Here is a 72,089-nt window from a genome sequence, read left to right on the forward strand (position 1 = left end):
AATACATTAAACATGATAAATAGGAATTGGGTTCAAATGATCACTAAATGGGAAAAAGAGATAAGGGGGTGGGCCTACCCACTTGTAAAGTCCTTAATAAATTTGTTATTTTGTAAGTTCTTTAAGGATTAAGCTCACAGATATTAATGTGACATCTAAAACTATTAGAAAATATCTGAAGTCAACACATGTCTGAAACTAATTATATCATAGAGTAGTTAATCCTTCCAAAAAAAAAATTCAAATATTCTCCCAGTTCTGAGAATCTGTGAAGTGGTTAATCCCTCAGTCTCTGAAATCCGACAAACCTGGTTTGAATCTGACCTCTGCTACCCATCACTGTCTAGGCACATTGTTTCTTCTCTCTTCAAGACTCAGCTTCTTCTTCTGCAAAAAGCAGCTTAACAGCATTTGCCTCCTCTAGCTTCTGTGAGGATCAAACAGCATAATGTGTGGACACCTCTTAGTCTGGTGCCTGGTATACAGTAATCATTCAGTATATCTTTGTGGTTTTGATATTATTGTTGTTATTACTAAAATATAGCCAATAAGCCGAAACCGCAGGGCCATGGGGTACTAGGGCAACGTGTTAACCTGTTAGGTCTACAGTGTGATATTTTGTTTTCCAAAACCTGCTTCCCACTGAATTTTTAAAAAATGTTTTCTTATTGTAATCAAAAAAAGCATCCTCTGCCACCTAGTGGCACTTTCTGACCAGTCAAGAAAAACATAAAAGATGCCAAAAATGACAAAAAACAAAAGAAAAAAAAAAAACAACAACAAGCAAAGAACCCCCCCCATACCATATTTAATTTAAACAAAGGAATCATGCTGTAGATTTTCAAAAGAAGCAATACATAGTAGGAAAAAACTGCTTAAATTTAAAATATTTAAACATTCTTTTTTTCTCCTTAATATTGCATTGGTCAAATTGCATTTGAATATTCAGTTGCTAACAGCAATTCTGCAGAGTGACTAGTAGCCCTTATGGCTTTTATGGCACATTTAAGTTCCTTGGTTTTTTCAGGGCACAAAACATAAGGATTTTGTCTTCCATGCTTTTAAAACATAAATGTCACAAACGTTGATTTAAAAAAAATGTGGGGTGCTCAGAGGCCTTCTATTTCTGCTTTTTAACTTGGGGGTAAGGAAATACGATTCTTTTAACCAAATACATATAATTTATGTAAAAATGGTAGTTCACTGGGCAAAAAGAGTCAAGAAGGATCATCTAGACAGAGGGAAGACTGGATGCAAAGGTGGGGTACTTACAATAGCAGGTTTCAGAAACCACAAATCGTTTGGGCTACAAGGTTCAAGGTTTAAGGTGTAGGTAAAAAGGTGGGCAAGGCCAGATTCCCAAAAGCCTGGAATGTGCTATATCTTGACTTTAACCTGTAGGATATTAAAGGCCATCATAGAACTTGACAACAGAAATTAGATAATAACAGAAAATAGTGATAAGGACAAAAGTTACCACTAAATAATCACTTCCTATGTGCCAGACCCCTTTTGTTCCAAAATTATCTCAAATAACCCTTGAAACTTTCCCCCACTCATTTTACCTATTGGAAAACTGGAGGCTCATGGAAGTTAAGTAACCTGTTGAGGTCACACAGCCAATAAGTAAAGGAGGTTGAATTCAAAGGTGATCTATCTCTAAAGGATGATTCCAGTCCAGTAAGCCAGAAGGCCTATTGCATGCTTCCTGATAGGGTCACATTTGTTTTAGGATAATACATAACAGCATTCTCTTATTTTGATTGACCTTTTGAGAAGTAGGGAACATACTTTGGGGCTAGGGCTGCCTCTTTAAATGTTTTGGCACTTGTACCCCAATGTTTATAGCAGCACTCTCAACAATAGCCAAATTGTGGAAAGAGCCTAAATGTCCATCAACTGATGAATGGATAAAGAAATTGTGGTTTATATACACAATGGAGTACTACATGGCATTGAGAAAGAATGAAATATGGCCCTTTGTAGCAACGTGGATGGAACTGGAGAGTGTGATGCTAAGTGAAATAAGCCATACAGAGAAAGACAGATACCATATGTTTTCACTGTTATGTGGATCCTGAGAAACTTAACAGAAACCCATGGGGGAGGGGAAGGAAAAAAAAAAGAGGTTAGAGTGGGAGAGAGCCAAAGCATAAGAGACTCTTAAAAACTGAGAACAAACTGAGGGTTGATGGGGGGTGGGAGGGAGGGGAGGGTGGGTGATGGGTATTGAGGAGGGCACCTTTTGGGTTGAGCACTGGGTGTTGTATGGAAACCAATTTGACAATAAATTTCATATATTGAAAAAAAAAATAAATGTTTTTGTCTACCACCGTGCACAGTAAGCATTCAGATGCTTGCTGAATGACTCAATGCTGAGTCCAGCAAGGGTGGGTGGAAGGCATGGAAGTGAAACATTCTTAGGTGGAGCTGCATTTTCATTAACACATGAGGAAGCATTTTGAACAACATTCCTCGATTTTCTGGGCTACCCTGTATTAACAAATAACATGTATTGAGTATGGATTACATATATTAACTTATGTAAGCCTCACAAGAACCCAAGACTGAGGTAAGAGAGACTGCATCACTTGCCTGAGGTCTCGGGTTATTAGTTGGGAGACGCAGGATTCACGGCCAGGAAATCTGACTTTAGAACTTTCACTCTTACATGCTTTGGTCTGCAGTCCCCACCGTGCTAGATTGCCTCTCAGTGAAGATTCCTCTACTCGGTATAATTCAGCAGGGTACTCATCTCCTAGGATGACAATGGAGATACATGCAGCCTGTGAGCAGCACGGAGGGAACAGAGGTGTCCACTGCCTGCCACTGTGCTCTAGGGCCTCCAGCCAAGGGCTGACTGGGGCTCAAATTCAGCCTCTGTTTCGTTGGCAAAGCCATGTGCCCTGGCCATCGTCCACACCAAATCAGGTCCCCTGGAGGGCTTCCTCTGCCAGGACAAAAGGTTGCCTTTTCCTAATTAACATGAAGGCACAATATAGGCAAGCAGCCCTGCAAGGGGATCCAATTTTTAGGGACAGTGAGGGTAGACGAGGGGGATAGCGAGGGTGTGGAAGAAATTACTAAGCTTCTAGGGCAACTCCAAGGTTGAAGAGTCATAAAACATCACCCTCTGCTTTAGAGTGTGGGCAAGAAAGAGCCAGGACACTACCCAGTCACTAAATACTCTTTTCAGAGTCAAATCATAAATGAACTTAAAATGACCTGTTCATAATAGACTCATTTGTCCTAAGGAAAGCCTGCGTATTTTGGCGGGAAAGACCAATTCTCAGGCAGGGCCTACAAGAGACAAATCCTCCCCTTGCGCTTCCCAGTTTTATTAGTTGTCAGATCATTTCAGCTACAGCTATACAATTAAAGCTTTGTTTTCAAAGTATTATAACACATTCTCTATAAACAACAAAGGAATTTGAACACTGTAAAGTACCATATACATGTGAGATATTAGGATGGTCAGGGGATAATGGGAAGGATGTTGATGATGATGAAGTTGAAGTCAGCTAAGATTTATTGAACTCTTATGATGCTGTGGGTTGAGCAATGTGCTGAGTAGTTCATATGCATTACTTAATTTTTAAACAAATATTTTTGAAACGCCTACTGTAGGCATACATTTAAGCATTAAAGAAAGGTGGTGAATGAGACACAGTCCTCATAGAAGTGACATACTAATGAAGGAGAGCCACAATAATCAAAATAGACAAACAAATATATAATATCAAGTAGTGGTAAATGCTATACATAGAAAAGTCAAGAAGGATTAAAAGATAAGAGGAATGGTCAGGGAAGGTCTCTGAGGAAGTGACAGTTAGGTAGAGACCTGAATGAAGTGGGCAAATGATTCATGAAAACATTAGGGAAAAGTGTTGTAAGCAGAGGGACAGCAAGTGCAAAGGCCCTGAGGTAGGAGAAGGCTTGGCATGTCTGAAGAAGAAGGATAGAGTGGAGTGAGGGAAGGTGATACTGAGAAGAAACAAGATCAGCTGGTGGTGGTGGTAGGAGTAGTAGTGGCAATAGTGGTAGTAGCTAAGTCAGTTGTAGGTGGGTCAGGTTCCGGTAAGTCTGAAGATTTTGAGTTGGGATATGACATGATCTGACAGAAAGGATTATTCTGTGTGCATTAACTCATGTAATGCTTATAGCAAACCTGTGAGGTGGGTCTATCATTTCCACACAACAGATAAGGAAACAGAGGATTAGAAAGTGTAAGTAGGTACTGCAATTAAAATTGGAATGCTGGTCCGTCTGACTCCAGAACCAGGTTCCTAGCCACCAGACCTAAGCTATCATGACCGTTAAAAGAGAGCTGTTAGGTGTGGGAGCCAGCCTCCAAGATGTCCCCCAGTAATCCTTGTCTGCTTGTGTCATATGCTTGTGTGTTCCTCTCCCACAATGAACAAGTCTGACCTTTAAGACAAACAAAATGTTGTGGAAGTGACTGATAGTGAGTGGCCTCTGAGGCCAGGTCATAAAAGACATCACTACGTCTGCCTTGCTTTCTTGGATGGCTCACTCCGGAGGAAGCCAGCCACGGAGGCCTCAAGCAGCCTATGGAGAGGCCTTCGTGGAAAGGTGCTACAGCCTTCCACCAGCCAGCACCTCCCACACACCAGCCACAGGGAAGCCACTTTGGAAGTGTATCCTCCAGCACCAGTTAAACCTTCAGATGAATGTCCTTGGATCGACACCTTGTCAACAACCTCATGAAAGACTTGGAGCCAGAACCACCAGGAATTAAGCCATTCCCGAATTCCTGACACACAGAAAACTGTGAGAGAGCATGCCTATTGTTTTAATTTAGTAAATCTTGAGGTAATTTGGGGAAGCAATAGATAACTAATACATTAGGCTTCCGTGATAGCAAACGCCCCCTAAACTGTCAGATCCAAATATTACTTAGAGTGGAAATATTCAGAACCACAAGCATATTGATTTGCTTTAATTTTTAAAAAGGACTTAGCCTGTTCAGGCTGGTACAAGAAAATATCATAGCCTTGGTGGCTGAAACAATAGATATTTACTTCCCACAGTTTTGGAGGCTGGAAAGTCTAAGATCAAGGTACAGGCAGTTTTGGTTCTTGGTAAGAGCCCTCTTCCTCATCTGCAGATGTCTGCCTTCTTGCTGGACCCCCACATGATAGAGAAAAACAGCTCTGGTGTCTCTTCCTCTTCCTATAAAGGCACTCTTCTCATCATGAGAGTCCCATTCTCATGGCCTCATCTAAACCAAATGATCTCCCAAAGGCCCCACCTCTTAATACCATGGCATGGGGGGCAGTTAGGGCTTCAACATATGAATTTCAGGGAGACAGAATCGTTCAGTCCAGAACAACAATTAAGTGGCCATTTTCTAGAATGACTGAATTTTAGACAGATACTTAAGTATAAGTATGGTATATCAGAATACACTTATAAAATTTGATACTTAACCTACTATAATTCATCTAATAGGTAAATATAAGTTCGTATGCAGGGCGCCTCGGTGACTCAGTCGGTTAAGCGTCTGACTTGAGGGCAGGTCATGATTTCACGGTTTGTGGGTGCGAGCCCCATGTCAGGCTCTCTGCTGTCAGAGAACCTGCTTCAGCACAGAACCTGCTTCAGATCTTCTGTCTCCCTCTCTCTCTGCCCCCCCCCCCACTCTCTCTCTCTCTCTCAGCAAGAAACATTAAAAAAATACAAAAAAAAAAAAAAGAGGAAATAAGAGTTAGTATGCAATGTTGCTCTGTATTAACTGCCAGTGTTCATGGGTAGCGAACTGTGATATCCATGGTATGCTCAGATAAGCATTTCTGTCCAGGTCCAGTTCAAGCACTTTTTGTTGTCCTGACTGTATCATTTATGATCCTTCCTCTGCCTTGGGCCATCTGTGTAGGAAGAACTGCTATTTGTGTCAGAGATGTCAATGCTAAGTGAATACACGCTTTCTTCTTCTGAAATTGACCAGACTTCAAAATTTAACTCTGGTGTCTAAGTTTCAGTTTTCCTTCTGCCTTTGGACAACTGCAAGAACGTATATTAAAACTATTGTAGACTCTGGGTCTAAGGTTCTCTCTTGTCTAGCAAGAGAGTGGGATGCAGGATGAAAGTGGGAGATGGCTAATGTTTGGGAAAAGACAAGAGCCCCAAATAAGGGTCCTTGCCCCATTTTTATTAGGATCAGAAGGCTTACATACACGGCATGGACATGTACAGAGAGACAATGAATCTGTGAACATTAACTTGTGGATGTGAGGGAAAGGGGTTCTTGCAGATATTCAGGGTTAGGGGTTTGGGTTAATACAAAGGAAAATCCTGACACCCGGTAGTGGGCAGAAGGTTGTTTACAGCAGACATGAGGCACCACCTCTGTTTGTCTTAGCTAGCCTAGGGGATGAGACCAGTAGGATGTGTGACCTCAGAGTTAACAAGGCATCTTTTCTTTTGTTAATCATCTCCATCTGGGCTGCTTCACCTGCAGCACAGCGGTCTATAGCCCAATTTACCTATCTTGGTCCTTCCCTCCTGTGAAAGCAGCTTTCTGCTATAGTACTAAATCAGGGGGTGCTTCCACCTGAATACCTAATCTTGTTTATTTCATATACGTATGTTCTATTTTGGTGTCTTTGCACCTCCCTATTCTGGGCCTTTGCCCCTCTCTCCCTATTCTGGGGTCTCTGTAGGCTCCTACTCTATTCTGGGTGACTTTGCACCTCCCTACTCTATTATGGGGGCTCCAGACCCCCTTTACTCTATTCTAGGGGCCTAAGTCCCCCTTCTCTATCCTTATTTGCCTAATCTTGTTTACCCAAACTCTGGTGTGAGCATCCTATGGCTTTGTACTTCTTTATGCCTTGTTAACTCACTGGTGTAAGCCCAGGGGATTCCTAAGCTTATTCCCCACATTAAAACCTGCCAAATAATTACGTCAGTGATTAGTTACCCTTCAGATGGCCAAATCTTCATTTAACTGTAATACAGGATTTCATGTGATAGTACCCCTTTGAACATTTAGAATTTTCTCTAGCTTGGTTTAAACATTTTATGCATGAATGAGAACATTATAAAATATTTAATAAGATTCTTTAAAGTTACATTTTAAAGTCAATCTCATAAATTTAGAATGGCCCTTACTTTTGCCCTTCTGCATCTAGATGGGAAAGGAGAATAATTAATCTTCCTAATGGTGGCTTAGAGAGCTGTGAGACCATCTAAGGATGTTATCTCATAGACAGTGTAGTTGTCATTGAGTTTAGCTAAGCTAAAGGCATAATAGTGCTGCCTTGGCATACAATTGGTGTTTCGAGGCAGCCTGCAGGGGCCTTGAACTGACACCAGCCCCTCCTGTGTGTGTATGTCCTTGTAACAGTCCATACAGTCATAGGAAAATGTAAGTTCCTGCTGTGACTCCCTCAATGGCTGACATGATAAACAGTCCCCACCCTCTTCCTAGGACCTTCACCTTGTGCATCCCTTAGATAAAAACCCTGTGAAATTTACCCAAACCCTGCTATTTTTTGGTTTGAATCAACAAATTTGGCCTTAGCCCGGGAACCCCCAAGCACTCTACTCACTGACCCTCAAGACATACTGTGTACTTCCTCCAGGACTTGTGAGTAATAAATTTCTCTATTTCAATTTCTCTTACGGTCTTTTAATAAACTGCAACTTGCCATCTGATAACAAGTATTAATTTAACAAAGCCACAAGAGGTGACTATACTAATATCAGACAAAAGAAAATATAAAACAAAAAGAAATGTTACTAGATATAGAGGGAAATTTTATAATAGTAAAAGAGCCAATACATCAGAAATATATAACAATTATAAAGATATATACAAGTATGCCCTAAAATACCTGAAACAAAAACCGTCAGAATTGAAGAGAGAAATAGACAGTTCATCAGTAACAGTCGTAGACTTCAATACCCTATTTACAATAATGGATAGAATATTTAGGCAGAAGATCAACAAGGAATTAAAACACTTGAACAACACTACACATCATCTAGACTTAATGGACATCTATAGAGCACTTAACCTAACAGAAGAATGCAGATTTTTCTCAAGGAATGGAACATTCCCTGGATTAGACTATATGCTAGGCCATAAACCAAATCCCAATAAATTAGAAAGAACTGAAATCACACAAAGCATGCTCTTTGATCCCAATAGAGTGAAGTTGAAATTAGTAACAGAAAGAAATTGGGGAAATTCAGAACTTTGTGGAAATAAATAACACACTTCTAAGTAACCAATGGACAAAGAGGATACCAAAAGGAAAATTAGTAAACACCTTGACAACAATGAAATGATGACACAACCTGACAAACGTTATGGGATGCAGCTAAAGCAGTGTTTAGAAGGTAACTTAGGGGTTCAATGCCAAAATTAGAAAAAGAAGAAATATCCACTTTAAAATACTTTGAAAGGAGTGGGGAAGAAAACTAAAACCAAAGATGCAAAAGGAAGGAGATAATGAAAGAGAGCATTTTTAAAAAATAGAGAAAACCACTGAAACTAAACATTGGTTCTTCGAAAAGATCAATAAAATTGACAAACCTTTAGCTAAACCAACCAAGAAAAACAAGAAGACTCACATTACTAAATTACTAATTAGTAAAATTAAGAATGAAAGAAGAGACTTAACATTGACCTTACAGATATAAAAAGAATTATAAAGGGATATACTATGAACTACTATGGGCCAACAAATTAGATAACTTAGATGAAAAAGACATATTACTAGAAAGACACAAACTACCAAAACTGACACAAGAAAAAGTAGAAAATCTGAATAGATATATAGTGAAAGATTGGATTAGTAATTTAAAGACTACCCACAAAGAAAAGCCCAGGCCCAGATTTCACTATTGACTTCTACCAAAAATTTAAAGAATTAATATAATTGTTGGGGCACCTGGGTGGCTCATTCAGTTAAGGGTCTGACTTTGGCTCAGGTCATGGTCTAATGGTTGTGAGTTCGAGCCCTACATCAGGCTCTCCACTCTCAGCGCAGAGCCCTTTTCAGATCCTCTGTCTTCCTCTCTCTCTATCCCTCCCTGCTCCCCACTATTGAAAATAAATAGACATTTTAAAAAATGTTTAAAATAAAGAATTAATAGAATTCTTCACAAACACTTTTCACAAGAAAAGAAACCAATATCTCTTATGGATATAGGTGTAAAAATCCTCAATAAAATACTAGCAAGTGGAATTTATCAATATATAAAAAGAACTAAACACCATAACCAAGTGGGATTTATATCAGGAATGTAAGGTTGATTTAAATCAATTAATACAATCCACTATATCAATTGAATAAAAGAGAAACCACATGATCATCTCGAAAAATGTAGAAAAACCATGTAATAAAATTCAACATTCCTTCATAATAAAAATATACAACCACCTAGGAAGAGAAGGAAACCTCTTCAAGCTAATAAAGGGCATCTGTGAAAAATCCAAACTCACATTATACTTAATGATGAAACGGAATGGTTTCCTTCCAAGAACAGGAACAAGAGATGGTTCTCTACTCTTGCCACTTCTATTCAGCATTGTACTGGAGGTCTAGTCAGGAAAACCAGGTAGGAAAATTAAATAATTAAATAAAAGGCATCTATATTAGCAAATAAAAAGAAGTAAAACTATCTCTACTTTTAGATCACATATTATTACATACAAAAAATGTAAGAAATCCACTAAAAAGTATTAGAACTAATAAACACATTCAGCAAAATTGCAGGATACAAGGTAAATATACAATACAAATTCTATTGCATTTCTGTATAGCAGCAATTAACAAACCAAAAATGAAATTAAGCAAACAACTGCATTACCTTAAAAAAAAAAAGGTGGGGGGTACTGGGTGCCTCAGTAGGTTAAGCATCTGACTTTTCATTTTGGCTCAGGTCATAATCTCATAGTTTGTGAGATTGAGATTGAGCCCCGCTTAGTTGGGCTCCACGCTGATAGCTCAGAGACGGCTTGGGATTCCCACTCTGCCCCTTCCCTGCTCATGTGGGAGCTCTGTCTCTATAAATATAGATAAATGAACTTAACAATAAAAACAACTGCATTAATATAAGCATCAAAAAGAATACTTAATAAATTTAATAGAATTGCAAAACTTGTAATCTGAAAACTACAAGATATTGCTGAAAAAAATTAAGAAGACATGAATCAATGGAAAGACATCCCTGTTCACAGACTGGAAGGCTTAATATTGTTAAAAGGGCAACTCCTTTAAAAAAAAAAAAGGGGGGCGCCTGGGTGGCTCGGTCGGTTGGGCGTCAGACTTCGGCTCAGGTCATGATCTCATGGTCTGTGAGTTCGAGCCCCGCATTGGGCTCTGTGCTGACAGCTCAGAGCCTGGAGCCTGTTTCAGATCCTGTGTCTCCCTCTCTCTCTACCCCTCCCCTGTTCATGCGCTGTCTCTCTCTGTCTCAAAAAAATAAATAAACGTTAAAAAAAAAATTTAAAAAAAAAGGGCAACTCCCCAAACTGATCTACAGATTCCATGTAGTTTCTTGAAATTCTAGCTTGCTTTTTTATAAAAATCAATAAGCTGATTTAAAATTTTATATGGAAATTTAAGGATCCCAGAATAGCTAAAACAATTTTAAAAAAGAACATAGTTGGAAGACTCACATTTCCTCATTTCAAAACTATAGTAAGGAAGACATGTGGTAATAGCATCAAGGGAGACATATAGATCAATAAAACAGAACTGGAAATTCAGGGAAAAACAAAATCTCATACATATATGATCAACTGATTTCTGATAAAGTTGCCACGACCATTCAATGTTGAAAGAATAGTCTTTTCAACAAATGGTGTTGGAACAACTGGATATCCACATGCTACAGAATGAAGTTGGACCTCTTATCCCACACCATATATAAAAATTAACTCAAAATGAACCAAATATCTACCAAATATCTGTATGAGCCAAAACTATAAAATTCTCATATGAAAACATAGGTACCCCTGAATTAGGCAATCGTTTTTTAGATACTGTATCATAAACTCTTTCATTTCAAGGTACATGTCCATGAGAAATGGGAACATTATGTCCACACAAAAACTTGTACATGAATGTTCATAACAGCATTATTAACAATAGCCAAAGAGTATCAAGTGATGAATGGATAATCAAATATGTTCTGTTCATACAATGGAGTGTGATTCAGCAATAAATGAAGTACTGATACATGCTACAACATGGATGAACTTTGAATGCATTATGCTAAATGAAAGAAGGTAGTCACAAATGACCACATATTATATTATTCAATTTCTGTGAAATATCTAGAGTACAAAAAAACCCATAGTGGCAGAAAGTAGATTGGTGTTTGCTTAGAGCTGGGGAAAGGGGTAGTTGGGTGGAAATGGGGAATGACTGCTAAAGAATACAGGGCTTCTGTCTGGGGTGATAAATATGTTTTAAATTTGATTGTGGTGATGGTTGCACAACTCTGTAAATATACTAACAACCATTAAATTGTACGTTTTAAATGGCTATAGTGTATGGTACATGATTTATATATCAATGTATTATATATCAATAATGATATATCAGTAATGTTTATTGTTTTTTTTAAAAAAAAAAAAGAAGGAAAACCTTCAAGACTCCAGAGGAAAAAGGACCACGGCATATATCAGGGCTGTGACAGTGGGATGAAAAGAGATTTCAGATGAGTTTAGGAGTTAAAAGCAACAGAACTTGGTGATTTGGTTGATTAGTTAGGAGGGCTAATCTGGTTTTAATAAGTCAAATAGTGTCTCCTTCAGATCTTTGGTGGTAAGATCTAGCGCGAAGCTAGATCATCAGTGGCTCCTCCCCCTAAGCCTAATGAAATAAACCAAAACAATGAAAAACTAGCTCTCAGAGGAAGAGGAACAGCCTTAGCCTGGGAGAATTAGTGAGTCACACTGTGACAGTAAAGCTGTGCCACTTGTTAAAATATTGAAATACTTCCATGATGGTTGGCAGCTAGCTGCTACCTGGAGCCACCTACCTCCCCCAAGACTCCTGCCTCTACACAGCTTCCAGCTACTAGAGTCATCTTGGCTGCTCCCCCTGCCTTCCACCCTCCCTCTTGAGATCTTCAGCAACTAAAATATTAATCTTTAGTTTCTCCTGCACAGGGGGGCCACCAGGACATTGCTGAAGCATTATGGTCCATACTTTTCCTAATTGGTGATATCTAACTGAGGATGCTCAAGAGAAAACTGCCCATGGTTATTAGCCAAGGGTGGAGGTAGGGTTTACCCCCAGACAGGCTAACTGCTACACTATCCTACTTTCTAGAATTTTATGAGCTTTTCTCTATGGCCTTATGTAAGTTAATTTTAGTAAAAGGTCTCTGAGTAAATGAAAAAAAAATATTCTCTGTTACCAAAATTTAGGGTTTGATACAGGGTTATTAAATTGATATTATTTAATTACATAATGAATTATGTAATCATATTCAAGAAATACGAAAATGAGTGCTAACTTTAATTTTTTTAGAAACTTATTTTTATTTATTTATTTTATTTATTTTAACATTTATTTATTTTTGAGAGAGAGAGAGACAGAGACAGAGAGCATGAACAGGGGAGGGGCAGAGAGAGGGAGACACAGAATCTGAAGCAGGCTCCAGGCTCTGAGCTGTCAGCACGGAGCCCGATATGGAGCTTGAACTCAGGAACTGTGAGATCATGACCTGAGCCAAATCGGATGCTTAACTGACTGAGCCACCCAGGCACCCCTAATTTTAATTTTTCATTATAAATTTGGCTATAAGAAAATTTATAATTATATATGTGATTCTCATTCTATTTTTATTGGAGAACATTGCTCTATACTCTTATGTATTAAATCATTATTTATCAAACACTTATTAGTATTTACTGTTTGCCACGCTCTGTGTGGCAATCATAGAGAAGCACTATTCAGATGCCTGCCTACAAGAGAGCCTGCTGTGGGGAGCATTACTGATTGATGGTCCCCAGCTGCTGCCACTGAATGCTGAGGCCATGTTCCCTTTCCTGCCCAACTAACCACCGCTGCCAGCTGATGACTGAGTGGCAGATATACTTGTGCCAGCTTTTCCTGCCTGATATGAGATTCCTCTACCAGGGAGCTTTGGTTCAGGCCTCTCCATGGATCCGGCTGAGCCTTTCTTAGAACGGTACTGGGTTCTGAGGCTCTGCCCAGCCTTCCCTTTGTCCTTTTACAGGTGTCAGAAAAATACTGCAGTCTGCAAGCTCCCTGCCTACTCCTGCTCCTCTTCCCCTCGTTCCTCCCAGAACTTCTCCCTAATAAATCCCTTCTGTGTCTAATCCCATTTTAGCATCTGTTTCTTGGAAGATTTAAACTGACTCACTCTGTTTTAAGCACTTTATAAATGTTAGTTCATTTAATCCTCATAACAGCTCTGACAGAACAACAGTGAGGTAGGATAACCATTACCCCTTTTTACAAACACAAAAACCAAGATAACAAGAGGTTAAGCAACTCGCCAAATATCCTGAAGAACTTAAGTGGTAAAGGCAAGATTTGAATACAGCCTGGCTTGACTCCATTCACTTAATCACTACACTAAGCTACCTTTCCATCTTTCGTGGGGTGGCACTAATCTCAGAACACACTCATGATACAGAGTAAAATGTATTTTGGTTGATACAGAAAAGTAGGATGTGCCACACAGAACTCAGTGGTCAAGAGTGTATATGGCCTATTCTGCATACAAGCTTTAACTGAGAGGATAGCGTAGCATTCACACTATGAGAAAAATGATATTAATAATATCAATAACTTATTCAATATTATATAAAGAATACTATCTGATATTATTTAATTTATAATAACATTACATGAAGTTTAAACTGATGGTTAATTATTAATATATTAAGTTATCAATACTATATTATATAGATATTTTCACATATTTCCTGATACTTATACTTTTAGACAAATATTTCAGAGATTAGAATTCTTTTAAGTTGATATGTATGTATTGTTAAGTGAAGAAAACTGAGTAGTAATTGAGGTATGAGCTCATTTGTGTATTTTTTTTAAGAACAGTTTATGTACATAGAAAAATTCTGAAAGCATACAAAAGAAAATGTTATTAGCCATTGCCTATGGGGTGCAAATTGTCACCGAAGATGGAAAAAGATTTTAGAGGGTATCTCTATTCACTTTATAGCCTTCGATACTTGCACATATAAGTCATAAGACTGCATTTTTTTGTAGTATAAAAATGCACTTAAAATGAAATTTTAATAAATTATCATGAATGATGTACTGTTAAAAAGAATTATTTATGAATATAAGCTCATTTTATCTTTTTATCAACCCTGTGAGTATAAAAGGCAGTATTAAAAAAATAAAAAAATAAATGCAGCTATTATTTCCATATTACATAAGAATATGTTTATATTCTTTAAAAAAATTTTTTTTAATGTGTATTCATTTTTGAGAGACAGAGAGAGTGTGAGCAGGGGAGGGGCAGAGAGAGTGGGAGACAGAACTTGAAGCAGGCTCTGGGCTCTGAGCTGTCGGCACAGAGCCTGACGTGGGGCTTGAACTCACGAAATGCAAGATCATGACCTGACATGAAGTCAGAGGCTTAACTGACTGAGCCACCCAGGTGCCCATATTCTTTTTATGTACAGCCCATACATTATAATAAAAGCATGGCATATCTATAATTATCATTTTCCTCATTCATTCATTCAACGAATATTTATTGAGCATTTATTATATATTAGTTTCTAATAGTGGCTAGGCACTATACCTTAGGGATTATAGTAGTGAACAAAATAGAGAAGTTTTCCACTGTTGTGAAACTTACATACTTACTGAGTGAGGAAAGATATCAGTTAATAAACAAGGACATCAGTTTAATATTTAGAGTGGACTAATATTTAGAGTGGACTAATATGATGGCTCTAATATGACTTTTAAGAGGTAACATTCAAGCTGAGATCAATGACAAAATGGAGTCATATGAAGACTGGTGGATAAGTAGTAAGTAAAGGGAACAGACAATGCCAATTCTCTAGTGTGAGAATGCATGTGACACATTCAGGGAACCACTGGAGGGTAGCAGGCTAAGGAGGAAGAGAGCAAATACTAAGTGAGGGAGCAGTTAGGTAGGTAGAAGATCAAGTAGGACTTTTTAAGTGCTAGTAATGAGTTTAAGAAGTTTGAATTTAAGTAAAGTGGGAAGCACTTGGAGGGTTTTCAAGAGAAACAGCTTGATCTTATTTAAGGAAGCAAAGAGAGGACACAGGGAGATCAGTTGGGAATCTATTATCTTAGTAGAGGCAAGAGATGATAGAACCTTGGACTAGGGTGTTGCTATGCAGATGGAAATTAGTGATCAAATGCAGGATATGTTTTGGAGGTTGAGTTTATGGGACTTGTTGATGGAGTACATGAGGAAGGGGTGAAGAGAGAAACAATAAAGAATTAGAATGGAAATTTTTGTCTTGAGCAACCTGATGGGGCTTTTTACTGAGATGGAAGACTAAGAGAGGGAGAATCAAGAATTTTATTTTTTGGCCACATAATGTTTGAGGCTGCCTATTCTATATCCAAGAGATGTCCTGCAAAGAGTTGAATACATATGTCCAAAGTTCCCAGAGTGGGAATGACAGGTAAGACTGAGTTCTTTTATGTCCAGATTGAGGTTTATCTGGAGGCGTGTGCAGATACAAAGAGAAAAAGGGGCCAGTACAGCATCCTACTAGGATTTCTAGGGCAAACCAATGCCTAGAAATCACAGAGAGGACCAACCAAGAAGTTTCAGAAGAAGCAGCTAGTGAGGAAGGAGAAAAAGCAATCAGGTGAGGCTCAACTGAAGGCAAGATAGTAAAGCAGCTTCAAGGAGGGCGTGGTGACTGTAGAATACCGCTGTCAGTGAAGTGAGATGAATACTGAGCAGAAACAATTGGCTTTGTTAACATGCAGATCACTAGTGTCCTAGAAAAAGCCTTCAGTGTCAGGGTGAGGGAGTCAGCCAACTAGAGTGAGTTTAGGAGAGAAATTGAGGTGAGATGTAATTGCAACTATTATCATTTGACTAATACTTTCTAAAGACAGTGCACATTTTGATTTGTATTTGCATTTACAAATGCCTGGGGGAAAAAATCTCAAATATTTGTTACAAGCCTATGTGTTTTGTTCCCATGTTGAATATCAGATTTGGCATCTCTGTAACTACTGCATTTAAAAACAAATTGAGGTATAACATACATTCTAAAGTGCATAAACTGCACTAATCTCAACGGGTACAGCTTGATGGTTTTTTATGTGTACGCCCTTGTAACCAACTGTTCAAAGATAAGGAATGTGAAAGTATCCCAGAAGATTCCCCTGTGCACCTTTCCAGCCTGTAATCCCCTAGAAGAAAATCAAAATTCTGACTTACATAAACATCCATTAGCTTTACTACAAACATTTCCAAAAGAAACAAATGAAAACTCTAAAGGGCGCTTAATTGGACACTTCTTTAGTGTAAACTTACCAACTGGCTTGAGTAAGTATGAATACCAATCATTTGGCGCCAAAAGGTGAAACAATATTTAAGCCAGGCCGCTCCGTAGCCCCGCCCCACTCCCTACACCACGCCCCCTGCTTGCTCTTTTCCTTCCGAACAATTCTAGGGCTCGCCAGGCGTAGGGAAGAAACCGCTTTTCTGTCATGCGCACTAGGGATTGGCGCTTTTCCCTCTCTCTCTACAAACCAGTAGGACCGGGCATCGTCCTGCGCATTGAGAGTTTCCCAGGAACGCGCGCGCGCGCGCGCGCAACTGCGCGGTCATGCGCATGAGCAGATTAGCTCTCTGAGGGCGGAAGTGAGGAGCGGCTGCGCAAAGGTGGGGGGCGCTGCGCTTGCTGTGGGGTGGGCGAGCTGCAGAAATGACGGCCTCCAGGAGTCCCGTGGTTCCTGTGGCAGTGTTGCTGCTGTTGGCTTGCGGGGCTCCCTGGACCCACGGGCGGCGGAGCGACGTGCGCATCATCACAGACGAGAACTGGAAAGAGTTGCTGGAAGGAGAGTGGATGATAGAATTGTGAGTGTGGGGCGGTCGTCTCGGGTCCCCTCGGTGGGCCGGGAGGTCCCGGCTGCTGGATCTGAATCTGGACACCCGCTTCACTTCCATTCAGCTCAGGCGGGTCCCAGCTTACCCAGAACTGCCACTCGGAGCCGACGACCCAGCGCCTCAGACTCCTCCAGATCCCTTAAGTCCTCTTCGGATCGGCCGCTGGCTTGGTCCCACCCCCTCGTTTCTAACCAGGGAATATTAAGTTTCTTCTAAATGGTTTCGTTTCTAGTACTGTGGTGCGCCTAAGAGAGAAGAGTTCAACTTCGCATTTTTTCTACTTTTCATGACTTTGGGGGTGGAAGTGGTTGGTTTGACTAATTCCTATACAGTTATTTATTTTAGAATCATCCTTCGCAAACTTCTAGACTTACTCTTCACCAAACTTTACAAAAGAGGAGATTGAGCAGAACTTCTCCTCTCCTTTTGTCTTTTATCCTTTAAAAGTCCATTCGTAGTGTTGGAATTTGAGACTTTTCACATTTTATTTTATGGATTAAGTATATCTTAATTTTAAATGCTGAGTAAATTCAACTTGAATTATTAATTTTTTTTTTTTTTGCTTTATCTTGTTTTTGTTTTTTTCTCTCTGCACGTCTCATTTTTCTTTTGGATTCGTGTTTCTGCAAAGTACTTATTGCTCAATGTCCTGGATTCTTACTCTCAGATCTAAGTGTTATTGCAATAAAAAATAAAGTTAATGTATGAGAGTGATTATAAACTCTTAGGACCATCAGGTCATCATTTACTGTTTAGAGGAAACCACGTGTCTGTGGTGATTCTGTTCTACTAAGGTCCCCTTTGCATCTGTAGAAAATAAATTGTCAGCTTTTGCTTTAGTTGCTAAATTGGTGATGGTGGTAGTGCTATTGATCATAGTGGTGTTAGTGGTATTAGTGATATTAGTAAAAAACACCACTTTTGAGTGTTAACTGTTACCAGACACTGCTAAACACTTTATATACATTATACTATTTAATTTTCTACAAATCCTTTAAGATCGGCATTATTTTACAGGTGAGAGAAATACCTAAGGGTTTTAATTAATCTGTCCTGGTATTGCTATACTGGCTTTCCTTTCCAGAGCCTAAGCGTAGGTATGCAGTAATTGTTAGAACGGTCCCCTTCTTTAACAGGTCCCCTTCTTTAACGGTCCCCTTCTTTAACCCTGTTTTCCTGTATGCTTGGGTTGCCAGTTAATGGATGAAGGTGGACGTCCCCAAGGGAGAGTGCAGAAGACCAAATCGATAACTCTTGAGTCATAAAATCAAAAAAGGCATAGAACAGTTATATGGAGTAAAAGATAGGGGAAATTGTTTATGCACTATACATTTAATCTGTAACTTAGTGAAATGAATTTTTAGGCAACATTGAAGCTGCAGCCAAGAGGAAATATAACCAGAGACAACATTTGATTTTTATTGTCATGAATAAGTTGGCTTGTGCCCATTTACGGTTTCATAAATAGTAATTAAACAATAGTGATTATGAATTTATATATAAAATATAGTCAAGTAATACTTGAGGGTTTAAAAAAAAATTTTTTTTAAATGCTTATTTTTGAGAGAGGGAGAGAGAGAGCACGAGCTGGGGAGGGGCAGAGAGAGAGGGAGACACAGAATCTGAAGCAGGCTCCAGGCTCCATGCTGACAGCACAGAGCCTGACACGGGGCTCGAACCCACAAACTGTGAGATCATGACCTGAGCCAAAGTCAGACAACAGACTGAGCCACTCAAGCACCCCTTGAGGTTTTTTTTTTTTTTTTTTTAACTGATTTGACCAATCTATGTAAATACAGTGGTCAAAAGTTAAGTATTTGGGGATTTGAATTAGAACTTCTCTGTGAAATTAGACTATAGTGTAGACTTTTTCTTATTTTTTTCCCCCTTAGCTTACTGATTTACACGTTAAGACTTTAAAAAGCACAAAAGGAACTTGTAAGGGGGATCGAGTATTACTAATGAATGATAGTCTGCTCTTATTACAAGTCTGTTATCTGCATTAAACCCATCCTGATCAGTTTTGTTGCAGAGATATTTTTATTGAAATACAATCTGTTGTTAAGGACTTTTGCTTTCATGTATGGTACTAGTCTTGTTTCCCAGTGTGTTACTTTTAGGAGTTTTATTTTCATAACATAAGTTAAAATATAATGAAATGCAGAAACTGAACTCTTGTGTTCAGCAAGTACAGGCTTTATTCTTCCATTAAAAAAAAAAAACTGAGTCAAATTGAAAGCTAATACAACAAAGTGAAGAATAAAATCCTGGAGAAAAATCAGGGCCTTGAAAGATGCTGAATACCAGAGGAGTAATTAAAATGCTAATAAGCTTGGCCATAGATTTGTAAACCTGAGGTTTTAGAAACTGGCTAACCAAGGACTGGCCAAAGGAATTTTGTATGGTCTGTCCAGTGTTTGTGTCCGGGTTAAGTTTTGAGGTAACATTTTTACATAAATATGCAGATTTTCAGCTTCTTTTAAATAAGATAGAGCCTGCTACCTAGCCAGAAATCCCCTTGTGGCAATCATGCTGAGTGGAGGTTCCCCTCATAAGGAGCCCTGGGCACTTCCTATTTTTCTCCTTACTAGCCCTTTGCCTTTGTGACTCCTGTAGTGCAAATTATTCAAACGGGTGAACTCCAAATTCGGTTTTGAGTTTTCTGGTGGCCATGTATTCATAGATTCAAAGGTTTTCAAAGAGCTGTTTTGGGGGGCTCCTGGGTGGCTCAGTCTGTTGATCTTCGGTTGAGCATCTGATTCTTGATTTCTGCTCAGTTCATGATCTCACAGACGTGAAATCAAGCCCAGTTTCCGGCTCCAAGCTGAGCGTGGGGCTCTCCCTCTCTCTCTCTCTGCCTCTTCCCTGCTCAAATGGGTGCGTGCTCTCTGACTCAAAATATATAAACTGATTAAAAAACAAAGACTCTTCGGCATGTAAACTTATGAACTTATTTTTGTGTCTGAAGAACTTATTCTCAGAATTTTACGTAATGAGCATCATCAGTTACAGTTTTGATTTTCAGAATGTTAGCTCCACAGTTAAAACTCTTTCATCTTCACAGAATTAATCACTTTGCTATCTTGTTTTTAGTATAAAACAGTCTTCACAAATTACACATTTAGAATTGTTATATCTATATGGTCATATTAGAATGCTTAACTTTTTTTTTTAAACTGTATTTTATAGTTATGCTCCATGGTGTCCTGCTTGTCAGAATCTTCAACCAGAATGGGAAAGTTTTGCTGAATGGGGAGAAGATCTTGAGGTTAATGTTGCAAAAGTAGATGTCACAGAGCAGCCAGGTACTGTAAGTCTGTGGTTAGTCTGCAAATTGGGTTGATATGTTCATCCTGTTTGCCATATCACTTGGTCTTAACTGCCTTTCATTAGGTTTTGAAAACATAACTGTCTGGGGGCGCCTGGGTGGCTCAGTCCGTAGAGCGTCCAACTCCAGCTCAGGTCATGATCTCAAGGTTCAGTTTGTAGATTCGAGCCCCACGTCAGCCTCTGTGGGAGCCTGGAGCCTGCTTCAGATTCTGTCTCTCCCACTGTCTCTGCCCCTCCCCTGCTCGCAGTCTGTCTCTCTCTGTTTCTCTCTCTCTCAAAAAATAAGTAAACATTAAAAAAAAAAAAACATAACTGCATAACTGTCTGCAGTACTTACGCTGACTCACCCACCTCCCTGGTGAGGGATCCTTGTGCAGTGGCTACAAAAAGCAAATTCTGTGGTTGTGTATGCAGCTCATTCCTTTTAGGTGTTGCTGTAAGGGACGTTGGGGGCCGTGCCCTCTCCCTGTTCTGGCCCATGTAACTGCCTTTGATCTTTTTTTCCTTTGTATCCCAGACCCCAGACTAGCATGTAAGATGCCTTTGAGAAGTCCTAGAATACTGTGGTTTAAGTGGACATTGTCCAAGCCATCATTTGCATCCATATACCAAGCTTCAGAATAAAGAGCATGTGGTTGAGGTTTTTTGTAGAGCCAAGGGTACATTCTCTGACAAGTGAACCCAATCGCTTAATTGGGTTTCAAATTTAATAACCTGTGGTTTGAGGGCACGCTCTTAATACAAAGCTCTCATGTCTGTGGGGTCAAATACACTCCCAACTTGGCCCCCTGAACAAGTGGCAGGCCCTGCTTAAGGATGCTCCTTTCTTAGACCAACGTCATCTTACCTGATCTTGGTCACAGTAAACCTGGGTTGTTGATTCTGTTCCCACCCCAGATGGTAATAAGAGCTAATATTTATTGAGCACTTAGTACAAGTATTGCTCCAAGTGTTTTGCATTTGTTACATAATCCTTATACAACCTTGTGAGTTAGGTAATATGAGAAAACTGAGGCATAGAGAGATGAACTCTCAGTTATATTAGAGCTTAACACATGGTTAATAATGTTATTGTTACTGCTCATCTTAGGAAAGATTGAAAATATTTTTCGTTTTTAATATCTTAAACTCTTTGTTTTTTTGAATGGCAAGTGGTATTTCATTTGATTTTAGATCTTTCTAAGACTACTGTTATATTGTGCCACCCTGTGACTCATTGCTGGTAGTCTTATCACATAGTGGTATAGTTGATCAAATGTTAATATATATATTCACAGACATCTTCAGTATTCAAGCCTTACATACTTTTAATTGAGATAATGTGCAGTAGTGTTGATTTTAAAGTTGCTTCAAGTACATAATTGAGATTTTTTTCATTGTTACAAAGCTCAACTGTTTTTAGGTATAATTTCATATTCATTCCCTATTAGTATTTAAATAATTCAGAATCAACTTTTAAGTAGTAAGTGATTGTTGGCTCATATAAAACCTGTTGTTTCTTGTATTTGTTTCTAATGTTTCCTTATCATTTTTAGGACTGAGTGGACGATTTATTATAACTGCTCTTCCTACTATTTATCAGTAAGTATTTGAAGATTCTATCGTTACGGAGAAGGATGCAGCATAGTATAATCAGAATAAAAGACCTCTGGCCTGAATCATGTTTAAAAAGCATTATATTCAGTAAGGCTCAGTTTGTCCTTCATGCTATTGTAGGTGCGTTAGATGGATGACGTATGAAATACTTCTGGTCACAGAGGTTTGTAGCTATTTTGTAACCTTCTGAACTCAGAGGTTCACATGACATGGTGTGATACCATGTAGCATAGTAAAGATTATGAGCCCAGGTTTGTGTTAAGTCCTGTAGAAAGTTTGGTAAGGAAAAAAAAATCACTGGGCAGGGTGGTTCCTGGAGAACATGGGAATATAAACGCAACCTCAGGTAGAATTTTCAAAAGAGTGTAGAAGTAAGCATTCCATCTTTTGGATACTCTCACCAACAGTCATAAATAGGAACACGGTGTGTTCAAAAATTAGCTAGGAAAGGGCTGTAGCTCAGTCTTCAGACGGTAATCTGTGAAATGGATGAGTGTTAAGTCCGAATGAACAAGATTATGTAGTTTTCTGTGTCAGGTCTTTTAGTTTGAATTTATTTTCTAAACTGGGGATAGGAAATCTCAAATCTGTACAGGCGTACCTTGTTTTACTGTGCTTCACAGATGTTGGATTTTCACAAATTGAAGGTTTGTAGCAACGTTGGATCAAGTGGGTCTGTCTGCACCATTTTTCCAGTAGCATTTGCTCACTTTGTGTCTCTGTGTCCCATTTTGGTAATTCTTGAAATATTTCAGACTTTTTCATTATTATGTCTTCTGGTGGTCTGTAATAAGTGATTATAGCTTGCTGAAAGCTCAGATGATGTTTAGCATTTTTTAGCAAGAAAGTATTTTTAGATGAAGATATGCATAATGTTTTAGACATAAAGTTCATTCAGCTGGTGGCTTGTGTGGCAGGAGGTACTTTCCTCATTTAAATTTCTGAAAGCAAGTTGGCAGTTTTTTGTGTCTCTAGCTCACTTTTCTTTGGCATCTTTTTTTTCATGTGTGTATCTGTTTCTCTGTGCCTTTGTATTCACCCCTGCTCCTTTTGTATCTATTCATATGTATATTCTTCCTCTCTGGAAGTGCTACTGTTCCTTTTTACTCCGTGTCCTTTTCTCCACTTCCCCCTTTACTGGTTCTAATCAGTGTCTCCCATTTTCCTTCTCCCTTCTTAACATCCCCTGAACTTCCAGAATTTCCTGTCCTTTTATAATTTTATTTTAATGTTTTATTTACTTTTGAGAGAGAGAGAGAGACAGAGTGTGAGTGGGGGGAGGGGCAGAGAGTGAGTGAGACACAGAATCTGAAGCAGGCAGCAGGCTCCAGGGTCTGAGCTGTCAGCAGAGAGCTCAACACGGGGTTCCGGGGCTCGAACCCACAAACTGTGAGATCACGACCTGAGCCAAAGTCAGATGACTGACTGAGCCACCCATGCACCCCTCCTGTCCTTTTTTTAAGTCACATTGTTTATCATGCCCATTCCCCTAATTTTTGCCTTTTGAAATCCTACATATTTTTCAAAAACAGCTCAAATGCCATTGCCTTTACAAAAACTTTGTGTTTTTGAGTGGAAGCTTCCTTGTAGTCTTTGGCACTGGAAGGCTAAAGGATTCTTTAACCCTACTGTAGGTGGTAGGGAGCTCTTGAAAATTTTTGTACTTAAGTGATAAAGTATTATGTAGGATTAGACTGGCAGTATTATCATTTTTTTTTTAACATTTATTTATTTTTGAGAGCTAGAGATAGCACAGGTGCAGGAGGGGCAGAGAGAGAGGGAGACACAGAATCTGAACCAGGCTTCAGGCTCTGAGCTGTCAGCACAGAGCCTGACACGGGGCTTGAACCCTGGGCCCGTGAGATCATGGCCTAAGCTGAAGTTGGACGCTTAAATGACTGAACCACCCAGATGCCCCTAGACTGGCAGTATTATTTAGGGTAGTTTGGAAATAGTGAAGTTGTGGGAGCAGGGAGAGCATTTTTGAGCCTATGAGAACTCCCTACATTGGGAAGGGGAAGGAGGAGGCAGATGTCAGGAAGAATGCAAAGCATACTGTAAAATAGAATCACTGAAATAGGAAAGGAAACACTACCAGATACCTCCAGCAATTTAAAGTAGCATGGTTAAGATGATGTGATTATGGCTGACAATACCAGAAAAATGCCTTCAATTTTTAACCTGTAGCTTAAAATAGGTAATAATTAGTAAGTGCCAGATACTGTCCAACAACTTTTCATGTAGCCATCCTTTTAAGATGTGCATTGCACCTTTATTGAGGTATAATTTACATAGAACTATGGTTTCATAATTTTATAATTTGGAAAAGTAATAATAATTGTAAGGCTTATGATTTCTTATAATGCCACTGCTTAAATAAATTTGGAACCAAGATGTTATGAGTTGGTAATTAGTGTTGTTACTTGTGCAATTTGTTACTTGTGCATTACTAATGATTTTGAATATAAGGATTGATTATAAAATGAGGTTAAAGAAAAAGCAAAACAATGCTAAGTTTATTTATTTGGTGTTGTTTAATATTTAATTCTGATCCCCTTTAGTTGTAAAGATGGTGAATTCAGGCGCTATCAGGGCCCAAGGACTAAGAAGGACTTCATAAACTTTGTAAGTGAGAAAGAGTGGAAGAGTATTGAACCTGTTTCATCGTGGTTTGGTCCAGGTTCTGTTCTGTAAGTATGAGGGATTTTCTTTTATCTATTTCAGAATTAATTGGACCAGATAATTATATTTTGTGGAAATAAAGCATTCATACCCAGTTTTAGTTCTTGGACTCTTAAGGTACATTCATACTTACTGCGATATTTGTAGTTTGACTTTTTCTTCTAAGTCAGGTACTTTGATCTTTGGTAAGCTAGAAGGAGGCATATGCTAAAATTAAGTTGAAAGCCTTTTCAGGAATATTTTAGCTCTCCAGATAATGGTCATTTGTATACTCAAAAACGAATCGATCTCCCTGAGCAGTGTAATTGGTAAAGCTATCATTTCAGCTTAATATTTGAATAAGCCTCAAACGTGTGCCTACTCTTGTTACCGTTATATTTTATACCGTTATATTTTAGTTCTTAATGTGATTGCATTATTCTGCCCATCTGATAATTTTTTGGTTGAATAGGATGAATGAACAATGAACTTAATGGTATGGGTAACCACTGGGCTTAATCTATAGCTGGATGCATGGAGCAGTAAGGATTGGAAATAGCAAGAGTATTTTCAGGTAGCCTTTGGGGTATAAGGCCTCTCAGGTCATATGAGAGCCATCTGGAAATAATTGAGTTTTGCTGAGGTCTCCATGGACTCATCCTGGTTTGGCTAAGTTATCTCTTCCTGTCCCCTCACCACATTTGCCCGTAGAGGTTGGGGAGTTGTTACACCAACGGTGTAAGGTATAAAAATGCTCTGGATTCTGGGAGTGGAGGAAAGATCAGCCCTAAGTGATATTTTGAAATCGAATTTTGTCTTTAGCTCCTTTCCTTTTCACCTCTTTTCCTGTGAAAATCTCTAAATTGAATGGTCCTGTAGCTGTCAGAATTCCCCTTACTGAACCACCATGCCCTAGTATTCCTGATAGAATCTAATTAGTGCTGATTATAGTGAGGCTACACATTGCTTTATGTTTCAGTTCCCTGTTCCTATGCCCATTTGCAATTTAAGTGACAGAAGCAACATGATTGAACCACATTTTTGTGTCAAACTGAAATTGCTTCTGATTTTTGTTAATTTGAAATCTCCTAGACGAATCTTACCCTCTCTAGTGGAAGAAGGTATTCCTTGTACGTCTTTGTTGAATCCTCAGGGATTCAGCAGTGCATGCCTTTTTTATTGGTGGACCAAGTGAGAGACACTTGTAGTGTCGGCAGGCTCACCCACCCGGTGTGGGCAGTCGGAGTAGGTCATCCTGCATGCGGGAACTTTGGCTTAGGTGTGAATTGATCTATATGTTGGTGGCAATCCTTGTGCTAGAGAGGAAGCAAACCCTTCTTAGTTTTGCCTTTTTTCTAACTGTCTAAACTACTTGGGTTTATGTGAAAATAATAATTATTTATGTTTATATGATGTCTTAGCATTTATTTCATATGAAATTTCTTTGTATATCCTTAAATGATATCAAACTAATACAAATTAAAATTATTTAATTTTAATACAAAAGGGGAATAATTCTTAGGTGGGAAGGATCAGTTCAACAAGTATTCCCAGTTCTTCCTTCAGGCTCCCTTCTCTCCTCATTCTTTGGAGGGATTTTAAGGGTTAATAAGAGTTGTCATTTGCTTACAGTACACTTGACTTTAGGCAACTGGTTCCTTAGAACTTGTAACCCGTTATGCAGAGTATATTGGAGACATCATCAGATGAAAGGTGAAAGGCTAAAGTCAAAGCAGTAGGGAAAGGGAAAAAGTTACCAAGTGTTTTATTTATGAGGACATCACATAGTGACAGCAGTTCAAGAACTGTTCATTTTTATTAACAGGAATTCCTAATACAAGCTTGAAATCAGTGATGTGCCGCTAGTCTTGATTAACACCAGCAATAAAATCTGTTACGTTAGGGAAATTATAGCCTGAAAAATAGAAGATCTAGATATGCACACATTGTCTTTCAAAGGTATGTGTCCTATTCAGTTTTTTAATCCTTTTTTCTTTCAGGATGAGTAGTATGTCAGCACTCTTTCAGCTATCCATGTGGATCAGGGTATGGGCTAGAGTTTTATTTCTACTTGAAACATTTTTGACACTACCTGAGTTTTTTAAACAACCAGGGTTTTTAAGTTTATTCTTTCCTTTTGATTTTAGACTTGCCATAACTATTTTATTGAAGACCTTGGATTACCAGTTTGGGGATCATACACAGTTTTTGCTTTAGCAACTCTGCTTTCAGGACTCTTGTTGGGACTTGTAAGTACTTCATTTTCAGAGTACATGGAAGAAAAATATTTTATCTGATGATTGAATGTAGGTACACTAAGCTCTATCATATACATTCAGATTACTTGTGTTTATTTTCGCAGTGTATGATATTTGTGGCAGATTGCCTTTTTCCTTCAAAAAGGCGTAGACCACAGCCATACCCTTCCAGTAAGTATGTTTTTAACGTTTATTTTTTATTCACCATAATTCTGTTCATTTCTGTGAACACAGTCACACATATAGCAAGTTGCTTGTTTAGCTTAGGTTTCTAAATGTGGAATAATAGTTTACGTCAGAAACGGAAGGAGGATATAGATTTCATGTAAGAATTCCAGCCTGGATTTTAGAACATAGTTGTTTTCTTGGCTTTTGTAATGTGGAGATTTTTAACATTGCGTATAACTTGCAGATACTTAATAACCCTGATCTGGTGTCATTTTATTTGAAAATTTCATGATATTCATGGATCCATTTGAGTATACTGGAGTCAGAAAGAGTTGAATATGTTCTACTCTGGTAGTCGTTCATTATTATAGTGGCCACATTTGAAGATTTTTCTTTGAATCGTAGCCAAGTCTAAGTTTTTCTGGTTGGATATTCGGGAAAGCAATTCCTGTAGCTGATTGAGGATTTGCATTAACACTGTACTACAAGATGAGTTGATATAATTAGAAGTATTCACTGCTATCTGTCTTAATATAATTGCTCTCAGCATTTGGTTTAATCTTGAAAATTACACTGTTAGGGAAGCCCTCCTGTTTGCTGTTTATAAAGAACTCTCACTTTGTGCCCTCCCATTCACTTTTCAGCAGCTCTCTAGATTGTATGAGTGATACTCTTCATTTTGTGGTTGGGGAAAGTAAGGCTCAGAGAGGTGAACTATTTTTCTAGGGTCACAAAGAAGTGACAGAGTAGAGAGTAGAGCCTAAAGTAGACTGCGGGCATGACATTTTCATCGTGCCACCTTTTGTGACTTTAGGAATTATCGAGGTCAGAACTCCTGAAGTGAAATCAGTCAAGATTGCATTTACAGTCTACCTTGTTCATTGGATAGCTGACAGGTTATCTTTTCATTTCTTAGATGGTTGCATCAATACTGAAAAGGACACGTACAGGGGAAGAATTCATTCTATCCAGCAATAGCCACTGACCTGTAGGGAAAGAAATGTGAACACAGATTACTTAAAAGACAATTTAAAAGTTGGTGGGTGTACATTTAATACTTACATCATTGAAAAACCTTAAATCTAACAGCAAATTAGTTTCAAGTAATCTGTGGCACGACTGATAGATTTTAACCTGGACTTTAATATGATACCACCCCTTCTATATATAGCAGGCCACGTGATTTGAGTTGTTTTTCAATGTCTGTGTTTAGCTTTGATGTTGAGTTGCCAGGGAGAGACCCAACTCAGTCTAGCTTTAAGCAAAATAGGGATTTACTGCTTCATGTAGCAAAGAAGTCTGAGGGCAGAGTTGGCTGGATCCTTGGGCTCAAATGTTAAAGATGTTGTGTTTCTGAACCGCTTTGTTTTCCATGTCTTTGCCTGCTTCATTTTTGCTCTTTCCAGTCCTTAGCATAAAATGAGTAAGAAAGCAGTGGCTCACAATCCAGAGTAGGAAGTATGCTTTTTCCCTACACCCAGCTATCTTTTGGAAAAATTTTGGTGCACTCTACTTGTGTAAAGAGCTCACTTTTTGGAACAGTCCGTGTAAACCAGGGTTTCTCAACATGGACACTTTTTACCTTTTGAGAAGGATAATTCTTAATTGTGACAGACTGTCATTTGTATATTGTTGGGTGTTCAGCATCATCCCACACGTTGGCAGCAGCACCGCTCCTCTTAGTGGTGACAACCAGAAATATCTCCAGACGGTGCTTAGTGTTCCTTGGCAGTGGTGGGGTCCGGGGAGCAAGACCACCCCCCGTGGGGAACCATTGTTGTAGGCTATAGTGCCTACCACAGCTACATGGGGTGTGGTACTGGGAAGAGGCCATTAACCCAGCTGAAAGAGCAATGTCAGACCAAACCACAGAGTGCCCACCATGTGGTCATTTCTTCTCGTGTTTTTTTCTGCCTTATGCTCCCTGGCCTCCCTACTCTGCTCAGGATTGCCTAAGATTAAGGCAGTCTAGGATCGCGGAATAGACTAAAGCCTCTTGGCCCAGTTCTGTGTTCTGTATCTCAGTAACGTGGTGTGTTCGAAGTTTAGGTTAACTAGCAACAGGTCCTGTAAAAATGGAAAAGGTGTGTGTATGTACACGTACATAGTTAAAAATTCATTGAGCTGTGCGCTTAAGCTTTATACATTTTATTGTTTGTAATTATGCCTTAACAAAATTATGTATGTGAGGAAGAGGAAGCACACTTGTGAAACTCCTTGGAGAAGAAAAACACAATGGATAGGAATATAACGTTGTAAATGTCTGATTGCTGCTCACCTAGAAACTGAAACGGGTAGTGTTGAAGTTTGTTTCATTGCACTTACTAACTAGAAGATTTAAGAGCAAATAAATATGGTTCTATTTAATGTAGTGTATTTTCTTACAACATCCACATGCACGCACAGCATTAATTCTGGTTTATTAATTTCGGTTCAGTTTATAAACAGGCAGGTGATTACAGTGAATTTGGTAAATAACATGGATCTTTCAAACCAATTTTCATTTTTATGGTGTCACTTATTTTTAAAGATAACTTTTTCCTTTTAGAAATCTAAACTTACGATTGATAAATAAAATCCGAAGCAGTTTATGGGCCTATGAATCGTGTCTTGATTTTACTGTAGTGGAACTCTAATACATCAATGAAAAAAACCATTTCTGGGTCTTTATCTTTTTCTGTTGTAGTGCCCACCATGAATGTTGTCTGTGTGCATACAATGTGATTATAGTATTACTGACTATATTCCCTATGCTGTACTTTTCATCTTTGTAACTTATTTTATAACTGGAAGTGTGTACCTCTTAATCCCCTCTGGTCTTTATCTTTAAGAAAAATTATTACCAGAATCTTCTCAACCTTTGAAAAAAGTGGAGGAGGAACAAGAGGCTGATGAAGAAGATGTTTCAGAAGAGGAAGCAGGAAGTAAAGAAGGAACAAACAAAGACTTTCCACGGAACACCATTAGGCAACGTTCTGTGGGTCCTTCATTGGCCACAGATCAATCCTAGTTGATTTTTATAGATATCATAATATGATTTTGGCAGAAACAGAAGATGGATCATTCTGGTTTGAAGTAAACTGTGACATGCTTGTACATTTCAGGGTTCAGTCTAGATTGTCATTAGATTGGACAGACTATCATCAGAAAATAAAAGTAGCACTACATAAAAAAGTTTGAAATAGGATTTAAGAACAACAGTATGATGGTTTAAACAATTCTTTAGGTTTTGAAAAATCTGGTGCCAAGCAATAAGGTTTGAGTATTTTTATTTAATAATGTTTCAGATCTTCTGAGTTGAAAAATTACATTTCCCGAGTATTGCATTATTGAGGTATTTTTGGAGATTACTTTGGAGAAGATTTCTCATTTGATATAATTTTTCTCAGTTTCACTGTGTGAAAAAAAGAACATATTTCCCATAAATGGGAACTTTGCCCATTGACTTGAGAAATGTGTGGTTCAGTGACAACTCTGGTCATTTCACAAATATAGTCCAAAATTTCTTCATATTTTTAGATTATGCAACTAATAAAGACTACCTTGCTTTAATTAGTTTTCTACACATGGTAATATAGGATATTCTCCTGATTTAGGAAGTTTTTATATAAGTCCATGGTGGTGTCTTGATTCATGTAAAGGTCGGTTGCCTTTTTTTGTTCCCCTCTGTTCACTGTATGGTTTATGTTTTTCTTACCATGGGTTTCATTTTTCTTTTTCTAAATTGGATAATTTTCTGGAAACATTTTTCATGCTTTAATAAATAGCCCTTTTTGTTTCAACTGAAGCTTACTGAGGATTCCTTAAAATTGAAAAGCTATTTACTGATCATTTAAAATTTTGGCCACTCATTTCAGATTTTATGTCATTCTGTTGAACTTCTGAGGTTTTTGTCTGTTTGTTTTGCACATGAAGGTGAACATTCCTGATTTTTATTTGATCTTGTAGAAAAGCCTTGATATTTTACATTTTGAAAATTCATAGAAGCTTAATTTGATATAAAATAAAGTTACCATTCTACTCAGGAAAAAGCATCTTATAGTGTATGTTTTCAGTGTATATTCATCATCACACAGAAAATCCTTAATTGATTTTACAAAGTCTGTGTATGCTTGATGTTTAAAAATCATAGCCTTCTTACGTTTTTGAACACAAAGTCTGTATTCTGCTGTACTTTTTATTGTGTAGTGTTTCACAGGTGGGCATCAGCAGGATGGGACATTTAATATAATTTTACACCTCAAAGAGTACAGAGCTTTCACTTTACAGCAAAAGGGGGGGGGGGTGTTGGGTGGCAGTAAGAACTGTATTATCTACAAGAAGGGGAAAAGCCATAATTCAGAATGAATCACTTGCCCATTATTTAATAGACAATTTCTGTAATGTCCTGTTTTGTCTAGATTCTGCTGTGTGAATCCATTAGACTTATACAGTATCGTAATGTACAACAGTTTTCTTCAAAGACCTTGCCTTTAGAATATTAAATATTCTACCATTGAAGAGTTTTGGATGTATAGTAATTTTGTGATGCTTTAGAAAAATAGACTAAGCACAAAATAAACTTTTCTAAGCACTTCACTAAAGGCTGGAGACAAGTGTGATTTCTAGTTGCATCTTTAGAAGTACTTCATTACTTTGTATTTAACAATGTTCAGATGAATAGTTGTGTCACTCTGTTCTTGATTTGTATAATCAAAAGGCTAGAGTTCTACACATTTTTTTTGTTATTTGAGATGATAGAGGAAAATAGTACTCATTAATCAGGTGTTCCACTTTCTAGTATTCTAGTATACAAGACATAGACTTTAAGTTCTTAATTAGAAAATACTGTATATACAGAAAATTGAAAGTAGCCTGAATAGGTAGAGACATGATATTTCAGAAAACAGATGGTTTTGCATTTCTTCAAGATTGTCACTCTAGACACCTGAATAATCAATTTTCTGTCATACGAGAGGCATATAGAAACTACAGGATCATTTACCTCTAACAGACTCCTTTTGTTTCCCTTATTGGGTTAAGGGGGCTCAACATAGCAGTTAGTTATAAATCTTAGGAGAGATTAAGGTGCAATATCAGCATCCTGGAGAACTCTGCCCCCCACCCGGCAATAATTATTCAGTGCTAACGTGGAAGTGTAAAACTGATCACTCCAATAGAAAAGGCAGTTCTAGGGACGCCTGGGGGGCTCAATTTGTTGAGCATCTGACTTCAGGTTATAATCTTGTGATTCGTGAGTTCAAGCCCTGTATCAGGCTTGCTGCTGTTAGCACAGAGCCCACTTCAGATCAGCCACACTCCCTCTCACTGTCCCTCCCCCGCTGGTGCACTCTCAAAAATAAATAAACCTTTAAAAACAAATGCAGGTCTACCACATACTGCCTAGGTCAGCAAGAATGACAGAAGTTGTAATGAAGATTCCTGTGTATATAATTAGCTTCCATTCACCACGGTTCTTTTTTTCTCCACATTCTTGCCAACATTTGTTACCTCTTGTCTTTTTGAGTTAGCCATTCTGACAGGTGTAAAGTGATACCTCATTGTGGTTTTGATTTGCATTTCCCTGAGGATTAGTGATGTTGGGCCTCTTTTCATGTGTCTGTTGGCCATCTGTGTGTCTTTGGGAAATTGTGTAGTCAGGTCCTCTGACCATTTTTAATAGGATTATTTGGGTGTTTTTGGTGTTGCCTTGTACAAATTCTCATATATTTTGGATATTAGCCCCTTACTGAATAGATCGTTTACAAATCTATCTTCTCTCATTCAGTAGGTTGCCTTTTTATCTTTTGGATAGTTTCCTTCGCTGTGCAAAAGCTTCTTTTGATGTGGTCCCAATGGTTTATTTTTACTTGTATTTCCCTTGCCTAAGGAGACATACCTAGACAATGTTACTAAGGCTGAAGTCAGAGAAATTATTGCCTATGTTTTCTTCTAGAAGTTTTATGGTTTCAGGTCTCACATTTAGATCTTTAATCCATTTTGAGTTTATTTTTGTGTATAGTGTGAGAAGTGGTCCAGTTTCATTTGTAAATGATGCTTTTGAAAGCAATTTTCTGTCAAGTCAGTTGTGTCCTTATTCAACCCAGTGCATCAAAGGCATAGGTCTGGACTTAATTATATTATGAGATTAACATTTTTGAATAAACATTTTAACTCATTTTAGGATTACCTAGGATATTATGATGCATAACACTAGTTTAAGGTATAATTCTTTCAATAAATTATTTCTTTCCAGTTTTACTGATGTATGATTGCCAAAACAAATTACTTTTGATAGGGATCTTTTATTAATAAGATAATTAATTTGAGATGGAATTTAAGTGAGTGGTCCTACTGAATAATTGTATAATTCTAAAAGTAAAATTAAAAATTTTAATGTTTATTTATTTCAGAGACAAAGAGAGACAGAGCATGAGTGGGGGAGGGGCAGAGAGAGAGGGAGACACAGAATCAGAAGCAGGCTCCAGGCTCTGAGCTGTCAGCACAGAGCCTGACATGGGGCTCAAACTCAAAAACCGTGAGATCGTGACCTGAGCCAAAGTTGGTTGGTCGCTCAACCGACTGAGCCACCCAGGCGCCCCTAAAAGTAAAATTTTAAATATATCACTTACAGATTTGGGTATATATTGCATATCTAGCAACTTCTGCATTTGTTCTAAAACCATTAAAGCTAGAACAACAAATTTAAATTTGAAGTTTGATAATATATAAGTAGTAAAGTCATTATCTGAACAGATCTAAAATATATCCTTTTAAATTTTATTTACTAAAAAATATTTTTTTAATGTTTATTTATTTATTTTGAGAGAGAGAGCACAAGCATGGGAGGGGCAGCGACAGTCACAGAACTGAAGCAGGCTACAGGCTCTGAGCTGTCAGCACAGAGCCCGATGTGGGGCTTGAACTCATGGACTGCAAGATCATGACCTGAGCTGAGCTCAGACCCTTAAACTACTGAGCCACCCAGGTGCCCCTAAAATATATCCTTTTTAGCAAAAATGTTTATTTTGAGAGAAAGAGCATGAGCCAGGGAGGGGCAGAGAGAGAGAGAGAGGGAATTTCAAGTGGGCATGCTGCAATCAGTGCACAGCCCAACCCAGGGGCTTAATTTCATGAACCATGGGATCATGACCTGAACCAAAATCAAGAGTCAGACACTTAACTGACTGAGCCACCCAGGCACCCCAATATATCCTTTCCTTTAATGATTGTTTCTTTTGACTCATTAATTACAGATGATTATGATAATATCAGTATTGTGGCCATTAATGAAATCAACTGTCTCCTTTTTACCCATTTGGCTGTGTGTAACATTTTTAAGCCTATTTTTGTTGTTATCACAACTCAGACTGGTTGTATCCTGAAAATGAAAACATGAAAAATGAAAATATAACAAGTAATTGACCAAATAGAGGTGTGCTTCTCTGAAATTTCTTTCTTTTTTTTTTTTTTTTTAACATTTATTTATTTTTAAGAGACAGAGCACGAGCAGGGTGGCAGGGAGTGGGGAGCAGAGACAGAGGGAGACACAGAATCCAAAGCAGGCTCCAGGCTCTGTGCTGTCAGCACAAAATCAGATGCTCAACCACCTGAGCCATCCAGGTGCCCATCTGAAATTTCTTTTAAATCTAAATAGAAGTAAGTCTTTTATTTTATTTATTTTATTTATTATTTTAAAAAATTTTTATTTTTGAGAGACAGAGCACAAGCGGGGGAGGGGCAGAGAGAGAGAGAGAGAGAGAGAGAGACAGACAGAATCTGAAGCTGGCTCTAGGCTCTGAGCTGTCAGTGCAGAGCCTGATGCAGGGCTCAAACTCACAAACTGTGAGATCATGACCTGAGCCCAAGTCGGACACTTAACCGACTGAGCCACTCAGGTGCCCCTATTAAATCCATTTTAAACTGAGTGTACATATACTTTGAAGAATTACTTAAGTAATTAAGTATTTTTAAAAAACATCCTTAGTTTTCAGTGTTTTTAATAAAACATGTTACAGAAATAAGGTTATTAGTAGGTTAGCATATATCAACTCAAGTATTTAAGATTCAACTTACTGCTACCTGGGCATTCCACAGAAGCTCTCTAAAGTTTAGATGTCTCTGCTTCCACAGAATCAAGTATACACTTGGTTAAGAATGTTAAATGCTATTAACTTCATCTCCCCCACCCAACCCAACTAATATTCCTGAAACTATTTTAACAAATCTTCTTGTCTGTCAACATGTCTCACGTTCCATCTGTTGGTTTAAGAGTCAGCTCAAATCCCTTAAGTCCTTTCTGGCCCACAGTCTTTTGTTTTGTTTTGTTTTTTTCCAAAAAACCTAAAATGTGGATTTTCACCATTCCCTGGCAGTTAAATCACATTCTGTCTTGTTATATTTCTTCTCTTGCATTTATTATACCAGTTAACTGGCACTGAGCAAATCATAATACATCCTTTGGTCTCAAGTTATGAGTTAAGTGATTTCTGGGGTTCTCTACCTTGAAGAAGATAGTCACTGCATTCATAAGTTGTCTCTAAAACCTGATTGTCATCACTTTGAGGCCTGAAAATACTTGTTAGAGACAAAGCATGCTGTTTCGGCGAGATTTGACAGAAGTCGAGAGACCTGGCTTCAAGTCTTGTCTCTGCCCATGACTCAGAATGTGACTACTGCCTGTCTGTACATTGATTTTCGTTTTTGAGAAATGAGTGCAAGTTGAGTAGTCTAGTTGTTAGATAAGTTACTTTGAGGAAGTTCTTGAAGTGAACAATGAAGTTATTTGTAACTTTAGCTTCTTGGGCAGGTTTTCTAGAACATAAATGCCATGTGAATGGAGACAATTGTGAAGTTAGTCATGTTGACAGTAAATCGTGGGTGTCATTAGGCACCAGCTTGGGTCCTCAATCTGCTGAGATGGAGAAGCAGGAAAAGGAAAAGGCTGTTCTGCCTTTGCTATCCTAGTACACACTAATGTCTATTCTACTTTCTGACATTCACACCCTTCACAGCAGAACCCAGATTTTATGTTCTCCATCTTTTTCTTGACAGCCATGTGCTTCAGGACAAGCTGAGACTCTTCTCACTTACTAGGGGTGAGTTTTGGTTCTTAAGACACATGATAATCCAAACCAGTGATTGACGTGGTCAATGAACATGTCCAACTTGAGCCAGTGAGGATGTGGGGGCTTCTCGTAAGGTCTCTTTCCTTAAAAATGAGGACTCAAAGGCATGTCTCTTTTTTCTGGAGTTTGCCATTTTCTGGATGTGATGCCTAGAATGTTGTGACCATCTCACATCCTGAGGATGAAGTGAGCAAAAAGGAGGACAGAGCCAAGAGAATCAGAAAAGCAAAGCTTGAGCTTTGACAGAACACTCCCTATCTCTGAACATCTTGTTATTTGAGATAATTTTCCTTATTCCCTAACCGTTTTCAGTTACTTATAACTAAAGGATCAACATGGCTGTCACCTTTCTGGACTCTGTGAACAATGGTGTCTTGATTTGGGTTAACTTAGCTCAATTCCATGTCATCATCAGATTGCTAACCTCAAGCCATGGTTTACTTTTCTCACTGTGACAGCCCAAGTTCAGGAAAAAGAGTTAATCTTCATATATGTGGTTGAAAGCAATTGATGCGTTAAGTCAGACATGTACTCCAAACAGGCTTGGTAGTGAGAAGTTAAGTGAGTATAGTTTTCTGTTTTGGGGGGCTATTTTTTTATTCCTCATATTTTATTACATTAATATTAGAATCTTGTAAGCATTAGAGGTGAAATCCTAGAAGCTAAAAATAGTGTGTGTGTTGAGTGTAAGTATAGCTAACCATTTCATGTTAACTCAGGCTTTGAGCCTAAAATAGCCTTGTTTAGCTTGTAAGATCCTCTTTGGATTTTGTTTAGTGAGCAAATTCCTATGTATCATTTTTGATAGTAACTTGAATTTTCTACTGAGAATGGGAATAATATAAGTTTGAAGATGGTAAGAAGGAATCATTTTGCCATTCTGTCCCCTTTGAAGAGGAGGAAGAAAAGGATGGGTGAGTAAAGGGTAACATTTGTTTATGTCTTCTGGAATGTTTCTCTCTTTTCTAAGTTTCTTGTTTGTGTTTTGTCGATTAAATGACAATGTATGTGCAAATGCCAGTCATAACCTAGCACATGCAAACAGCTTGATATGGGATATTTCTTAATGTTTATGAAAGGGGATTCCAGTCAAATAACCCTACTGCTTACGAGACTATAACTTGCATTGTAGCTTGAAGTGTTTATTTCGCAAAACCGTCGAGAATGCAATTACTTTTTTTGATGTTTGAGCTGTCAATGCATGCTTTGAAGTACCTCATTGTTGAAGGAACCAGATGCCTTGCTAACTTTGAGTTATATGCATGCTGCATGTAAACATTTTTAGTTGTGTTCAGTGTTTATGTGTGAGTTCAAGTTGTTAAATGGCTCCAGCCTTCAGGCTGGTTTTTAATCTGGAGATATGTAAATTTCATAAAGTGATGTTACTTACTCTTACCTTTGGATATGAGCTTACAGAGAAATTATAGTATACAGAGACAGGATAATATGATGAGTTTTTTAAAGAGCTATTTTTTATTCTGAGGTTATATCCTCCTCCTTAATGTTTTAAAATTAAAAATGCTAGATTTTAAAAAATGGCCTTACCTTACTAAAGTTAAGAGTTGACAGTCTCTTGTGAGTATCCCAAATTTGGAGAGTTTTACTGGACCATAAAGTTTTGAAGTCTGGGAACCACTTATCTTGTCCAAGATGAGTAAACTGAAGTTTCTTCCCTAGACGGCTCATGAAAGACAAATAGAAAATAAAAATTCAGGTCTCCTCACAAGTGATTTCTTCTTTCTTCACAAATTTTTCCCTGAGTGGGGTTATTGGAAGCCATGCCATGTTATACAACTGTAAGCTTAAATGTTCTGTTCATATTGTTACATTGAACCCAGGTCTGACCTGGGCGCCTAGGTGGCTCAGTCAGTTAAGTATCTGATTCTTGATTTTTGTTCATGTTATGATCTCATGGTTTGTGAGTTTGAGGCCCATGTTGGGCTCTGTGCTGATAGCATGGAACCTGCTTGGAATTCTCTCTCTCTCTCTCTCTCTCTCTCTCTCTCTGCCCTTCCCCTGTGTGCACATGCACACTCACTCTTAGAATCTCAAAATGAATTTAGCCTCCTGTGTTAAGAAAAAAAAAGAAGAAGAAGAAAGAAAGAAAGAATCCAAGTCTGATCAAACAGGGCTGTTGGCTCATAGATCTGTCAGGTGACAGTTTATATGCCTGCAGCAGTCTCATTTTTCTGTGTCTCTTTTAAATTGGAATCATGGAGGAGAATAATTGTCTCTGAATTTTAGCTTTATCAATAACATTTCCACTTGTTAATATAGATGCATAAGATTAAATCTATACTGGTGCTAAGGAATAGAAAGACCAGTTGGGTACACTGAGGTTTTGACAACTTATTTTTTTCTGGTTGAAGCATCATTATAAAATATAGTATCAAGGAGAAGTACTGAGGTTAAGTTCATGTCAGTTGTATTCATGTCTTGGCACTACAGTAGCTCACTAAATGTTTGCTCAGTGTATTTATTTAGCTGTTTACCCTTGACCTGGAGTAGACAATCAAAGAAAACTCTGGTGGTACAAGTTATCCAACTTTGTGCAGAATAATTTTTATTAGAATGTTTTCTGTTTTATTTCACTAATACACTGTCCCCTGATTCCCATGGATTTACCTTCTCTCTCCTGAGAGGTATTGTGAAGAACATTTTAGTCACATGTGTCCTGCGGTAGAGCTTCCAAAGGGCTTTCACAAATGTCTCATTTGACTCACAACCACCTTAAGAAGTAGGTAGGGCAAGTATTATTATTATTTTAACAATAAAGAAATGGAAACTCCAGCCAAAAGATCTGATTCAGGTTTGCACAACCATTAAGTAGTGGATTTAAGGCTTGAACCTAGGTTGACTTACTTTAGTAGAGTTCAGTGTTTCTAGATTCTCTTTAGATCACTAGTCCCACAAGAGGTTTCATGGAATCTCGTGGTAAAATGGGTTTGTATATGCTGTTCCTATGGATGCTCGTAGCACAGACTAAGTCCCTGTACCAACAAGACCAATTTACCTTTGTTCATTGTGATATTTCCCTTTATAATAAAACCTTTGTTTGCGAGGATAATTTGTTCCAGAAATATGCTTGTAATCCAAAGCACTTGTGTATCAAAGCGAATTTCCCTGTAAGAAATCATGGAAACTCAGGTGCTTCATTCCACAACCCCAAAATATTCATATAAAAACGATTACAATATTGTAATGCAGTACAAAATAATAAAATACAAAATATAAAGAAAAATAAATTAATCTGCACTTACCTTTGAAAACCTTCATGGCTAGTGTAAGGGAGACAGAGGGGAAGGTTATTATATAGGACAACTTTCACTATCACTAATGGAATCACTGCTATCTATTGGCTCAATGGAATCTTTTCTGCATGGGGGCCATTGTATATGTTTGCTCAGATGTTGACTGTAGTACAGTATTAATAAACTCTTGTCATATACTGTATTTAGTATAGCTGGCAATAAGGCAGAAAAGGAAAGGTTCTATATTTAAAGGCAGCCTGACCTAGAATGAAGCCAAGCATTCCTGAGCTTACTCTTGTATGGAAAAGCAAAGGACCATCCATAGGTGCTTTGAAGTGACAAAAACACACTAGTGCTAGTTGTGGGCACTTTCCAGCATTCTGAAAAATCACTCATTTCTGCCAAACACCTTGGCCTGAGACTGAGCATCTGAGCATGGGAGAGACGATCACCCACAATCCCACAGTGAGAGAGAGAGACAGAGAGACAGACAGAGAGGAACCATGGCTCAGTTACGATCATGTGACATCTGGCATCAGGTACTAGTATTGCAAGATATCGCCTGTTTATCAAGTTAAAATTTATTAGAAATGTTTGCTCATCTTTCAGAACATTCACAGAACAAGTTACTCGCAATCCAAGGTTTTACTGTATTTGAACATAGAACCTCTTTTTAAATTAACATTCTTTAAATATCCCAAGACATTAGTATTCCTTCAAGTATACTTTGGGTACTTTGGGGGAATGTTAGTATAGCGATTTCTTTCTTTCTTTCTTTCTTTCTTTCTTTCTTTCTTTCTTTCTTTCTTTCTTTCTTTCCTTCTTCCTTCCTTCCTTCCTTCCTTCCTTCCTTCCTTCCTTCCTTCCTTCCTTCCTTCCTTCCTTCCTTCCTTAATGTTTATTTTTGAGAGAGAAAGACAGTGTGAGTGGGTGAGGGGCAGAGAGAGAGAGGGAGACACATAGTCCAAAACAGTTTCCAGGCTCTGAGCTGTCAGCACAGAGCCTGACGCAGGGCTCGAACCTGGGAACAGTTGACCTAGGCCAAAGACAGACGCTTAATCGACTAAATCACCCAGGAGCCCCAGTGTAGTAACTTCTATACCATGCTACCCTCATTTTATATGGGGCTTTTTTTTTATGGCACCTCATAATCTAAGCTTCCTACTCAATTGTCGAATGCTAGCTTTCTGAAAATATACCAAAATAATCCTACTGATTTAAGCAAAGCTGAGTTTATTCTTTACTGTGGTAAGGACAATCACTTCATTGACAGTCTTATTAGGGTTTTGAAGTAAGGGAGAGCAAAATCAAGTTATGTGAGTTCTTTTTGCGGTCTGATTTAAGGTGGGTTTCTTGATTTGAGGTCTTGTTTGTGGCTGGACAAATGTGGTACTAGGATTTTAAAGTAAATCTTGAAAAGTAAATAGTCACTAAATGCTACCTGTTCTGAGAAAAGAGTATATACTTTGCTGAGGGGGGACGTTGAATAGTTTAGTGTACAGATAAATGACTTAAAGGAAGTTCTTAAAATGAACAATAAAGTTCTTTGTAGCTTTAGCTTTCTGGGCAAGTGTCCTAGAATATTAATGCCATTGAATGAAGACAGTCAAATACTAAAAGTTGTTAATGTTGACAGTAAGCTGTGTAAGTGCAAATAGTTTCGATTCTCAGTATTGCCATTCTTTGGCCTGAGCTGAAAGATTCATAACAAGGGATGTGATCCCAGTCTTTACTGCAGATCGTCACTGCTATTTGTGGCATCATGATCATGTATCACGGTTCCCAGATGACTGTTTCAGCATGCACAGTGTTAGTTTTTTCTGTTCTTTTTCTTGATCATTTCTTTAATTTTGTGATGAGACACCAGTTGCATAGCAACATTTAAAAATTGCCATCACCCATCTGAGCCCCTGTATAACAAATTCTAAGAGAAGGACTATGATCAGAGTTTGTAGAATTCTTTTAAACGCTGAGCCAAGAGTGCCCAAATTAAAATAGAAGGACAGATTTCATTTCCATTTAGAGTCTGTAGTACCAGATAGGGGATTATTAGCCAAGTTACCGTATTTTGTGAGTTTTTTTTTTTGTTAGCTTACCAGATCTATTTAGTAGTATTAAAGATGCCAGAGAGGTCTGCAGTGATATACAGTGATATACAGTGATCACATCATTTTCCCCTAAAACAGTACATGTTTCCTCTCAAGACACCAATATTATATCTAATGGGCTTTTATTTCAGTTCAATTTCCTGAATCTCTTGGATAAAGATTTCCTTGGTGGAACTTTATAGCCTTAGTGGATTTGTCTAGCTCTCCTTTTCTCTGAACCATAGCATGTAAGCTGTCTCCCTATTTCAAGGCTTCTTGCAAAGTGAAATAGTCTAGCAGAGAATAGACAGCAATCCAGAATTCTCTGTGAATCATTACGGCTCAGTTTTTAACCTAAGGTCCAATTTTTCTCCTTTCATTAATTTACCTAATTTCCTTTTCTGAGAGGCAAATTGATGAGTCAGAGTGGGTAATATCAGACTATCCTGAGGGCAGGTTGTCCATTTTCCATGGTAACAACCCCTGGGCATTTTGCAGTTTGTAGCCAATAGACTTTTGTGTTACAGATCTAATTGTATTACAAAGTCAGTTTTGTGTTACATATGTAGTCATTGGTGGCCACTTAGTCATCTGTTTTTGGTTAAAGTACCCCTATTTTTTTTTATGATTTGGGGCCACTTGAGTAGTCTGGTTCCAGGTGTTAAAATTTAGTGTCAAGACCATTAATTAGGCACATCTAAAGTAAAAGAAATAGTGTGTTTTACCTGTAGCAGTGGATAAAGTGAGACAGCTTCCAAATATCTACCATGTGTTCCCTAGTTCTTTTCGAAGCTCCATATCTGAGAGTTCAGGTACCAAAGCTGATCCCACAAAAGGTCCAAATAATAGTTTTGGTGGAGACAAGAGTCTTTTTTTTCTACATATGACATGATAGAGGATTTTAGATTTCTGGCTGTCTATCTGTGTATTGTTTGCCATCTAAAAATTTGCCTGATACTCTTGCCCTAAGTGGCCTGAAGTGATCTCTGAAAATCATTCCCTATTCACTGGATCCAGAAAACTAAAGTAAATCATGCAAATCAAGAGGTTCAAATCTTCTTGTTTACTTTAAGAACACATGTGAAACTGCCAGGCCATCAAGGGTATGCATGTCCAAAAAACCACCAAGTATCTGAAAGATGTCACTTTGCAGGAGCTATGTGTGCCATTCCTTCGCTAAAATGGTGGAGTTGGTAGGTGTGCCCAGGCTAAACAGTGGGGCTTGACACACAGTCGGTGGCCCAAAAAGAGTGCTGAATTTTTGCTGCACATGCTTAAAAATTCAGGGTGTAGTGCTGAACTTAAGCGTTTAGATATAGATTCTCTGGACATTGAGCACATCCAGGTGAACAAAGCCCCCAAGATGCGATGCAGAACTTAGAGAGTTCATGGTCAGATTAACCGGTACATGAGCTCTCCCTGCCACACTAAGATGATCCTGACCGAAAAAGAGCAGATTGTTCCTAAACCAAAAGAGGAGGTTGCACAGAAGAAAAAGATCTCGCAGAAGAAACTGAAGAAACAAAAACTTAGGGCCCAGGAACAAATCCTGCATAAAATAAATGCAAATAAAAGAAAAAAAGGTAAAAAAAAATGCCTAATAAAATGATTGAGTTTACGCAGAAGTTACCAGATTTCATTCAAGGAAATGGAACCAAGGGAAACCAAGTGGCTCCTCCCAAAGGGAAATATGTACAATTCCAATGGTTAGTTTGATTGTATGCTCTACTTGTTCGTGAGTCATTTGTCTCTTCCAGAAGGCCAAATCTTTGGGTTTTAAGGTTATGCATACTTTAGGAGGATTCCAAGGCAAGTCTGCTCATACCTGTTGATGGTAAAGTCGGAGGTATTACATGAGTCCCTTGCCATATTTGGTTATGCCTGCTTGCTAGTAGCGTGTGGAGCCTAGAATCAGATGTAATATTCCTAGATGCCCAGATAAGTCAACTACTCGTAAGGCAAAAGTTGTTGAACCCCAGTGGAGTCATTAAAGCCAATGAGAGTATCTTCAACCGTAGAACTTGGAGAGTCTCTGAGAACTTTGCTAAACTAAGTTTCAGAACTCCATTTGTTTATTTTCCCCTACTTTTCCTAGAAATTGGGGGCAATATGCATAGCAGACTTTCTGAGTAAGTGGTAGGGCTTTACAAAACTCTTTAATAAATAGTCCCAGGGAAACTGGTGCTTTGTTTACTAAAGAGAGAGAGGCTGGAATTCCTCAGGTTGGAGCATGAAATTAGGTAATATTTTTTATACTATAGGGCTAAAGATCTAGTAAGAAAGGATTTCAGTCTATCCTGAGAATAAGGATAGAACAATGACCAGGGCATATTTAAAACCCATAATAGGGTATACTTGGATGAAATCCATTTGGAGATGTTCAAAGAGGACCTGAATTTGGGGCTTTTGTCCAAGGCCAACCTTTAAAGTTTTACTAAAGTTATGCTGGTGCATAACCAGCAGCAATCAGAGACACCAGCAGCAATCTTAGTAAAGTTTCCACACTGGGATGCTTAAATTTATGTCACATTTATGACTAAATTAAGGGGTGCACAGGTAGCTGGTAAAACATTATTTCTAGGAGTATCTGTGAGGTTGTTTCTGGAAGAGATTAGCATTTGAATCATTAAACTAAAGATTTGCACTATCAGTTTGGATGGGCAACATCAAGTCAGTTGAGGGCCCGAATAGAATCAAAAGGCTGAGGGAGGCTGACTTTTCTTTACTTTTCCCTATGGACATCAGGATTCCTGGTTTGGGGGCCTTTGGAAGTGGACTGAATTATATCACTGGCTTTCCTATTTCTCCAGCTTGCAGAGAAGATAGCAGATTACAGGACTTCTTGGTCTTCATAACTATGTGATCCAATTTCTGTAATATCTGTGTGTGTGTGTGTATCTGTCTGTCTGTGTTTATTCTGTTGTGTCCATTTCTCTGGATAGCCCTGGCTAATATACCAATGTTGGTTCAGTACAGTGGCCAATTTTTCCTTGCTGTGGTAAGTAGTTTCATGTAAACTTTTTACCATATTCCATGATGAGAGTGTCAAGACATTATCCCTATGCAGTTTGCATCCAGATTTGTTCCAGTATTTCTCTTCTCATTCTGGATCTAATTGCTGGCATCTTGTAATAGCCTCACCTCTCCAAAGATTTGGTCTTTTGGGATTTCATGAACACTAGGATTTTAGTAAAGGATGCCTGTCTCGCATCGTGATCAGCCGTGGCATTTTGTTCAGTGTCATGTTATCCCTTTTGTGATAAGTTCCAACCATTATAATGACCAGTACTTTAGGATGTATTAGAGTACTTCAAAGTTCTTTAATTTTCTTATTGATCTTAATTAGATTTTCTGCTGAGATCAAGAATCATACGTGCTATCAGTTTATATATCAATTCTCTTTAAGTAACCAACAGGCTCTGGTGAATATACTGAGGCAAATTTCGCCTTCTTGCAGGGGGTCATATCCTAGAGGGGAAGTGTGAGACCTGTTATAGTGTATCTCTCCTGATAATTTTCTATGTAAGTCCATCAACAAAGAAGTTTAAGTCTGGCTTCTCTAATAAATCAATTTGGAGCATAGATCATTCATGTACAGAGGTTAAATAGTCGTGAGTGTCCTCTTCTCCAGGTAATAGAAGTAGAGCAGCAGTATTTCGAATATAATAATGAATATAAATGTGTGGGAAAAAAAATAGCATCTCATAGAAGATAAGCCCACCTGGTGAGAACTGTATATTACTAGTAAGCAGCAAAGATTGTACAGCATGGGACACCATCAAGTTTAAAGGAGACCCTAAAACCAAGTCTGCAGAAGCCTCTCCTAGGTTGGCGGCTGTAGCTGCCGCCCTTACCAGGTCAGTAGGTCTTGCCACCAGGTTAAGAAGAAGATTGTAGTAAGCCTTTGGCCTCTAGTGATTCTCTTGAAATTGAGTCAGAACATTAAAAGCTTGCCCAAACTCCTCTTGTACAAATAGAAAGGTTTATGATAATTAGGAAAAGCCATGGTGAGACACTATTGAAGAGTTCAACTTTGCTGTTGTAGCAACACAAAGACAGCCTTGGGTAATCTGTAAATGAATGAGTGTAGCCATGTTCCAATAATACTTTATTTATAAAACAGGTACTGGATATGGACCTTTTCTTTTACTAAAGAATTTAGTCTTTAATATTTATTATGTTTATTAATATTTTTGGAGTTCTTTTTACCATCTGATTTTGTGTTTTGTAAGCATTCTTTTTACATACATATTTTTTCCCTTTTCTTGGATTGATAGAGATTTTTTAAAATTTTGTTTTAAATTTCATCTCCATTGAAAGTGATGGTCCCTATTTTAATTTTTTGTGGTTCTAAAAATTCTAACAAGCATGTTTAATTGAACAAATTCAAAATTTAATCACTATTTTTGCTCATCACCCAAATTATATACTATTATTTTTTATTTTACTTGTCTATATTTAACCCCACATTTCAGTACAGTTGTTGCTGCATTATACAGTCAATAGTAGCTTAGATTTTCTTATGCACTTTCTACTTATTTTGCTCACCATTGATTTTTGCATCAGAAATCATTTTTGGGGGGAGTCCATTTTACTTCTTACTGGAGTAGGTCTTGTGAGTTTTAGAAGTCAGTTAGACTAATTTCTTTAGGGTAATCTTTGCCTCTAGCTGTATTTAAAATCTTGCCTTCATTGTTCTGTAATGTTTAGTTGTGAATCTCTTTAAGCTTTTTTAGGACTCATCGAGATCCTTGAATCTGAGAATTTGTGCCTTTTATCAGTGTTGGAAAATTTTCAGCTATTATGTTTTTGAACATTGCCTCATTCCTATATTATTTATTTGTTTCTTCTGGTAGTCTTAGTAGAGATGTGTTAAACATTCTCCCTCTGTTCTCAATATCTATTACATTTCTTTTTATATTTTTCGTCTATTATTCTTTCCTTCATCCTAATTTCTTCAAAATTATCTTTAATAATAATTCTTTCTTCAGCCACGTCTAATCTTCTCTTTTATCTCATCATTGAGTTTCCAAATCCAATGATATGTTTTAAATTTCTAGACACTCTACTTATGAAATACGCCTGTTCATACTTTAAGTACTATCTTTTTATATTTAAATGTAGTCAATATAATTATTTCCAGTCATTGTGAGTCTGAAATGGTTGTGTTCTGTTTGAGTGTTAGTCACGTATGCTGATTTTTTTTTCTCTTGTACTTAAGGGATTTTTTGTCTTAATTTCATATTTGCTTTATCTGTGAATTCTTGGGAGCCAGACTTCAGGGTAGACTAGGATTTGCATTTATTTCTGCCAGTCACTTGGGAGTGTTTTTTTTTTTTTTAAATGTTTATTTATTTTTGAGAGAGAGACAGAGAGAGAGCAAGATGGGGAGGGGCAGAGAGAGAGGGAGACACACAGTCTGAAGTAGGCCCCAGGCTCTGAACTGTCAGCACAGAGCCCAATGCCCGGGCTCAAACTCATGACCTGAGCCAAAGTTGGACGCTTAACCAACTGAGCCACCCAGGTGCCTCATTGGGAATGTTTTTTGTTTTTTGTTTTTTTTTTTATGAAATTTATTGTCAAATTGGTTTCCATACAACACCCAGTGCTCATCCCAACAGGTGCCCTCAATACCCATCACTCACCCACCCCTGCCTCCCACCACCCATAAACCCTCAGTTCTCCGTTTTGAGGAGTCTTTTATGTTTTGGCTCCCTCCCTCTCTAGCCATTTTTTTCTTCTTCTCCTCCCCCATGGTCTTCTGTTAAGTTTCTCAGGATCCACATAGGAGTGAAAACATATGGTATCTGTCCTTCTCTGTATGACTTATTTCACTTAGCATAACACTCTCCAGTTCCATCCACGTTGCTACAAAAGGCCATATTTCATTCTTTCTCATTGCCACGTAGTATTCCATTGTGTATATAAACCACAATTTCTTTATCCATTCATCAGTTGATGGACATTTAGGCTCTTTCCATAATTTAGCTATTGTTGAGAGTGCTGCTATAAACATTGGGGTACACGTGCCCCTATGCATCAGTACTCCTGTATCCCTTGGGTAAATTCCTAGCAGTGCTACTGCTGGGTCATAGGGTAGGTCTATTTTTAATTTTGGGGGGAACCTCCACACTGTTTTCCAGAGCGGCTGCACCAGTTTGCATTCCCACCAACAGTGCAAGAGGATTCCCATTTCCCACATCCTCTCCAGCATCTATAGTCTCCTGTTTTGTTCATTTTAGCCACTCTAACTGGCATAAGGTGATACCTGAGTGTGGTTTTGATTTGTATTTCCCAGATGAGGAGCGACGTTGAGCATCTTTTAATGTGCCTATTGGCCATCCGGATGTCTTCTTTGCATGTCATCCTTGCGCAGGGTCCATGCTAATCTTCTGTGTATCGTTCCAATTTTAGTATATGTGCTGCCGAAGCGAGTACTCCGGATGTCTTCTTTAGAGAAGTATGTATTCATGTTTTCTGCCCATTTCTTCACTGGATTATTTGTTTTTTGGGTGTGCAGTTTGGTGAGCTCTTTATAAATTTTGGATACTAGCCCTTTGTCTGATATGTCATTTGCAAATATCTTTTCCCATTCTGTCGGTTGCCTTTTAGTTTTATTGATTGTTTCCTTCGCTGTGCAGGTTTTTATCTTCATGAGGTCCCAATAGTTCATTTTTGCTTTTGTTTCCCTTGCCTTTGGGGATGTGTCAAGTAAGAAATTGCTGCGGCTGAGGTCAGAGAGGTTTTTCCCTGCTTTCTCCTCTAGGGTTTTGATGGTTTCCTGTCTCACATTTAGGTCCTTTATCCATTTTGAGTTTCTTTTTGTAAATGATGTAAGAAAGTGGTCTAGTTTCATCCTTCTGCATGTTGCTGTCCAGTTCTCCCAGCACCATTTGTTAAAGAGACTGTCTTTTTTCCATTGGATATTCTTTCCCGCTTTGTCAAAGATTAGTTGGCCATACTTTTGTGGGTCTAGTTCTGGGGTTTCTATTCTATTCCATTGGTCTATGTGTCTGTTTTTGTGCCAATACCATGCTGTCTTGATGTTTACAGCTTTGTAGTAGAGGCTAAAGTCTGCGATTTTGATGCCTCCTGTTTTGGTCTTCTTCTTCAAAATTGCTTTGGCTATTCGGGGCCTTTTGTGGTTCCATACAAATTTTAGGATTGCTTGTTCTAGCTTTGAGAAGAATGCTGGTGCAATTTTGATTGGGATTGCATTGAATGTGTACATAGCTTTGGATAGTATTGACATTTTAGCAATATTTATTCTTCCAATCCATGAGCACAGAATGTTTTTCCATTTCTTTATATCTTCTTCAATTTCCTTCATAAGCTTTCTATAGTTTTCAGCATACAGATCTTTTACATCTTTGGTCAGGTTTATTCCTAGGTATTTTATGCTTCTTGGTGCAATTGTGAATGGGATCAGTTTCTTTATTTGTCTTTCTGTTGCTTCATTATTAGTGTATAAGAATGCAACTGATTTCTGTACATTGATTTTGTATCCTGCGACTTTGCTGAATTCATGTATCAGTTCTAGCAGACTTCTGGTAGAGTCTATCAGGTTTTCCATGTATAGTATCATGTCATCTGCAAAAAGTGAAAGCTTGAGTTCATCTTTGCCAATTTTGTTACCTTTGATTTCCTTTTATTGTCTGATTGCTGATGCTAGAACCTTCAACACTATGTTAAACAACAGCGGTGAGAGTGGACATCCCTGTCATGTTCCCGATCTCAGGGGGAAAGCTCTCAGTTTTTCCCCATTGAGGATGATATCAGCTGTGGGCTTTTCATAAATGGCTTTTATGATGTTTAAGTATGTTCCTTCTATCCCGACTTTCTCGAGGGTTTTCATTAAGAAACGATGCTGAATTTTGTCAAATGCTTTTTCTGCATCAATTGACAGGATCATATGGTTCTTATCTTTTCTTTTATTAATGTGATGTATCACGTTGATTGATTTGTGAATGTTGAACCAGCCCTGCATCCCAGGAATGAATCCCACTTGATCATGGTGAATAATTCTTTTTATATGCTGTTGAAATTCGATTTGCTAGTATCTTATTGAGAATTTTTGCATCCATATTCATCAGGGATATTGGCCTGTAGTTCTCTTTTTTTACTGGGTCTCTGGTTTAGGAATCAAAGTAATGCTGGCTTCATAGAATGAGTCTGGAAGTTTTCCTTCCCTTTCTATTTTTTTGAATAGCTTGAGAAGGATAGGTATTATCTCTGCTTTAAATGTCTGGTAGAATTCCCCTGGGAAGCCATCTGGTCCTGGACTCTTATTTGTTGGGAGATTTTTGATAACTGATTCAATTTCTTCGCTGGTTATGGGTCTGTTCAAGCTTTCTATTTCTTCCTGTTTGAGTTTTGGAAGTGTGTGGTTGTTTAGGAATTTGTCCATTTCTTCCAGGTTGTCCAATTTGTTGGCATATAATTTTGCATAGTATTCCCAGATAATTTCTTGTGTTTCTGAGGGATTGGTTGTTATAATTCCATTTTCATTCCTGATTTTATCTATTTCGGTCATCTCCCTTTTCTTTTTGAGAAGCCTGGCTAGAGGTTTATCCATTTTGTTAATTTTTTCAAAAAACCAACTCTTGGTTTCATTGATCTCCTCTACAGTTTTTTTAGATTCTATATTGTTTATTTCTGCTCTGATCTTTATTATTTCTCTTCTTCTGCCAGATTTGGGTGTCTTTGCTGTTCTGTTTCTATTTCCTTTAGGTGTGCTGTTAGATTTTTTGTTTGGTATTTTTCTTGTTTCTTGAGATAGGCCTGGATTGCAATGTATTTTCCTCTCAGGACTGCCTTCACTGCACCCAAAGCGTTTGGATTGTTGTATTTTCATTTTCATTTGTTTCCATATATTTTTAAATTTCTTCTCTAATTGCCTGGTTGACTCATTAATTCTTTAGTAGGGTGTTCTTTAACCTCCATGCTTTTGGAGGTTTTCCAGACTTTTTCTTGTGGTTGATTTCAAGCTTCATCGCATTGTGGTCTGAAAGTATGCATGGTATGATCTCAATTCTTGTATACTTATGAAGGGCTCTTTTGTGACCCAGTATGTGATCTATCTTGGAGAAGGTTCCATGTGCACTTGAGAAGAAAGTATGTTCTGTTGCTTTGGCATGCAGAGTTCTAAATATATCTATCAAGTCCATCTGATCCAGTGTATCATTCAGGGCCCTTGTTTATTTATTGATCCTGTGTCTAGAGGATCTATCCAATATTGTAAGTGGAGTATTAAAGTCCCCTGCAATTACCACATTCTTATCAATAAGGTTGCTTATGTTTGTGATTAATTGTTTTATATATTTGGGGGCTCCTGTATTCGGCATGTAGACATTTATAATTGCTAGCTCTTCCTGATGGATAGACCCTGTAATTATTATATAATGCCCTTCTTCATCTCTTGTTACAGCCTTTAATTTGAAGTCTAGTTTGTCTGATATAAGTATGGCTACTCCAGCTCTTTTGACTTCCAGTAGCATGATAGATAGTTCTCCATCCCCTCACTTTCAATCTGAAGGTGTCCTCAGGTCTAAAATGAGTCTCTTGTAGACAGCAAATAGATGGGTCTTGTTTTTTTTATCCATTCTGATACCCTATGTCTTTTGGTTGGAACATTTAGTCCATTTACCTTCAGTGTTATTATTGAACGATATGGGTTTAGAGTCATTGTGATGTCTGTAGGTTTCATGCTTGCAGTGATGTCTCTGGTACTTTGTCTTACAGGATCCCCCTTAGGATCTCTTGTAGGACTGGTTTAGTGGTGATGAATTCCTTCAGTTTTTGTTTGTTTGGGAAGACCTTTATCTCTCCTATTCTGAATGACAGACTTGCTGGATAAAGGATTCTAGGCTGCATATTTTTTCTGTTCATCACATTGAAGATTTCCTGCCATTCCTTTCTGGCCTGCCAAGTTTCAGTAGACAGATCTGTCATGAGTCTTATCAGTCTCCCTTTATATGTTAGAGCATGTTTATCCCTAGCTGCTTTCAGAATTCTCTCTTTATCGTTGTATTTTGCCAGTTTTACTATGATATGTCATGCAGAAGATCGATTCAAGTTACATCTGAGGGGAGTTCTCTGTGCCTCTTGGATTTCAATGCCTTTTTCCTTCCCCAGTTCAGGGAAGTTCTCAGCTATGATTTCTTCAAGTACACCTTCAGCCCCTTTCTCTCTTCCTCCTCTGGAATCCCAATTATGCATACATTATTTCCCTTAATTATGTCACTTAGTTCTCTAATTCTCCCCTCATACTCCTGGATTTTTTTTATCTTTTTCTCAGCTTCTTCTTTTTCCATAATTTTATCTTCTAGTTCACCTATTCTCTCCTCTGCCTCTTCAACCTGAGCTGTGGTCGCCTCCATTTTATTTTGCAGCTCATTTGTAGCATTTTTTAGCTCCTCCTGACTGTTTCTTAGTCCCTTGATCTCTGTGGTAATAGATTCTCTGCTGTCCTCTGTACTTTTTTCAAGCCCAGCGATTAATTTTATGACTATTATTTTAAATTCATTTTCTTCTATATTGCTTAAATCGTTTTTGATCAGTTCATTAGCTGTCGCTACTTCCTGGAGTTTCTTTTGAGGAGAATTCCTACGTTTCATCATTTTGGATAGTCTGTGGAGTGGCATGGAACTACAAGGCTCTTCCTCTGTGCTGTCTGGAGTAACTTGAGTTGGTGCATGAGGCCGCAGTCAGATCTGATGTCTGCCCCCAGCCTGCCAGTGGGGGCCACAGTCAGACTGATGTGTACCTTATCTTCCCCTCTCCCAGGGGCAGGACTCACTTTGGAGTGGTGTGGCCTCTGTTTGGGCTACTTGCACACTGCCAGGCTTGTGGTGCTGCTTCAGTGGGATCTGGCGTATTAGCTGGGGTGGATCTGAAAGGTGCACAGGGGCAGGAGGGGTAGGCTCAGCTCGCTTTGCCTTCGGTGGTCCACCTTGGGAGGGGCCCTGCAGCACCAGGAGGGAGGCAGACTCGCTGGAGGAATGGATCCACAGAAGCACAGTGTTGGGTGTTTGCGCGGTGCAAACAAGTTCTCTGGCGGGAACTGGCTCCCTTTGGGATTTTGGCTGGAGGATGGGCGAGGGAGCCAGCGCTTCCCACCTCCTTTGTTCCCCTGCCAAGCTGAGCTCTGTCCTCTGGGGCTCAACAACTCTCTCTCCCGCTCTCCGAGCAGAGCTGTTGACGTATAACAATCCAGATGTTAAGTCCCACTGGCTGTCAGAACACACTCCGTCCAGCCCCTTCATTTTTGCAAGCCAGACTCGGGGGCTCTGCTTGGCAGGCGGGCCGCCCCTCCGCCCCAGCTCCCTCCCGCCAGTCCGTGGAGTGCGCACCGCCTCTCCGCCCTTCCTACCCTCTTCCGTGGGCCTCTCGTCTATGCTTGGCTCCGGAGAGTCCGTTCTGCTAGTCTTCTGGTGGTTATTGGGGTAAATTAGGCAGATGTGGAATCTAAGCGATCAGCAGGATGTGGTGAGACCACCGTCCTCCTTCACCGCCATCTTCTAGAATCCGGGAATGTTTTAAATTAAATTCGCACCTTGGAGTTTTTCACACCCAAGGACGCTACAGATTTTGTTTGTGCATGCAGGGCCAGCTTTTGGAGAAACTCCCAGAAGAATCTTTCCTTCTTCCAGAGCTAAGGTAAAATAGACATATTTCCTTCCTATCTGCTTCTGTGTTCATCTTATTTTCGAGGGAGTTGTTGGGTTTCATCTCATCTCATCTCACCTGTCATGTTAGGTCCCACGTTTTCTTTTCTTTTTTCCAGTGTTCTTATTTGCATAAAGACCAAAAAGCTGGAATCCACTAACATCGATCAGCAGAAGCATCAGTGGTAACTGTTATCTCTTACCCTTAGCTATCTCACTTAATTTAAGTTCTTGCTTCATTTTTGCTTGTGTAGTGTTTCTTCATAGTGCCCAACCATGATTGTAAAGAGATTAAAAAAACAAAACAAACATTTTATTCAGAACTTTTCAGCATCTGTCCCAGGAGTTTTTCTTAAGTTATCCAGCCTACTAAGTTATTTTGCCTGAAACAGAAGTACTCTCCTGTTCTTTTTTGTATTTTTACAATACACTTAAAAAGATCTCTTTACCATTACTTTAATAGTGTTTTGAGAAAATCAGATATTAACAAAAACTTTTTATTGTGGAAGATCTTTTAACTATGACATTGGGGACTTCTTTGTACTGAAGAATGGGGTGGTGATGTCACATAGAATTGAGTTTAAATTTATAGCTGCATCCTGAAATTAAGTGTGATGCTTTTGTTCCTTTTCTTGTCAAATATTTTTATTAAATCAGTTGACTTTGACAGATGAGTGTATGTATCTCAGAGTATGTTCCCGTGTCATTTCATTCAATTAAGCTGTTATAACTGATAGCTTCAATTGATAAATTTTGCTTATTTGAATGAAACTTTAGGAGAAATTAGGGAAGATGGCGGTATAGGAGGACGCTGGGCTCACCGTGCATCCTGGTGATCACTTACTTAGATTCCACCTACACCTGCCTAAATAACCCAGAAAACCGCCAGAGGATTAGCAGAACGGAGTCGCCAGAGCCAAGTGCAGACGAGAGGCCTATGGAAGAGGGTAGGAAGGGCGGCGAGGCGGTGCGCGCTCCACGGACTGGCTGGAGGGAGCCAGGGTGGAGGGGCAGCTCGCCGGCCAAGCAGAGCCCCCCGAATCTGGCTTGCAAAAGCGGAGGGGCCAGACGGACGGAGTGTGTTCCAACAGCAAGCGCGACTTAGCGTCTGGGAGGTCATAAGTTAACAGCTCTGCTCGGAAAGCGGGAAGGCTGGAGGAAAAAGGGAGGGATTGCTGCTGAGCCCCCAGACGACAGAGCTCAGTTTGGTGGGGAACAAAGGCGCTCGCCAGTGCCATCTCCCTCGCCCATCCCCCAGCCAAAATCCCAAAGGGAACCAGTTCCTGCCAGGGAACTTGCTCGCTCAGCACAAACACCCAACTCTGTGCTTCTGCGGAGCCAAACCTCCGGCAGCAGATCTGACTCCCTCCCGCTGCCACAGGGCCCCTCCTGAAGTGGATCACCTAAGAAGAAGCGAGCTATGCCTGCCCCTCCTGCCCCCATGCACCTTGCCTACCCACCCCAGCTAATACGCCAGATCCCCAGCACCACAAGCCTGGCAGTGTGCAAGTAGCCCAGACGGGCCACGCCACCCCACAGTGAATCCCGCCCCTAGGAGAGGGGAAGAGAAGGCACACACCAGTCTGACTGTGGCCCCAGCGGTGGGCTGGGGGCAGACATCAGGTCGGACTGCGGCCCCGCCCACCAACTCCAGTTATACACCACAGCACAGGGGAAGTGCCCTGCAGGTCCTCACCACGCCAGGGACTATCCAAAATGACCAAGCGGAAGAATTCCCCTCAGAAGAATCTCCAGGAAATAACAACAGCTAATGAGCTGATCAAAAAGGATTTAAATAATATATAACAGAAAGTGAATTTAGAATAATAGTCATAGAATTAATTGCTGGACTTGAAAACAGTATAGAGGACAGCTGAGAATCTCTTGCTACAGAGATCAAGGGACTAAGGAACAGTCACGAGGAGCGGAAAAACACTTTAAACGAAATGCAAAACAAAATCGAAACGATGACGGCTCGGATTGAAGAGGCAGAGGAGAGAATAGGTGAACTAGAAGATAAAGTTATGGAAAAAGAGGAAGCTGAGAAAAAGAGAGATAAAAAAATCCAGGAGTATGAGGGGAAAATTAGAGACCTAAGTGATACACTAAAAAGAAATAATATATGCATAATTGGTATCCCAGAGGAGGAAGAGAGAGGGAAAGGTGCTGAAGGGGTACTTGAAGAAATCATAGCTGAGAACTTCCCTGAACTGGAGAAGGAAAAAGGCATTGAAATCCAAGAGTCACAGAGAACTCCCTTCAGATGTAACTTGAATCGATCTTCTGCACGACATATAGTGAAACTGGCAAAATACAAGGATAAAGAGAAAATTCTGAAAGCAGCAAGGGGTAAACGTGTCCTCACATATAAAGGGAGACCTATAAGACTCATGACTGATCTCTCTTTTGAAACTTGGCAGGCCAGAAAGGATTGGCATGAGATCTTCAGTGTGCTAAACAGAAAAAATATGCAGCCGAGAATCCTTTATCCAGCAAGTCTGTCATTTAGAATAGAAGGAGAGATAAAGGTCTTCCCAAACAAACAAAAACTGAAGGAATTTGTCACCACTAAACCAGCCCTACAAGAGATCCTAAAGGGGATCCTGTGAGACAAAGTACCAGAGACATCACTACAAGCATAAAACTTACAGACATCACAATGACTCTAAACCCGTATCTTTCTATAATAACACTGAATGAAAATGGATTAAATGCGCCAACCAAAAGACATAGGGTATCAGAATGGATGAATGAAACTTTAAAATGAAAGAAAGTAGATATCATGAAGTTATAAATGTTGAAACTTTTACTCCTAGGTATGCTTTCCATAGTGTTAGCTTTTTATTAAATTTATAAAGGCCAGAGAGTGGCCCTTTCATGTAGTGGAAGAGAAGTCAAGAGAAAATACTTGAGAGTTACTGTCTTAAGATCTTATTTAGATAAAAATCAGTTTTGTAACAAAGGACAAAATAATTAACTTGGTAAAGATAAATTTTCTTTTACCTTGAAAAGGGCACATTTGTAATTAGTTTTATGCCTGAGGTACGATTGACTCAACAACAAAGTTTCAATACGGTAAAATGCAAACCTCATTTATTTGGGTAGAAATGAATAGAAGAAAAGGTTCTGAACTTGTGTCCTGGGCTTCATAGGGTTTGAGATCTCCTTAAATTGTGTACAGTCTTACATATATATATTTAGATTTGTGACTTTTCCTGGGCCCAGCCCTACTTGGCTTTCACATCCCCTTTGGCAAGGTACATTTGTGCAGTACACAAATTCTGTAACTGTATATGGTGGTTAGATTTCCCAAAGGCTTGTATCCCATAGTTTGAGAGATTGAAAAGGATAAATGAAACCTGATTTCACATATTGAGCAACACTTATCTTATGGTGTTGGGATTTAAAAACTTAAAAGTCATCCTCCTCAGGTATGTTAAATGTGGAGGTATTAGGAGTAAACTCTCTCAGACTTTATTTTTCATGTTAACATTTCTTTTTCATTTATACCTAAATCCTTTGTATATGTGTTTACCACACCTGGTAGGGGCTATTCATTCCAAGAGAAGTGGCTGTCTTGCAGATCTTCAAAACCTTGCTCGATTTTTGTCTTTTTAAAAAAATTTTTTAGACGTTTATTCATTTTTGAAAGACAGAGCACAAGCAGGGGTGGGACAGAGAGAGAGGGAGACACAGAATCCGAAGCAGGCTCCAGGCTCTGAGCTGTCAGCACAGAGCCCAACGTGGGGCTCGAACTCACAAGCCATCAGATCATGACCTGAGCCAAAGTCGGATGCTTAACCGAGGCGCCCCAAAACCTTGCTGGATTTCTTGAAGACTGGGCTTAAAATACATCATGCTTGGTTGTTGACTGTTTTTTCAGCTGACTTTTCAGACTGGCAAGGAACTTGGGTACTGGTTCACTATAATTTTGTTTCACAATTCCTAATTTTTCTTTTTAAGGAAAGTAGCTAATAGATCTTTTAAAGAAAACACATGAACATTACCAAAAGAAAGAAAACAGGAGAAGAGAGCAACTAAAGTTCAGTGTGCCAAATATAAAATGATACAATTGGCATAAATTGTTAGGCAGCTGCTTTGTAAAAATTTGTTTTTAGTATCAGTAGGGCCGAATGTATTTTTTTTTCTGAAACATTTTAAGATTTAATTAAAATAGTCCAATATACTGAAAAACATACTACAATCACCTCTTTCAGCCACCATACACTTTCTTTATTTAATTATTACAGCAAATATGGCAAAATGATAACCATGTCTGTACATATAAACATGTCTGAGTAAAATATACCTTGTCACAATTATTACTTTTCTTTGTTGGCTATTGCCTTTGTTACACCAGGCTCAATCATTACCCTTGAGTCAATTAACAAGAGCTCCTGATTATCTGCTTGCAGGCAAAGACCAGATTTCTTTAACCAATACGCAATCTGCTGAGAGTATATTTTTCCAACAAAAATGCAATCACGATGTGTGCCTCCTTATGCCTTTAACCTCACTTGGTCTAGAACTGTTACCTATTTCCTCCCCTGACCCTGACTTTCCAATGTCACAAACAAGCTGTGGAACACCTGTGTCCTGTCTTGTGTGTTTCCACAAGGTTCCATTTAACTTGTGACTCTATCCCCTATATTCTCCATGATAAGCTGGAAGCTACTTGCCAGCCATGTGCTTCACGTTGTACCACACTGGGCATGTAATCCTTGTGAGCAGCCATTGCTAGTGATGCCAGTCTTGAATGTTGTAACAGACTGACCTCTCCACTGCAAATGCATTTTTTTTTTCCATTAGCCACTCACTAGTAATGGTTGTGGTATCCATTGACCAGTTTTGTCTACAACAGTTTGCTTTTGGGGGGGTTACAGCATAGTGATTTTTTAATACCTCCGTTCTTTTTTATTTCTTAGATAGCATTCTTTCATAAAGAGTTTTCCTGCCTCAACTGGGGTATAGACAACAAATGTGTCAGGATCCATGGTTAGTACTTTACCTTTGATTATCAATTGTCATAGCAGGGTTTTAGTGTAATGGTAAACCCCTCCGTGGACAAATGAGCTCCCCTTCTCTCTTCCTTTTACTCTCCTCATATACTGTGGTTCCAAAGATTTTTTAAAAATATTCATTTGCATTTATTAGGCCTCTTGGTGCCAAAATCATTCTCATTTGGTGGCTAGTCATCCCCTTCGTCTTGCTTCAGTAGATGATGTGCTGGCATTGGTCTTTCTGGAACAACAAGATATCCCAACTTGTTTTGTAAATTGCCTGCCTTACACCTAAAATTATCCAGTTCTTCAAGAGGCCCTGGTTCTGTTTACTGGGCTAGTTTTAGAAATCAAGATGTAGATGGAAGGTATGGCTGTGGCACATGGGCTTCATAGGTTCTAGAACTTCTGGGTACAGAAAGTAGTAAAAAGTACAAATAAAATTATGAGCATATATTACTATTTTCAACTATAAGTTGACAATATTTTTATTAATGTCTTGTATTTTATTTTGGTAACTTTTTTCCCTTTAAACTGAAGCTTGTGGTTTCTAATATTAGCAGAGTACTTGTCTGCTTTCTCCAAAATATATTACATAGTTTGAAAAATCATGTACCATTGTTTTGTTTTATTTTGTTTTGTTTTGTTTTTTAACTGGAATAGTGATAGTTTATTGTAGATTATTTAGATTGTGTTCCAGTCTGAAATTTTTTTTAATTTTATTTTTTTAATTTACATCTGAATTAGTTAGCATATAGTGCAACAATGATTTCAGGAGTAGATTCCATAATGCCCCTTACCCATTTAGCCCATCCCCACTCCCACAACCCCTCCAATAACCCTCTGTTGTTCTCCATATTTAAGAGTCTGTGATGTTTTGTCCCCCTCCCTGTTTTTATATTATTTTTGTTTCCCTTCCCTTATGTTCATCTGTCCTGTGTCTTAAAGTCCTCATATGAGTGAAGTCATATGATATTTGTCTTTCTCTGACTAATTTCACTTAGCATAATACCCTCTAGTTCCATCCACAGAGTTGCAGATGGCAAGATTTCATTCTTTCTGATTGCCAAATAATACTCCATTGTATATATATATACCACATCTTATTTATCCATTCATCCATCAATGGACATTTGGGCTCTTTCCATACTTTGGCTTTTGTTGATAGTGCTGCCGTAAACATTGGTGCATGTGTCCCTTCAAAACAGCGTACCTGTATCCCTTGGATAAATACCTAGTAGTGCAATTGCTGGGTAGTAGTTCCAATTTTTTTTTAAAGTTTTTTAAGGTTTATTCATCGTTGAGAGACAGAGCACAAGCGGGAGAGGGGCAGAGAGAGAAGGAGACACAGAATCTGAAGCAGGCTCCAGGCTCTGAGCTGTCCTCACCGAGCCTGATGTGGGGCTCGAACTCACCAATCATGAGATCATGACCTGAGTGGAAGTCAGACGCTTTACCGACTGAGCCACCCAGGCGCCCCTATTTTTAATTTTTTGAGAAACCTCCATACTGTTTTCCAGAGTGGCTGCACCAGCTTGCATTCCCAACAGCAGTGCAAAAGACATCCTCTTTCTCCGCATCCTCACCAACATCTGTTGTTGCCTGAGTTGTTACTGTTAGCCATTCTGACAGGTGTGAGGTGGTATCTCATTGTGGTTTTGATTTGTATTTCCCTGATGATGAGTGATATTGAGTATTTTTCCATATGTTGGTTGGCCATCTGAATGTCTTCTTTGGAGAAGTGTCTATTCATGTCTTTTGCCCATTTCTTCACTGGATTCTTTGTTTTTTGGGTGTTGAGATAGAGAAGTTCTTTATAGATTTTGGATACTAACCTTTATCTGATATGTCGTTTGCAAATATCTTCTCCCATTCTGTCGGTTGCCTTTTAGTTTTGCTGATTGTTTCCTTCGCTGTGCAGAAGCATTTTATTTTGATGAGGTCCCAGTGGTTCATTTTTGCTTTTGTTTCCCTTGCCTCTGGAGACGTGTTGAGTAGGAAGTTGATGCAGCCAAGATTAAAGAAGTTTTTGCCTGCTGTTTCCTCAAGGATTTTGATGGCTTGCTGTCTTACATTTAGGTCTTTCATCCATTTTGAGTTTATTTTTGTGTATGGTGTGAGAAAGTGGTCTAGGTTCATTTTTCTGCATGTCGCTGTCCAGTTTTCCCAGCACCACTTGCTGAAGAGACTGTCTTTATTCCATTGGATATTCTTTCCTGCTTTGTCAAAGATTAGTTGGCCATACGTTTGTGGGTCCATTTCTGGGTTCTCTATTCTGTTTCACTGATCTGAGTGTCTGTTTTTGTGCCAGTACCATACTGTCTTGATGATTACAGCTTTGTAGTGTAGCTTGAAGCCCGGGATTGTGATGCCTCCTGCTTTGACTTTCTTTTTCAAGATTGCTTTGGCTATTCAGGGTCTTTTCTGGTTCCATACAAATTTTAGGATTATTTGTTCTAGCTCTGTGAAGAATGCTGGTGTTATTTTGATAGGGATTGCATTGAATATGCAGATTTCTTTGGCTGGTATTGACATTTTAACAATATTTGTTCTTCCTATCCAGGAGCATGGAATCTTTGTCCATTTTTTGTGTGTCTTCTTCAATTTCTTTCATAAGCTTTCTATAGTTTTCAGTGTATAGATTTTTCACCTCTTTGGTTAGATTTATTCCTAGATATTTTATGCTTTTTGGTGAAATTGTAAGTGGGATCAATTCCTTGATTTCTCTTTCTGTTGTTTCATTATTGGTGTATAGGAATGCAACCGATTTCTGTGCACTGATTTTATATCCTGCGACTTTGCTGAATTCATGAGTCAGTTGTAGCAGTTTTTTGGTGGAATCTTTTGGGTTTTCCATATAGAGTATCATGCCATCTGTGAAGAGTGAAAGTTTGACCTCCTCCTGGCCAATTTGGATGCCTTTTATTTCTTTGTGTTGTCTGATTGCAGAAGCTAAGACTTCCAATACTATGTTGAATAACAGTGACGAGAGTGGACATCCCTGTCTTGTTCCTGACCTTAGGGGGAAAGCTCTCAGTTTTTCCTAATTGAGGATGATATTAGCATTGGGTCTTTCATATATGGCATTTATGATCTTGAGGTATGATCCTTCTATCCCTACTTTTTTGAGGGTTTTTATCAAGGATGCTGTATTTTGTCAAATGCTTTCTCTGCATCTATTGAGAGGATCATATGGTTCTTGTCCTTTATTTTATTGATATGATGAATCACATTGATTGTTTTGTGGATATTGAACCAGCCCTGCATCCCAGGTATGAATCCCACTTGGTCGTGGTGAATAATTTTTTTAATGTATTGTTGGATCTGGTTGGCTAATATCTTGTTGAGGATTTTTGCATCCATGTTCATCAGGGAAATTGGTCTATAGTTCTCCTTTTTAGTGGGGTCTCTGTCTGGTTTTGGAATCAAGGTAATGCTGGCTTCATAGAAAGAGTTTGGAAATTTTCCTTCTATTTCTATTTTTTGGAACAGCTTCAAGAGAATAGGTGTTAACTCTTCCTTAAATGTTTGGTAGAATTCCCCTGGAAAGCCATCTGGCCCTGGACTCTTGTTTTTTGGGAGATTTTTGGTTACTAATTGGATTTCTTTACTGGTTATGGGTCTATTCAAATTTTCTATTTCTTCCTGTTTCAGTTTTGGTAGTGTATCTGTTTCTAGGAATTTGTCCATTTCTTCCAGATTTCCCATTTTATTGGCATATAATTGCTCATAATATTCTCTTATTATTGTTTTTATTTCTGCTGTGTTGGTTGTGATCTCTCTTCTTTCATTCTCGATTTTATTTATTTGGGTCCTTTTTCTTTTTGATCAAAATGGCTAGGGTTTTATTGATTTTTGTTAATTCTTTCAAACAACCAGCTTCTGGTTTCATTGATCTGTTCTAATGTGTTTTTGTTTGTTTGTTTTGTTTCGATAGCATTAATTTCTGCTCTAATCTTTATTACTTCCTGTCTTCTACTGGTTTTGGGTTTTATCTGCTGTTCTTTTTCCAGCTCTTTAAGGCGTAAGTTTAGGTTATGTATCAGATCTTTCTTCCTTCTTTAGAAAGGCCTGGATTGCTATATACTTTTCTCTTATGACCACCTTTCCTGCATCCCAGAGGTTTTGGCTTGTGGTGTTATCATTTTCATTAGCTTCCATGAACTTTTTAATTTCCTCTTTACCTTCTTGGTTAGCCCATTCGTTCTTTAGTAGGATGTTCTTTAGTCTCCAAGTATTTGTTACCTTTCCAATTTTTTTCTTGTGGTTGATTTTGAGTTTCATAGCGTTGTGGTCTGAAAATATGCACGGTATGATCTTGATCTTTTTGTACTGGTTGAGGGCTTATTTGTGTCCCCATATGTGGTCTATTCTGGAGAACATTCCATGTGCACTGGAGAAGAATGTATTTTCCGCTGCTTTAGGATGAAATGTTCTGAATATATCTGTTAAGTCCATCTGGTCCAGTGTGTCATTCAAAGCCATTGTTTCCTTGTTGATTTTTTGATTAGATGATCTGTCCATTGCTGTGAGTGGGGTGTTGAAGTCCCCTACTATTATGGTATTACTATCAATGAGTTTTTTTTATGTTTGTGATTAATTGATTTATATATTTGGGTAGCCTACATTTGGTGCATAAATGTTTACAATTGTTAGGTCTTCTTGGTGGCTAGACCCCTTAATTATGATATAATTCCCTTCATCTCTTGATACAGTCTTTAAAGTCTAGATTGATATAAGTATGGCTATTCTGACTTTCTTTTGTTGACCATTAGCATGATAGATGGTTCTCCATCCCCTTACCTTCAATCTGAAGGTGTCTTTAGGTCCAAAATGGGTCTCTTGTAAACAGAATATAGATAGATCCTGTTTTCTTATCCATTCTGTACCCTATGTCTTTTGATTGGAGCATTGAGTCCATTGACGTTTAGAGTGAGTATTGAAAGATATGAATTTATTGCCATTATGTTGCTTGTAGAGTTGGAGTTTCTGGTGGTGTTCTCTGGTCATTTCTAGTCTTTGTTGCTTTTGGTATCTATCTATCTATCTATCTATCTATCTATCTATCTATCTATCTATCTTTTCTCCCCTCAGAGAGTCCCCCTTAAAATTTCTTGCAGGGCTGGTTTGGTGGTCACAAACTCCTTTAATTTTTGTTTTTATGGGAAACTTTTTATCTCTCCTTCTATTTTGAATGGCAGCCTTCCTGGATAAAGAATTCTTGGCTGCATATTTTTCTGATTCAGCACATTGAATATATCCTGCCACTCCTTACTGGCCTACCAAGTTTGTGTGGATAGGCTTGCTGCAAACCTGATCAGTCTTCCCTCGTAGGTTAAGGACTTTTTTTCCCTTGCTGCTTTCATGATTCTCTCCTTGCCTGAGTATTTTGTGAATTTGACTATGATATGCCTTGTTGATCGTCGGTTTTTATTAAATCTAATGGGAGTCCTCTGTGCTTCCTGAATTTTGATGTCTGTGTCTTTCCCCAGGTTAGGAAAGTTTTCCACTATGATTTGCTCACATAACCCTTCTACCCCTATTTCTCTCTCTTCCTTTCCTGGGACCCCTACGATTCTGATGTTTTTCCTTTTTAATGAGTTACTGATTTCTCTATTTCTTACGTCGTGCTCTTTTACCTTAATCTCCTTCTTTTCTTCTGCTTCATTATTCTCCATAACTTTGTCCTCTATATTGCTGATTCTGTGTTCTGCCTCATTCATCCTTGTGGCCGTGGCATCCATTTGAGATTTCAGCTCAGTTACAACATTTTTTATTTCACCCTGAGTAACTTTGACTTCTTTTATATCTGCAGAAAGGGATTCTAATCTATTTTCGACTGCAGCTAGTATTCCTATTATCGTGATTCTAAATTCTGGTTCAGACATCTTGCTTGTATCTGTGTTGGTTAAGTCCCTGGCTGTCGTATCTTCCTGCTCTTTCTTTTGGGGTCAGTTCCTTCGTTTCATCATTTTGAAGGGAGAAAAGGAATTAATGGGGTATAAAAAATTAAAGTTAAAAAAATTAGAAACAAACACACACATACACACAAAATTGAATAAATGATGCTAGATCCTAAGTTTGTTTTGGTCTGGGTGTTCAAAGGGGCTTGATACATTAGAGAAAAAAGGGGAAAGAAGAAAAAAAAAGGAAATCCTTTGAAAATTTGAAAAAATGAATACACTGAAGTAGACTAAAATGAAATGATGGAAGTAAAATAGAATTTAAAAAAATTTACACAAAAGTAAAAAATATAGTAGAAAAAAATTAAAGAAAAATATTATTTTTTTAACGTTTATTTATTTTTGAGACAGAGAGAGACAGAGCATGAATGGGGGAGGGGCAGAGAGAGAGGGAGACACAGAATTGGAAGCAGGCTCCAGGCTCTGAGCCATCAGCCCAGAGCCCGATGCGGGGCTCGAACTCATGGACCGTGAGATCGTGACCTGAGCCGAAGTCGGACGCTCAACCGACTGAGCCACCCAGGCGCCCCAAAGAAAAATATTTTTAATAAAAATTGAAAATAAAAACGAGTTTTTTCTCTTTCTGTATTCAGAAAAAGAAACACAAAAAAGAGAAAAGGGAAAAAAGAAAATAAAAGGAAGAAAGAAAATTGAATAGATGGACCAGTAAACAGACTGAAATATGACTGAAATTACTTTGTTTTCCCCTAGAAGTCAAACTATGAAGCACTTTGTAGTCCATACACTATGCAGGCAGAGAGACTTGTGTTCCTGAAGAGCAAGGTTGACCCAGTCGGGCGGAGCTTAGTGTAATGGCTCCATTCTCCACTAGATGGAGCTGCTTAGCTTACTGGGGTGGATTATTGTGGCACTTGTAGGTGCACATGCGCGTGAGTGCAAGCGGTTAAAATGGTGTTACCCAGCTACACAGTCTCTAGTATCAGAACTCTGTTCTCCCCGATCAGCAATTGCACACCCCTCCTTTGTCTTTGGCTTCCATCCACTCCCCGCTTTTACAGTCTGTGACCAAGCCCCAGGCAGCACCTCCCTCCTGAGTTTTGTCTCAGATGTGGCTGTTTATCCCGGCCCCTTACTTCTGAGAGACTGCAACTTTGTCTCCTTCTGCCCCTGTGCAGGAGGGTCTCACTGAGCAATGGCTGGGTGCTGTCTGCACCCAGGGACGTTTGCGGGACTGTGCTGGTGCTGATGCCCAGAGCCTGCGGCTGGGTGCCAGCCTATCCCAGAAAAAGTTTGTGAGATAGTGTAGCAGGAGTGTTTCGGGGATTATGGAAAATCACAGCACACATCTGGCACCAGGCTTCACCCTTAATGACCTTGTTCCAGCACCAGAGAATGTGGTTGTTTTCCCAGGCCCACTGGGGCCTTGCCTTTGGGGGACCCACACAGCCTCTACCAGGTGTCCTCCCAGCAGGGGAACCACCTCTCCCCGTGTGGCCTGAAGAACCCTGGACTCCACTCTGCTCCTGGGGATTCGCCCTTCCCATCAGAGCACTGCCAGGTATTGAGCTGTGGTGTTCAGACTCTGAGCTCCCCCTGCTTATAGTGTTAATGGAATTTAAACTCTCTCCTTTCTCCTTTCTCCCTTTTTAGTTCAGTCCCTGCGGCTGTTTCCACTTTTCTACTTTCTCTCCAGCTGCTTTTGGGGGGGTGCTTTTCCTGTATTCTCTTCCCTCCCCCACTGTCTCTGTCCTCTCTCTGCATGCAAAAGCGGCTCCCTGTCCTTCACGGCTTCTCTCTCCCCGAGTTCACCTCTCTGCGCCACGTACCTGTTGAATTCTGTGGTTCAGGTTGTGCAGATTGTTGTGTTAATCCTCAGATCAGTTTTCTAGGTGTGCAGGATGGTTTAGTGTTGGTTTGGCTGTATTTCATGGATGCGAGACACACAAAAAACTTCCATGCTGTTCCGCCATCTTGGCTCCAATCCTGGCTGAATGTATTTTTATTAAATTGAATGGAAATTTTGCTAAATTGTATTTTTTTTAGGCTCCTTTGCTTTTTTTTCTTTGTATAAGTCAACTTTTTCCTATCTGGTATTCATCAAAAGAGATCTCTTCTTTAAAAAACTGTAGGACTGGGGAGCCTGGGTGGCTCAGTCCATTAAGCATCCCACCTCAGCTCAGGTCATGATCTCCCAGTTCCTGAGTTCGAGCCCTGCGTCAGGCTCTGGGCTGATAGCTCAGATCCTGGAACCTGCTTCAGATTCTGTGTCTCCTCTCTCTGCCCCTCCCCCTCTCATGCTCTGTTTCTCTCTCTCTCTCTCAAAAATAGATAAACATTAAAAGTTTTAGCAATTTTAGCAATGGACTTCTTTAGGAGCTCATGTACAAATAAGTCCTTGAGCAGTGCATGTGCAATCTTCTGACAATCTTTTCTCCATGTGGCAAAAAGAAAACCCAACTTAATTTGGCTCCTGAATTGTCTGTTCATGGATGTAAGATATCCTCATTGCTTATTCTATCATTCTCTCAAAGAGTTATTACTCCTTTGGGAATCACAGTCTACCTCCATCTGGAACATGTTGCTTAATGAGTAGAATTCTCATTTGTAAATATCTATAAGGCTATTTTATGCACTTAGTAATATACTGTCACTGATTGGTATCTTCTTCATATTTGTGTCTGCAACTTGTACTTAAGGGCAAGCATGTGTCTTTTTCTTAGCTTAGGTCTCCACCATCCCCTCCCCTATACTCCTTCAAAGCACAGCCCATGACAAAAAGTGCTAAAAAGTAGTTTGTTTCGAAGTAATCCCACTGAGCAAGAATGAGGGGTCAGGGGAATTGGACAGGCAGGGAGGGGAAGCTCATACAGTGATACATTATTGAGTTGTCCATTCCTATGGGTGACTTGTGCTCAGTCTTGATAGGGTATTCTTTTAAATGTGTTTCATAATAGTTTGCTTGGGGGACAAGAGGGGGAAGCTTTTATCCATTGGTTTTTGTTTCCTATTGGCTAAGGCCGGCCATGCAAGCATTAGCTCCAAGAGGTGGGACCAAAAGGATTTACAGTGGTGTGAATGAAGTGTCCAATAAAATTTTGTGAACTTGGGGTGCCTAGGTGGCTCAGTCGGTTAAGCATCCGACTTCGGCTCAGGTCATGATCTCACCGTTTGTGGGTTCGAGCCCCGCGTTGGGCTCCGTGCTGACAGCTCAGAGCCTGGAGCCTGTTTCAGATTCTATGTCTCCCTCTCTCTCTGCCCCTCCCCTGTTCATGCTCTGTCTGTCTCAAGAATAAATAAACATTAAAAAAAAATTAAAAAAAATTTTGTGAACTTAATAGGACCCAGCTCAATTCTGAGCACAAACGATGCATCCAGTGACTACTTTCTGACTTGAACGTCATGGTTATGGCTCTGACAACAGAAATAGCACAAGTGTCACATTATTATTCCTGTTTCCACCAATCTAAACAAATAGCTATATTTTATTTTATAATGGTTTTAAACAAAGTATTGTTCTGATGTTTTTATGGTATCCAATATTCTTCCTACAGAATTTACACATTAATATCTACAGAACTTAAATCCAGCAGTCCGAAAAGGTATCATGCATGTAATACCCTTCAGAAATGTGCCACATAGACATGTGTTCACTTAAACACTTAAAAAAAATCCTTAAAAAATTTTTTTTTATTTTTAAATAAGTGTCGACTTACAGAAAAGACTGGCAAAAATAATACAGAGTTCCTGTATAACCTTTACTCAGCTCTCTCTCATGTTTATACTTATTCCACAGAATAATAGGGCTATTAACATTGACACTCTACTATTAACTAATCTATGAACCTTATTCGAATTTCAATAATTTTTCCACTAACGTTGAAGAAACCCCTCTGGTCCCAGATCTAATCCAGGATCACACACTGCCTTAGTCGTCATGTCTCCGTGGTTTCCTTTCTTTGTTTTTCATGACCTTCTGGAGAGTACTGGTCAGTTATTTTCTAGAATTTCCCTCAATTTGGGTTTGTCTGATGTTTTCTGCTGACTAGTGTGAGATGATGTATTTTTTTCAAGAACACCACAGAGGTTAGTTTGTACCCTTCTCAGTGTATCATATCAGGGGCACATGATATTGCTATGCCTTATTAGTGGTGATATTCACTTTGATGGCTTGTTTAAGACACCAGGTTTCTTCCCTGTAAGGTAATTCTTTTTGCCTTTGTAATTAGTACACGTCTTGTAGGCAGATAGTTTGAGACTGTGCAAATATCCTTTTTCCCATAATAACTTTTGCCTGCTCATTTTATTATCCATTGATGGTACTTCTATGCAGTAGTTATTAGGTATGGTGTTTGCCTAATGGTGATTTCCTATTTACTTCATTCCTTCCATATTGATTAATTGGAATGCTAAGTATTTTCATCAACTTTGTGTCATGAATATAATCCAACATTACTTATTACATATATTGTTGCCCAAAGTGTTCTTACCTTGGCTATGGGGCACTCCTTCCAGTTAGCCCCCATGTCCTGAGTGTGCCCCTATTAATTTTTGACCACTTCCTTCCTTTCTGACACTAGAAGAGGTTCGAGGTACATTTTCAGTTTTTCCTGTCCCAGGTGTGGAATCTCTAAGATTTCTCTAAGGAGCTTTGGTTCCATTAATTAGAGAATTTCATTGTGTCTGGGTCCTCTCAGAAGATAGAGCTAGGAGATATATGTATGTGTGTTAACCCATGCTTACACACATATTTTAATCTATTTTTATAGCTCTTTATCTGTATCTATGTTAAAAACAATGAGTTTGTATTGATACCTCTGATTACAGACCAGTATCACAGGATTCATTCTAGCTGCTTCACCCCCCACCCCCCGCCGCCGCCCTTTCTTATATTGTAATGTCTTTCTTTGGTGGTCAGAAACATGGCTCCCATTATCCATGATATATTTACTTATTTGTTCAGAGCCAGTAAGATGGCCTCAGAATTGCTAACTACCCCTGTGAAAACCAAATTTACTAAGTACAGTATAATATTTGTGCATAGTTCCTTTGGTCTTAGCTCTTTTTTACAGTAGATAGTCAAAATTCTGTTTCTTAGGCTAGCTCTTGCTTTCCTACATTCTTCATGTGGTTATATTATTCATGTAATACAGTTCAGTTCATTTGTTACTGTTTATTCCATTTTTGGGTTACCCCCACCCCCTAATTTATTTTAACCATTTATTTTGAGGGGACATATGAAAACATAACATGATTTTAAGAGTCAGATTTATTAAAAAAGTTTTTTTTAACGTTTATTCATTTTGGAGAGACAGAAGTGACAGAGTGCAAGTGGGGGAGGGGCAGAGAGAGACGAAGACACAGAATCTGAAGCAGGCTCCAAGCTCTGAGCTGTCAGCACAGGGCTCCACACACGAGCCGTGAGATCATGACCTGAGCCGAAGTTGGACGCTTAACCGACTGAGTCACCCAGGTGCCCTAGAGTCAGATTTATTTTAAACGAAGTATATTCAGACTAGTTTCACTGCCCCCCATTTACATACTCTTTTCTTTTTCCCCATTTTTTTCTGCACTATTCCAACTTACTTTCTATAGGCAAAACTCATTAATTTTTGCTTTAACCTTTTGGCATTTCTTTTGAACAAATCAATGAATATATAATGAATACATACATAAATATTGTTGTACACCCTTTTGTCTTACATGAAAGGTAGCATAGTACAGATACTCTTCATTTTGCTTTTTAAATTTAATATGTTTTGGAAATCACTTCATATAAATTCAGAGAGATCTTCATTCTTTTTTATAGCCGCATACTATTCCATTGTGTGGATGTATCATAGTTTCTTAAGCAACTCCCCTACTGAGGGCATTGAGCATCTAGGTTGCTTCTAATATTTTACAGTTACAAACAGTGCTGCAGTGAATAATCTTGTACATATTTATTTTGTATTGTTGGAGGTTTATTCTCAGAGTAGGTTCCTAAAAGTGGATTGTTGGGGCAAAAGTGCGTCTATAGTTTTTGTTAAGTGTTGTCAAGTTTCATTCCAGAAAGGGTTGTTATTGGCCTTTATTCCCACCAGCAATTATGAGAGTATTTCACCCCAGTTTTGCCAAGAGAGTGTATTATCATACTTTCTAATTTTTGCCAGTCTGATAGATAAAAATGTTATCTCAGTGTTTTTTTAAATTTACATTTCTCTAACATTTTTTTTTTTTCACATTTTAAGGACTATTTTATATTTTGGGGATGAATTGTCTCCATATCTTTTTTTCCCTTTTTCTTTTGGCTTTTTGGTCCTTTCTTGATTTTCAAGAGCTCTTTATATATATAACATATGTCTTGCAAATATTTTCTCCCCGTTTGTCAGTTGTCTTTCGTCTTTGATGATTGTGGGTTTTGCTTTTGTTTTTGTTGTACATTGTATTTATTCTTATGTGGTCAGATTACCAGTCTTTTGTTGCTTCTGTATTTTAAGTCTTTGTCTCTATGCCAAAATTGAAGATGAATTTACTCATATTTTCTCCTAATACTTGTATAGTTTTATTTGTTAGATATCTGACACATTTAGAGTTCATTCTTTCATATGGAATGCATACAGATTTGATTTTACCTTTTGTTCCAAATGGCTACCCAGTTGTCCTGACACTATTAAGAAGTCTATCTTTGCTCCAGTGATTTGAGATGTCACTTTTAGCATATACTAAATTGCATAGAATTACCTATAAAAATTTATCTTTGCTCTTTTTGTACTTTGTAATGGTGTGACTGGTGTTATATTACCTATTCATTGCCTGTGGCCACAGATAATGCTCCAGATTGGTTTTTGTTCTGAAAGAATAATCAAGCTAGAGAAATTTACCTTCTGGCTATGTATTTATTAAACACTGTTACCTAAATTGAACCCACAGCTATGAGGCATGGCTCCTTCTGCCCAAATGTTATCAGTGTCAGTGTCTGCTGTATTGTAAAATCATTAGGCTGAAATAAAGCTTCCTAAATGAGTCTCAGTGCTATTTGTTTGGAACTACCAAATTGAGAACGTGAAGAATGGCCTCATGAGCCCTAGCTTTATGAAGGTTCGTTGTCTTTGGTGCCTTGGCTGTTTTCTTAATTCAGCTGCTAGATCTAGGTAGACAAATTGTAATACTGTGATTACTGCCAGAGTAGAGTCATTAGAATTAGGTGGTAATTTAACTTTGTAGGAGTTACCTACATCTAGGGTACAGAGTTGCCTGGCAACAATGGCATCCTTGTTAAAATACAGAAAACCTGAAACAAAGTCTAGACCTTGTCCTTTCAGATGGCTTTATGCTGATGTGAGGAGAAACACCAACCCAGGGGCACCTGGTTGGCTCAGTCAGAACATGAGATTCTTGCTTTTGGGGTTCTGAGTTCAAGACCCACATTGGGTGCAGAGATTATGTAAAAATAAAATCTTTAGGGGCGCCTGGGTGGCTCAGTCAGTTAAGCATCTGACTCTTGGTTTTGGCTCACATCATGATTTCACTGTTTGTGAGTTCAAGCCCCATATTGGGCTCTGCACTGGCAGCATGGAGCCTGCTTGGGATTCACTCTCTCTCCCTCTCTCTCTCTCTCTGCCCTTCCCCCACTGTGCTTTCTCTTTCAAAATAAATAAATAAACATTTAAAAAATAAAATCTTAAAGAGAAAAAAAAAAGGAAGCACTACACAAAAGAATCTTCCTATTTACAAAATAAATGAGCTGTTTGGAGAAATAGATTAAAGAAGACTAATGCAATATTGTATTGCATTAGCCTTTTCCCCATCTTATAAGGCCTGCCTTAAGTATTTGATTAGTGCTGTACTCTGGCTTTGCTTACAAAGCACCTCAAATTTGGGGGCTTTAAATTTCAGAGTACATATGTGAAAAGTGCCCAAAAGCCAGAGGAATTTTTATTTCTTGCCCTTATTGTGTCC

General features: G+C 38.7%; 1 protein-coding gene, 2 non-coding genes and 1 pseudogene across 3 annotated transcripts; 3 read left to right on the forward strand and 1 right to left on the reverse strand.

The window, feature by feature from the left end:
* Positions 1-16,827: 16,827 nt before the first annotated feature.
* Positions 16,828-30,898, forward strand: TMX1 (thioredoxin related transmembrane protein 1). Its single transcript, XM_015080119.3, has 8 exons — positions 16,828-17,073; positions 20,293-20,408; positions 21,969-22,014; positions 24,591-24,719; positions 26,691-26,736; positions 26,838-26,939; positions 27,053-27,119; positions 29,948-30,898. Exons 1-8 carry the CDS (start codon positions 16,922-16,924, stop codon positions 30,124-30,126), a joined length of 837 nt encoding a protein of 278 aa, XP_014935605.1. The 5' UTR covers positions 16,828-16,921; the 3' UTR covers positions 30,127-30,898.
* On the forward strand, positions 20,758-20,891 carry LOC113601617 (small nucleolar RNA SNORA70). Its single transcript, XR_003422909.1, has one exon. It is a non-coding gene; the product is annotated as a small nucleolar RNA SNORA70 (small nucleolar RNA).
* An 11,286-nt stretch (positions 30,899-42,184) lies between the features above and the next one.
* Positions 42,185-47,736, forward strand: LOC128316031 (60S ribosomal protein L17-like; annotated as a pseudogene).
* A 156-nt stretch (positions 47,737-47,892) lies between these two features.
* LOC113601736 (U6 spliceosomal RNA) lies at positions 47,893-47,999 on the reverse strand. The gene has a single exon (XR_003423010.1). It is a non-coding gene; the product is annotated as a U6 spliceosomal RNA (small nuclear RNA).
* Between the last annotated feature and the right edge of the window lie 24,090 nt (positions 48,000-72,089).

The sequence above is a fragment of the Acinonyx jubatus genome, chromosome B3 (genome assembly GCF_027475565.1).
Source record: "Acinonyx jubatus isolate Ajub_Pintada_27869175 chromosome B3, VMU_Ajub_asm_v1.0, whole genome shotgun sequence".
Taxonomy (NCBI): domain Eukaryota; kingdom Metazoa; phylum Chordata; class Mammalia; order Carnivora; family Felidae; genus Acinonyx; species Acinonyx jubatus.

Coding starts and splice junctions, on each gene's coding strand:
- TMX1 (XM_015080119.3), top strand. CDS start 16,922: ATGACGGCCTCCAGGAGTCCCGTGGTTCCTGTGGCAGTGTTGCTGCTG. Junction 24,720..26,690: donor TTTGGTCCAGGTTCTGTTCT/GTAAGTATGAGG, acceptor TTTTTCTTTCAG/GATGAGTAGTATGTCAGCAC. Junction 26,940..27,052: donor CAGGACTCTTGTTGGGACTT/GTAAGTACTTCA, acceptor TTATTTTCGCAG/TGTATGATATTTGTGGCAGA.